Below are 71,623 nucleotides of genomic sequence, written 5' to 3' on the forward strand. Positions count from 1 at the left end.
ACCGGGGCCCTACCTTGATCTTGATGATCCTAGCTCCAGAACTCCGACGTGGTCTTCCTTGCAAGGTTCCCACGTCGGCTAGGGAAGCCCCTAGACAACTAGCACGACCCTCGGCTCTCCGAAAGGTGTTTCTCTATCTTCTCTGCTCCTTGGCGTCATCTCCCGAATGACTTGATGCATGAGCCTCGGGGAGGGGGCTTTAAATTGCCCCAAGAAACCCTAGGTCGAAGGGGAGGCCGAGGCGCCCTGGAAAGGCCCTAGGCCGGCCGGCCTAATGGGCCCAGGCCGGCCGGCTTGGCCCATTCTTTCGCCGCCTCGCGTTCTCCTTTCTCCCCAAGTCTTCTGGAGTCTTCTGGTTTATCCCTTTCACGATTGCACCCCGTTGGACGTCGTTATCTTCGAGATATCTTTGTGGGAAAGGATAGGATGGAGAATCCTTCCTTAAATCTCTATTTGCTTTGCTTAGCCCCGAAGTATCTTGATCTCATCTTGTGGGCTTTGTCCTTTGGGCTTCATTGGAGGGTGGATGTGCATGAACGGGCTTCTAATCATCTTGGCCTTTGGTCCTTTGTTTGGGCTTTGGCCATCGTCTTTCTTCGTGTTACCGCGTGATCATGGGCCTCATCATTTCATGCTCCAAAATTGGCCAAAAACCTGCAAAAATGAAGTACCTCAAAAATATATGTGCAAATGTGAAAACGACCAATAATTGGGCCGAGGTTAGGATGGTTAGTGATTTTCATATTAAATTCATGCCATTATCAAAGTTAAACAGGGGATAAAATGGATACTTAAGGAGCGCCAACATTCACCGTCAGGTGCAGTGATGAAAGCTCGAGAACTTGGACAATCCTTCATGACATGTCCCATTCTCTTGAAGCGGTGGCACACTATGTTTATAGATCTACTCGAAGAACCCTTTTCAATTGTAGCATGCTTCTTGTGTTGTTGGGCCTGCACAGTAGACACATTGCTTACCTCAGAAGAGGGCATAGGAGATGGTGATGTTGCTGGTAGCTTAGCAATAGGTGCCTTGGGCTTCTCAACGTCGAAACGCTACTGAAACGATCTCCCAGTGTTGGACCTGAAAGAAAGTTGGTCTTGGCGGCGTCCCTGTACTTCCCGTTCTGCCTTAAGACCAAGATGATACAATTGAAAAAATGAGTCCATTCTTTGTAATGGAGAATGTTCTGTATATCACGGTTTAAACCACCAAAGTATCTAGCACTAGTTTCATCATCATCCTCATGAATACCACAACGTGCTAGACCAATAAGCAATTGCTGATAATATTCCTCTACTCCTTTATCACCTTGTTTTAAATTTTGCAATTTTAAATGTAAATCATGTTGATAATAAGGAGGAACAAAACGAGACTTCATGCATTCTTTTAAAACAGGCCAAGTTTGAGGCACAGCAACAGCATTACCAGCATTGCAAAGATCATTCCACCAAAACAGAACAAAGCTAGTAAATTCACTAGTAGCAAGTCTAACTCTATACTCAGCATGAACCAAATGAGAATTAAACTTTTGTTCAACAGCAAGTTCCCAGTCTAAATAAGCCTCAGGATCAATAGTACTAGCAAACGGAATCATGATAAATTTAGCTTTAGCAAAAGGATCATTGTTACCACGATTATGATTACCTCCCATACCTTGACGATTGCGCCGAAGACAATACGCATCACGATCATCATCATCATCATCAAGGACGGCATCCTCATCTTCGTCCTCATCACCATCATGAGGGTGGCGTCGGTGCCATTGTGGAAGAGGTCGTTGTTCAACATGCTCAATCCGGGTGACCAGTCCATTGATAGTGCGCATCAGTTCATTAAACTTCCCATTGATGTAGGTGCGCGGGTCATCAACAAGTTTCTTAAGCTCATCTTTGGAGACACATTCATTGAAGTCTGAAGGGGACTCCCCTCCTTTCCCTGACACTGTCATGGTTAGAAGACAGCAAAAGACAACACCAAGGTATTGTCCCTATCGACTAATGACTACTGGGTGGTGGTGAAAGTGGAGTGCAAAATCTCAAGCAGCTTACCACCGTCTTGCAAGTGTTCTTACCAAAGCCAAATATTATGGTACAATCTATTGTCGAGCTAGGTGTAATAGTTGCAAGATGAAGCTGTACTGACTGAAGTATATGTGGAGCTTTGGGACAGGCATAATATGTAGCAAGGAGTAGCAAATAACGAATGCAGAGTAGCAAAGTTCAATAAGTATCCAAAGTACAAGTCACAATTGCTGACTAAGATGTGTCCTAGGCATAGCACAATAAGTTCGAACAAAGGATGGTGGATAAAACTCAAAGAACAGGCAGAACAGCACTCTATGCACTTGTTTTTAATCTTTTTTGCCAAAAACCCTCCAGGACTAGTAGGAATCAAGATTTCTTATTTTTCCAACTATTTTTTTAATATTTTTCTCTGTACAGATGTAATACAAGCTCCAACCACAAAAAATTACACCTTAAACAGAGGTGGGATGTGGTCCACAACAACTTCGGACCTCAAAACTCCCTCTTTCTGATTTGTTTTTAAAATTCTAAGATCGGCTCCAAATGGCGAGGCAATTTTATCGTATGTGTAGAATTTCGTATTCTTTTTGTTGTAAAAAATTGAGCCAAAACGGATCACCGAGTTATGGTTTTGAGAGGGTACAACTTGGCAGATAGAACGGTGGTAGCTAGGGCAAAGCTTCCCTTAACCCCGGCACAGAACACGGCTGAGCAAAGCTTCTCAGCTAGGCCAAAGTATCCCTGGTGGATGCGGCAATAGGATATGTGAGATGAAACAATGGGGGATGTGATGCAAGGCGAAATCACAAGGCGGCTTGCAACCTATCTAGGGCCAGCGCAGCAGGAAGTCACACAAGGTGGCTGGCAAGGGCAGGTCGAGTAATGGGGTGGATCGAATTGTTGTTTGGGTAATGGTGGAGTGGGATAGCGGCGGAAACAAACACACGGCAATGGGCGGTTGAACTACGACGATGAACACACTAAACCAGCAACAAGACTCGACCACGGACACAAACTCAACAAAGCGAATCTGAAACAAAAATTTCTAAGGCCAACAGGTTCTAGGACAGCGGAATTTTTTGTAGGTTTTTTTTGGACTATAGGTGATGAACAAGAATGAATCTAAGGGGAAAACAAAGGGTAATACCTCACGGGAAACCTGAAATCTGATACCAATTGATGAGGACTAGGCCCGATCTTCCGAGAGGTAAAGGTACGTTCGATTGGTGGAGAACTCGACGTTGATGACCTGGCTTCAAATCAGCACTATTCGAACCCTGCAACAGCTACACAACTGCTCTGTTGGTTATCAACCAAGAACAACTTGATTGACCTCGCCAAGAAGGCTTTTCCTGCAAGCGAATCGAAGAACACAAGCAAGAAAGGGTTAACACGAAATCTGAAATTGCAGATGTGTATGAAGCAAAAATCAAAATGGGGTAAGCTCTGATCAAAAAAGGACTAATCGCCATAGTGGTGTAGAACAAGAACGAGGGCCCTGGATCACTGTAAAAGGACTTGTCGCCATAGTTACAATGAATCAATCTCAGTTTCACGAGGAAAAATAGAACTAACAAAACCCTTGTCTAAGCGGCAGTGGCTACTGAGTTTATGAGAGGACCAGGGACGTCCAAGAGTTGGGGGTAACTAGGAGGGGTGCCCACAACATGGGCTTAAGGTCCGATACGATACAAAGCCTGAAAAGGCACAAAATAGGTGACGCAGAACCTTTATGTGGTCACACAGAATGATCCATGAGGTTTCTGGAGGTAGGACCAGAACCAAAACAAGCATCTCGTCATCATGATTCCAATGCATCCAAGATCACCTCATTTGGACGCCATATGAGGGAGATATCACCGAAACCGTGCATGGGTGTCGGCTGAATCCGAGACAAACGCGATGACCGAGTTGGTGACGACTTGTAACTTGGGGAATACCATGGCATGAGCGTGTCCAGCATGGCGATGTCCTCATCAATATGGAGGTCACTATGGTGTGTTTCGCACTCAAGGGAAAATTTAGCAAAGCGGATTCTATTGGCCATCCATGTATGAAGATACCAAAGACTTCATCCGGAGGTGCCCAAATTGCCAGAAGCATGGAGGAATCATGGCTTGCAATACAATGCCCCTAACCTACAACCTCTAAGTCGAATTATTCGATGTATGGGGCATCGATTATATGTGACCCTTGGCAAATTCCCATAATTGCGAGTATATCTTGGTCGTCGTGGATTACGTCTCCAAATGGGTCGAAACCATACCATGCAGGGCCGCAGATGCAAAGCACGTCCGTAAGATGTTTCATAAGATTATCTTCCCAAGGTTTGGCACGCCAAGAATGTTAATTAGTGACGGAGGGTCACACTTCAATGACTCGTCCTTCCGCAACTTTCTCAAGGAACTAGGGACCAGACACAACATCGCTACCGCATATCACCCCCAGGCCAGCGGTCAGGCAGAAACATCCAACAAATAAATCAAAAATATTCTGCAGAAGACCGTGAATGAAATGTGGAGATCATGGAAGTTGAAGCTACCAGATGCTCTATGGGCATACCGCACAGCATACAAGACACCCATTGGCAAGTCACCCTACGAGATCGTCTACGGGAAAACTTGTCATCTACCCGTGGAACTGGAACACAGAGTGCATTGGGGTATCCGAAGATGGAACATGGATTTAAAACAAGCCGGAGAGCACCGAAAGCACCAGATCTCGGAACTAGAGGAATGGAGGGACAAGGATTATCACAGTGCCTCAATCTACAAGGAGAGAACCAAGAGATGGCATGATAAGCGGTTGAAACCTAAGGTCTTCAACCCAGGAGACAAGGTGCTGCTGTTCATCTCTAGAGTCAAATTGTTTGGTCACGGGAAGTTACGCAGCAAGTGGCTGGGACCATATCGCGTCATCGACACATCACCTCATGGAGCTATCACGATACAACATGACGATGGGAACGCCTTTAAGGTAAATGGTCAACGCCTCAAGCTTTTCTTAGACCATAACAAAGCTCTTGATGAAGAAATAGACGTGATTGACTTAGTCGATCATGATCATATATCTAATTAAGAGCCATATAGGCCAAAAGGGAAGTTGGGCCCACAAGAAATACAATATACTTAGCCCAACCTGTCGACCAGAGGAAGCTGGGGCCCAATGGGGCCCATCTTTGGTCCTCGGACTCCACGACCCATGTTGAGCCCAAATTGATTGGGCACGGCAGTCCTCGCGAGGAGAAAAGGAGGGTTCTCGTGCCTCTTTCCCAGAAAACCTAGAACTCCTCCTTCTCCACCTTGTTTCTGTCTACTACATTACCTCCACCCAACTCCAGTAGCATCCCACCACCCACCAGCCATGGCCAGTGAGGGAACCACGAAATCCTCTGCCAGGACACCGACTGCTGCCCATTCCACAGTTCCACCATCATCCAACACACTAATCCCAGTCGCTGACGCAATGTTAGAGGACCAGGCGATCTTTATGCGACCTCTAGCCATGGTCCCCTCCTCTGGGAACAATGGAGGGCCGGTGGGCGCCGCCCAAAGGCCGGCCGACCACCCTGGTCGGCCGACCAGGGGGCGTGACACCCACCGCCCCCGTTCCGCAGCACGGTCGCCATCCCCTCTCAAGATGGGCAAAATGAGGACACACGCTCAGAGCCCTTATAGAAGACCGTTCACGGAGGCTTCGTCTCCATGGAAGCTGATCGCCAAGTAACTCTTCAAGGAGGGCACGACAACGGGATCTTCTGTGCTGCCTCAAGATGCACCCACTAGCACTATGCCACAGATGAGCACCCCGGTGTCTGTGCAGGGGGTAACCCGAACTCAAACCACGGACGTAAAAGGAAAGAGTGTAGCAACCAGTCCGTCTTCAAGGAAGGTGAGGTCCCAGTCGTCACCGGCAAAGCCAAGGAGCAACACGACCACTGACGGGCCGACCATCACCGATCTCACCGTGATGGTTCAGCAGTTGCACATGGAGAATAGGTGCCTTGAGGACCAGCTTGCAGAGAGGAAGATAGAGGTCGAAGAGCTTCGGGAGAACCTCCATTTTCTCCGCCGTGGTTTGAGCGCTAAGATGAAGTGCTCGTATGAGGTCACCGGCATGCGGACCTTTATTAGGAATCGCCTCCTAAAAAAGGTCGTTATCATTAGTGTAGTTTGGGCACCAGTTTATGTTAATTCATTTAGGTTTAGTTTTGGTTTATTATGCGCCCCATGATTAGTTTGGTTTGAATAAGAATGTTGGCTCCCCGGTGTTAATGCTATTAGAGCCCCTTTATGTTTTATGTTTTGTTTTGTCTATGATTGATGAGCAGGTCGGAAACAAGTGGGGGGATCCCATGACGTTGCGCATACACGCTACTATCTTCCTCCTACGTCACGCGCACTTCTCGCTCCGACTCCTGAGTTTTCACTATCTCACTTGTTTTCTCCCTATAGCATTTCTTAACATGAGCATGATTTCCTAAATTCGTAAAAAAACTATTTAAAATTTGCTAAAAGGAGTTCTCGCTAACTTGATGAACACCTGCATAAATGTTGTTTCTTCTGCGCTTGATTTTGTGCACCATATCTTTTAGGAAACCCATGATGCTTAGTTGTTGACTAACGTGATATGTTTTGTCTCTGAGACACCTATCCTTACATGTCTATGAGTTTGGGCAATTTATTTCTAAAATGAGAAAATTAAGTTCATGGTCTTTACCTCCATGTATCCCTTCCTACTAGAGCCATATGATTTACTTCCTTTGCAAACATCCTTTGCATGTCTCTTGACTTCATTTTGAGCTCGATCAAATTTTGTGACCAATCATGGTTATACTGTGTTTACATTCATGATTAAGCTTTATGTGCACAGTTAAAAATAAATTCTCCATCAATTGCTGACTGACAATCGCATTCAAAAAAAAGAGAGAAAGAAAAGGCAGCATGCCAAAGAAGCATGACCCGAGAGAGAGAGAGAGAGAGAGAGAGAGAGAGAGAGAGAGAGAGAGAGAGAGAGGATGGCATGCCAAAGAAGCATGACCCAATAAATAAAAAGAGAGTCAGTCAAGAAAGGAGTACGTAATCATCTGTGCACTAACGTGATCAGATCATAAATATAAGTATTATACCTATGGATCCAATCTTTGATCTTGCAACAGATATGAGTCAAGGTAATGCCTTCTTACTGCCTGCTTAGCTCCACATAAGCCATTTACATTAGTAGGACTGAGTAAAGGCAAGCCCAGGTGAGAATATACACATGGGCGACAATGAAAGACCCAAGAGGAGAGTAAGACCATGAACAATTTATTTATACAAATTCTTTCAAAAAACCCAAAGCTTGCAGCATGGTAAGGATGGCACTTGAGTCAAATTCATTCCATTCTTCAACAACTACAAACATCATGGTAGACACATTCAAGTTCACAAATAATGAAGGCAAGGTATGAAATAACTTTTGTGCAGGATGTTTTATCAAGGAGATGCCAAGCACCTTAGTCCTAACCTTTACTCGGAACAAGCAAAGGGCTAAGTGTGGGGGATCTTGTTGACGGTAGATATTGACTCATTTTGACCGTCAACTCCTGCACAAAAATCAATCATAATGTGGGATAAATGCTAGAATAGATTTATTTATTAACATATTTTACATATGTTGGTTTGTGAATGTATGCAGGTGATTTCGAGCAAAAAAATGCAGCAAAGTGGTAAAGCAAGATCAAGGACACAAATGTTTCGACAAATCAGAGTGTGACACGTGTCATCACATGGATTAGAGGGCCCACTAGAGCATGGAACTGGCATAATAGAAGTCATTCCTTGTGCCATTGACAAGTGAGCCCAAGACACAGCCCATCAGGACAAGACTGAGTTCGGTTGGCCTCATTGGGAGGCCGGCCGACCACCCCAATGGGCCCCACCGCCTCAAACCTGCCACGTGGAGACACATCGTTGGATGCTTACATCAGTTTCGAGAGGATTACCTACAGATGGACGCCAGAACCCTCGTGGCTCCCCCTTATATATATGAGAGGGGGTGCAAATGGAGACGCACACCACACCTCACCTCAATTCTCGTCTTCTTCATTTGGAGCTTGGGAGCTCATCCGAGGTGCTCTAGGCGTCCTAGGAGTGTCGGAAAATAGGGAGAGAGTGAGGAGGAGTCGGGGGAAGTGCTGGGATTGTCGGCACTCTTCTCCGCTTGTACCTCGATGGATGCTTATTCGGCGGTAATTGTTTGAGACTTCCTTATTTATAATTAGAGTTTAATTGCAAGTAATTTCTTCTGCCTTTCACTGGATTGAGTGTTTGCTTAGAGTAGCAATTGATCCTAGCTTAAGGCTCCTAATAGAGACGGATAATCTTGGCTAGGGTTAGGATTAGTACGGAATAGCATAGATGTGATGTCTAGGCTAGACTTTTCCACTCAGTTGTTTTGTATGCCCACGGTTCGTGAGGTAGCTGGCAGGTGGCGGCACTCTTGTCCGTTGCCCTAGCAATCACCCACGTTCGGTTACATAACAAAGCGTAGTTACCGAAGCGTCTGGCCTATTTAAGCCAAGGGAACCTAGTAGCCTGAAGTTTAAGGTGAAGTGATCTCTTTCTTTAAGCATAGATTCTAGATCTTAGAAAATCCTCTCTATCCTATTTCTCTCACACAAGTGTGTATCCTTGAATGAGCCTGAACCTGTAGATAGTGTACTCACGTTCCTCAGTGGATATGATACCCTGGAATACTCCTAGGTGAAAGCTACAGCGGTATCTGTGCGCTTGCGGATTCTATTCGTGATGTTACAAAATATCAACAGTAACGTACCATTTTTTGCAGGGCCAGGTCATAATGTAACCAGCCCTACAAATGGAACGAGTCTACTGTAGTAGTTGATCTTCTTCTGAAAATAAGTTTCTAGCGGCGGGTGATGGCATCACCCGTACCTGAAAATGACCACCATTTTTAGGGGCGGGTGACGCCCTCACCCCCAAATAGTGGTCATTTCTGGGGGACGGTGATGCTATGACCCGCTCCTACAAATGTTCTCACACAAAAAAAAATTATAACTTTCTCAAATGATCTTGTATAAAGACAATCTTTATACCAAAATTGTAGAGCTTGACGAGATCTAACATTTTCTAGTTGACAACTTTTTCATTTAAAGTCATTTAGTAGTGTTAGACAATGACGGCAAATAAACAACGCAAAACAGTAGATCAATCACAGAGAAAAGGATGATTTAACATGGAAAACCCTCCCAAGGTGGAAGGGAAAAACCACGGGCGCCAGCTAGCAAATCTTCCCTATATCGAGTACGGTTACAGAATGCTGAACGGTGGCTTGCAAGAAGTATATATGGAGTAACCCGTACCGCTTCGCTCCGGCCCAAGCCTCCGGCAACGGCCTCCGCTACGCTACATCCGAAGTCGGCCTTTATACGTGTATGACTGAATTTGGATCACAACTCAATAAGTGGTCCATAAAATTATTACAAGTTCTCTAGTTTTAAAATCTACAAGTTTTGATTTGTTTTCAAACAATCATGGATGTAGAATGTAGAGCAGTTTCATATGAAAGTTTTAATGGTAAGATTTAAAATTTTATAGTTTATACATTATTCATTTAAGAACGCTTAGTGTCACAAGATCATTTATTAGTTGTGCCCTACGTATGGCTATCAGTATATATTATCTCACAACTCAAGTTATATTTTCAATTTTCTACAATCTTAACATTTACAAATACTATAATATATTTCATATATTTTTCTGTACATATAGTTCACAATAACCACTACAAGAAATCATTTAATCTATGACGAAACAAATTCATCACAGATTGCTGAATAAACGTCATAAAACATCATCTATGACGATTTCGTGACGATTTCGGATAACGTCATGGATTGAGCGTCACAGATTAAATCAAGCGACGTTTTTTCCATAATCGTCACAGATTGACATGATCTATGACGTTTTTAAACTGTCAGAAAATGGCCCGAAGTCCACTTAGCCCAACCCAAGCCCAATATCTATGACGAAAATAAATGTCACAGATGTTGTCACAGATAATGCCACATGTTCAACCATCAATGACATGGACATTGACATGGCATCCTACGTGGCAGCTGACATGACATCCGATGTGGCATCCGACATGGCAGCTGATGTGGCATCCTACGTGGCCGATAACGTGGCATTTTTAGAAAAACCTAGCCCACTTGTTATTGGGTTCTTTTTGAAACTGGGCCACTAAGATGGGCCATTTTTTCAGCCCATTACAATTCCACTCAGATTGATAGCCATTCATAAAGCCCATGAAAAATTTCACTTTTCTTATTTGTTCTACTACACTTAGAGATTTAAATGAATTTTTGAATAAAATGGAAAAATACTTTTAGAGGCAGGCGTCACCCGCCCCTGTAAATGGATTTGTAAGGGCAAGTCGTGGCCACACCCACCCGACAAATCGATTTCTGAGTTAATATAAAAGAATAGCATACACTACCAGAAAACAGCTTACTCCTGACGGCCAAAAACCGTCAAGAAAGGCCTAAATACTGTCAGGAGTATAATTCCCGACATCTCACCGTCAGGAATTTGCCGACAGGACCACGATGTCAGGATAGATGGACTTTTCCTGTCGGTTGGCCGACAGGAATCCTTTCCTGTCGGTAGCTCCTGTCGGTTGATCTAAGGATGGCGTGAAGATCCATTCCTGATGGTTTTATGATCTAATTCTGACGGCAAACCGTTAGGAGACCAAGTAAAAGAGGTAAAAAATAATAATATATTCACACGGAGACAGATCTGCATCCATGATTACAATTTTTTAAACCAGCTAAAAGACATAAGAAAATAATACACACACGCGCAGGTCCGCATCCATGATTACAACAAATCTAATTTGTAGAATAGTTTCAAATACATGTCATTTACAATTTGTACATACAGACCACATAGTCATCCATCAAGTTATTAGCATAAAATTCTATATAACTCATTGTATACAAGACTCCCAACTAGTTTTTTGAACTTGTAGACAACTCAATATGACTCTAAGTGAAAAAAAATGTAACTGAAGATCACCTTGAGGTTGAACTGTAGTAATATAAAGGATGGCGATCTGTGTTGCTGTATTTTTGTACCTAACCAAGAACCAAATTAACTCAATCAGATAGCAGCCATGTTGAAGTTGTCAAAACCTGAAAAGAACTAGTAATGATAGAACCAGCAATTCATCCCGCTGCCTATATCTAGTTCTGAACCAAAAGACCTTTCAACTTAGGACAGAGAATGCATATTACAAACTGAAATTCAGTAAACCACCATTTTCTTGTCCCAAGAGTTCCACACACTCATGATCCACTATTAATTTTTGTACCCAAGTCTAGAAAGAATTACATTGAAGTCTTGCATATAATTTTTTTACGAGTAGCTATGGGTCAGCGCTAAATTTCTGATATTACATTCCAAGTGTGTCGTCTGCTAATAGCAATGCAACCACACTATTTCAGATTCAGCAACCCATTTCATACCTCTGGAAATCTATCAAGCCCCAATACTGGTATGGTCTTTTCAGAATCCTCTGATATATCACCTTGTTGGCAAAGTTGGACCCTTAGCTCTAGCTAATGAAACCTGCAATCCATGTCGTTCACTCGTTCTGCAATATAATGATATGGCATAAGTGAACCCAAGACAATTTTAGGTAAACACACAAGCAGCATAGGAACTAGGATATAACAGAGGCACTCAACTTCCAAATTCCAGCAAAGTACAACAGTGATGCTTCATATATAGATGACTAACAAATAAATTTGATTCTGCCAACATGCAAGTACACTTGAGCTGGTTGCCTCCAAATGTCTGGTACTTCAAATTCATTAAAACAAAAATCATCATGGCACCTATAGGTTGAAGCTATATTATTCTCCTGCAAGCTTGTGTACAGATTTATAATGAAACGATTTTGGAACTAATAATCAAAACTCATCCTAGTTGAAAGCATCTTGGCAAGGGAAAACAAATTGGTAACTCTTGTGAAAAGAATGATTCCAATCGCAGTGGTAGGTAGTCCCATACATCTCTAGCAAGTTTACAACATATATTTGTAGAAACTTATCTAGATTCCGAGAACCTAAAAATAAAAGGTCAGATAATTAAAATCTACATGATACTAAGGCATTGCTGATCAACTTGAACAGCAGAGAAATGTAATGAACATACCCATAGTAAACTCGAATTTTAATCTTGTGACCTAACATGTCCAGATATGAAAGAAACAACCAAAAAGTCAAAATGAACATCTAAATAAACATGAAGCATGATGATTGAGACCCTATAGCCTGAATAAGGTTTCATGAGTTAAAAAGATGTGCTAGAACAATAGTCAAAGGAAGCAGTTGATGGATCTAACACATAGAGTAGGAAGAACCGTGCATTATTAGTGTAGTACAAGAGGCAATAGTTGCATCAAGAATTGAGACCGATTTACATCTGGGAATGATCCCTGTGATAGTCTATCAAGTGTAAAGTATAGAATCTGAGATATAGTTAGTGAGATTATCTGAAAAATCACATATGAAATTAAAATTCCAACTAATGATGCAAAGAAGAAAGTGCACGGGGTGGAGAAGCATACATATCTGAGCGCCAGCCTGAGCTCAGGGAGGAATGCGCCGGCCCAAGGTCAGGGATGAGCATCGCCAGTGCCGAGGTCGGGGAGGAGCAGCACCGGCCCGAGGTTAGGGAGGAGGATGTGGCGGCGGCGGCGGCTGGGCAGATCCACCTAGTACCGAGGTCGGAGAAGGAGGCTCCGGCGCGGATCCGACTGGCAAGCATGGCGCCGGTGAGGTTGTGCCTAGGGTTAGGGTTGTGAGGAACTGGAGGGAGGCGGAGGCAGAGGAGCTCGAGCGAGGCGGCGTGAGCCTGGAGGCAGGCGGCGGCACGAAGGGAACCCCGTGGGCATGGGGAGGCGGAGACAGATTGGTAGGCGGAGGCGGAGGCGGAGGAGCGTGAGCGGCGGCGGCGGCGGCCTAGGTTTCTAAGGAGCCGGGGGTGGAGCGGAGAGGATAAGATTTGAGAAGCAGGTTCCTTCGTGGCGATTTGGTGCGGGATGTGCACATTGGGCTCCTAACGGTCGGCCTATACCATCAAGACCCTTCGCGTTTCTGTTAGTGATATCACATGGAGTCACAAGTGACTGTGTGGTGTAGTGGAGATGAGGGTACATGCGAAACTTGAGGTAAACAGTTGGAACTCCGATTTATGCAAGTGTGCATATTTCATTAAAAAAATATACCTCAATAGTACAGTGGCCTGGGTTGGTGGCCGGTTAGCTGCGATATTTTTCTACTATTTTTTAGTTTCTTCTCTATTTTTTTAATTTTTTAGATAATGATTTGTAGGGGCATGTTACCCGCCCTTAGAAATTGAATTTTAGCTACAAGATCTAGTGACTAGTACCGCATCTGCCTCAAAAGTAAATTTTTACCCGTTTCTAAAAATCATATTTTAGTAGTGACACTTTCCAAAATTATACTTAATGTAAATTATAATAGCATATTCAAACAATACCTACAAAATCAATTTTTATGTGCAAAATGGTATGTAGCCTAGTGGTTACAAGAGCATTGGTAGCAACTCATGTCTTGGGTTCGACTCCCAGTGGGAGTGAATTTTACGAGATTTAATGCGTTTGTGCTTTTAGTGGTATGCGACGTTCCCGTCAATAGCGTGGCACCTGTGATGATTTTATCAATTTCGAGAATTTGCTAGCTCGGTCTCTGAAGATGCTCATAGGAATAGGATTTGTCTGCGTTCATTCATACGAGTGATTGTGCATGCGTTATGAGTGTTTGAGTTGTACTGAGTAATAAAAAAATAATCAATTTTTATCTATAGAAACATATTTGCAAATACGAACACTGAACCAAACCATGTCGTATAATATGGCTTGGAGTACCGTTTATTTAAACGAGAGAAGATGGTAGCTGGATGGTGGAAGACGAATTGGATTTCTCGAACTAGGGAATCCGGCGGAAACTGTGGCGCTCGTGTCTTGTTCTCCTGTTTTTCCATTTTATTTTCTTCTTTTTTGGCTTGCATTGCTATTCCAAGCGTTACCTGTTTCATTTTCTACCGTATCCTTTTTAGCTCTTTTCTTCCCTCGTTGCTTGCTTCTTTTTCTTCCATTATTTTATTTTGCTAATTTTATATTATTTTATTTCCGATTTATTTCCTTATTTATTTTTTCTTCTAAATCATGTAGATGTTGTTTATTTTCATTTTATAATCTGTGATTAAAGTGTTACCAAAATCTTTGAGTCCCGATTGTATATGAGATTGTCCCTATAATAAAATTTTATTATTTCATAGTATATTTATAATTGTGCAAATAATAAAAGTATATTGAATTTATCCAAAGTACAATGATATATTTGATTGTTTCATTTGTGCAAATAATATATTGCTAGCATAGTGATCATGAGTTGCCACGGGTTTTATAAATTTTACCTAGACTTATATGAGACCACCAATTTTGTCTTTTTACTCAATGTACAAGCCGTGTCATGATCACCCGAGGTATTGATTGTACAGATTCTGATTGAAGGACCAAGGGATCATTGCTTAATTTAGAAATAGTATATAGATTCTATAATATCATAATATTATGAACCATCCATTATATGAAACAATTGTTATATTGTATACTAACTTGTTTAGCGTGTGTGTGCGCGCGTGCTTATAGTAATATTTTTCTAATATAGATGCATTTGTTCTTTATGTCTGCATGTAACGTATTTGTTTGCAACACTAAATTATTTATTCGCTTTGTAGGCTAAATTGTTTCATAATGTTGACTCATTTGTTCGTGATATTTATTTTTTATTATCTATCATATAAATCAAATGTTCGCAATGTGTAATATTTTATTTATTTTACATTATTATATGTTCATTGTATTTATTTTTTGTAAAAATAATTATTTGTCCCAAGGATTCCAAATTAATTTTTTAGTTTTGAAGATCTTGTTATAGAAAAATAATGGTGCAATTCAAATTTATGATAAGAAATATAATGGTGCAATCCAAATTAATTTGAACGCATAGTTTAGCAGTTATAACTCTTTTTTAGTTTTGAATTTGCATGCATATAGATGATGTCATCTTCGTTGTCTTCTTTTATATGCATGCGCATAACCTCTCTCCTATTTAGTTGACAACATTCATGCATCGAATTTTTGTTCTTGATCTTCAGCAGTATACCATTATTTTCGTCACATATAATATTTTTTTCATAAAGATAAATGTATTTGTTCGCAGTAATCCATACGTTCGAGCTTTATCAAAAAATATTTGAAAAATAAAATTCTCCTAATATAGTCAAGTTTGGTTTTGTTAAAATAACTGGAACAAAAATTGCATGGCCTAAAAAAAGGAACATAAAAATTTTCAAACAAATTAACTTTGTTGTGGTGGAAAAATCAAAAAACAGCTTGGAACATAATAAAAATAAGTTTATTCCAAACAAATCAAATTTGTTGTAGTGGAAAAAATTATTAACTAAGAAGGAGTTGTTTCCCGTAATGAGAACTATTGTATAGTTGTATGATATTTGATCAAAAAAATTAAAAAATTGAAAAACAAATTTTGCATGAGTTTATTTTAAACAAAATCCACTTTGCTGCCATGAAAAAAAATTGCTAGGACCAAATCAACTGGGTGTATGGTACAAATATATAAAATTTGTTTGCTACCGAAAAATATAGTTTGTAGTCTATGAAAATATTTTGAAGACTACAGGAACAAAAACAAATTGTTTAATACATAAATCACCTTTGTTGTCGTGTGACAAAAACTTTGTTTACTTGGAACAACATGAGTTTGTTGTGGTGGAACATAATAAAAATAAGTTTATTCTAAACAAACCAAATATGTTGTGGTGGAACAAAAAATTGTTAACTGGGAACAAAAGTAGTTGTTTTCTCGAATCAAGCCTTGTATATATTTAATTAGAATAAAAATTGGCAACACGAGTGACATAAAAATGTGGTCGAACTAAAATGATAAAGAAGAACAAACAGTAACATGAAGAGAAAAATATTCAATTAGAATAGTAAAAAATGTTTTAGATGAAATTTAAACTGTTAGAGATTGAAAGAGTTTAGATGAACTCTAACATGAATATCTAGAATATATTCACTCATTAATGGAATCTAATTTAACAATAAGATTTTCAAACGACGAGAAGACAAGTGAATCTTCAAGCGATCTGGAGGCAACATGGCGCAACTAAGTGTATGGAATAATAGAATAAGCTAATCATGCCAATCAATTGCATTTGCACGTTGGCATTTTCAAATCAAATTACACAACCAGAAAGATAAATAGATTGGGAAAATGAACTGAAACCAAACAAGAAACGGATGAAAAATAGATAGGGAAATGAATCACGCCTATCAATCTAATCAACAAAAAACCCATCTGAGAATTCGCCGAATCACCCCAAATTGGCCTAGCGTGGAATTGTAACCAAAATTCAAGCAAATTAGAGTTACGAAGAAAAAACTATTTAATAAGGGAGAGGGAGCAAAAATTGAAGAGCGATCGAGCATCCTAACCAAAATTCAAGCAAATTAGAGCTACGAAGCAAATCTATTTAATAAGGGAGAGGGAGCAAAAATTGAAGAGCGGCCGGGCAACTTAGCATTTAACATGAGTTGTGGGAGGAGAGCAGATACACCATGCAGGTCGATGGAACGAAGCAGTGCTGGAATGTGGTGCCCGGCAACAGCTTGCTGAGAAAGAAAGAATGAAAAAAGCAGAGTTGGGCTGTAAACTAATAATGCACAATGAAAAAAGAAAGGAGGTGAGTAGACTGCACCCTTCTGCGAGACCATAGATTGCACTCGCACCAACAACTGTGAACATTAGCGGGAACGAGGACCATGTAGGAGTCGAACGGTAGCGAGAGAGGGAGGAGGTGCGGAGGCATTTGGGTCCACAAGTCGGAGCATGGTAAAGGTTGGTAAATAACTAGAAATTTAGGGTTAAATAGTATGATGGAATACGAAATCTATCTTGTATATACTATATAAAGATAAAAACAATTGAAAACATTCCTCACCTATATCGGGTTCACTTACCCCTTATGTTGGACCCACGTGTCGTGGTCGAGGGATGGGACAAACGGTAAACTCATAGAAATCATATGTTCAAGAATTTTTCTGTCAAAAAGATATTTCTTTACTCAACGTACCTCCCTCTATCTACCTATGGTATCCGGCACCCGCATCGTCAACAAACATACGAATTAGAAACCTATACATGCGCTCGTAACCACCTCAAGTGCTAACATGTCATTATAAAAAAAGATAGTGCTCAAGTGAAGAACCAGGTGTCCAAGATGAGCTACCCAAACTAAATATCTTGTCATCCCCCATAAAACTATATTGTCATTGATCGCTCAGGAACAATCCTGCACAGAGAAAAAGAAGCTAGCAACGCCACTTACGGATGCCATCGAGCTTCGCCTTTTCAGCTAACCGGACATCCGACAGTTGAATACTGACAACCACACAAGCCGAATGACATCCTCCTTGTCAGCTTCCCTGATGGTACGTCTACTCAATTAAATCAAGTCGAGGGTTATCAGTAAACTAAATTGTATTACCTATATTTCCTAAAATTATAGATGGTTTATTCTGAATATCATGATGCACGAACAATATGGATTCTTTGGAACATATTATAGAATCATGGTCTATCAGAACTATAGCTAAAGTGGGGGGTTAGTAGGGAAAACCCAAACCAGATTTGTTCGAGTGAGAATTGCTTGCCGAGACATTTATGAAGTCCCTGATTCAGCTGAAGGGAATCTCGGCCTCAACATCTTTGACTTCTTTTATGAGCTGGAGGAACCTGAGCATGTGAAGAGAGATGCTCAGAAAAGTGTTGTTGGGGTGCCTGGAAATGAGAATCAACCAAGTGCTAAGAAGTTGAAAACAGACGGTGGATGTCTAACCTCTGGCACCTCCAACAAGATGGAAACCCATTTACTAATACTCAGGGAGAAGATAGTAAAGGGGTGTACTCTACTAGCCTACCATTCCAATCTCCTTCAAAGATTTCTATCTCAGCCACAGGAAAAATTAATTTTTCCAAAGAAACTGGCGCCAAAAATCTGGTTTATACCTCTGAACAACTCCATGAAAGTCAGGAAGACCACGAAGCCATCCCTGCTGCAACCTATCAACCTCAGCCGCTGCGGCCTGCACACGCGCTCCAGCGAGAGGAGCTTCTGCCACTACTTGTGCACGCCATCTGCTTCTGCGGAGCTTGAGCGAGAGAGAAACAGAGACAGAGAGGAGAGAAGCTGCCGACAGAGAAAGGTGAGAGGGTTGGGGTCAGAGAGAGGAAATAAAAACAAATCATCTTGTCAGGGGTGGGGGCGGGGGCGTCAGGTCCACGTGGCTGCTAGGATGGCTGAAAACTACGGTGGACTGGGCATGGGGGTGGCGTACCTGGTTTTCAGAGTTGGGGGGGGGGGGGGGGGGGGGGGGGGGGGGGTTGTGGTTTAGACGGTTTTGTAGATTAGGGTTGTATTTTAGACGGGTTTTTTTTTAGAGGAGGGGGTAATCTGGATTTCTTCCAATAAAATAAGACAAAGGTTAGAGTTTCTTGGCCCATCAAAATTTTTTTTTGCGAGATTCTTGGCCCATCAAATTTCAGATATGCATCACAGTCACGCGTCTTTTTTATTTTTATATTTTTCAAAAACATTTTTTATAGAAATATATTTTTAATTTCACAATTTATAGTTTTATATCCCTGCCGCCCGGAGGGCGGCAGGCTCCCGCCAAAAGCCTCCGCGTAAATAAAAATTATTTTTATTTATATATAAGTCCCTGCCGGGGGGCGGGGGGCCTGCCGTCCAGCAGGGGGGCGGCAGGCTCCCCCGCACTGCATAAAAGGCTTCTCTCCCCCTCCTCCCTCATTTGCTTCCCACGACATCCAGAGAGCGGGAGGGAGAGAGGAGGGGTGAGGGAGGGAGTTATAACGGCGAAGCCCTGCCGGATTTTGGATCCCAACCGCATGTAATAAATATTTCTCAACTTTCTCAATCTAAATTTTTTGTTAGTTTGGTGAGTTTGATAATGGGACATTAGATTTGGTTTTAGATATTTTGGATACAAATAAAAACCATTAGTAAAGTACATGAATATAAAAAATATAAGTTAGCAATTCATACACATACGCAAATGAGAACGAAATAGGTGATGCATGAGAACGAAATAAGTATAACATAACGACATGTCCATAACAAAAATACAGAAACAGATAGAAGCACCTCCTAACCACCCCGGCCACCCCGCCCATGTCGACCTCTGTTACACTGAGCGTGGACGTGGTCTGTAGAGTAGGTGTGTCGCTCTGGAGGCCCTATGTCTCTACCTGGACGTCCGGTGGCCACAGGTGTCTGGAAGGTAGGATCGGCCTGCTGGTTAGGTGTAGAAAATAACCGACTCCAATCTTCGAAGTTTGCCTCAAAGGTATCCTGTGTGGGCTCTATACAGTAGCAATTAAGATATCTTAATCATCGTCTTATAAGTCATATATTTGGGTACATATTCATCATGCGTACCTGTTTGTGGTGGATACGAAGAAGGACCCATATCAGGAAGCTGGTGGTGCGATCCTGTAAACCGTTCAAATTATTTAAAATATTCATAGAAATAAGAAGAACATGGTAAATTCGGGCTACGGATTAGGTATTTACCTTGCGTTATTTCTGCTGTCGCCGTAGGGTAATACGAAGAAGGTCCCGCATCATATAACTGTTGTGATCCTATATGTAAATACAAAAGGAATTAGACTTCATAACACAATTAATTGAAATTAAGATATGAACTATATGTTTACCGAAAGGTCGTGGTGGTGCCTGTGTTGGTTGAAATGACATCCCTACAGCTGGTGCCATGGTACTAAACTGAGTCCCTCCGTGAGGTTGATAAGGTGGGTGTGCATCACCTGTATGGACTGAGAATTAATTGTTGGCTTCAAAATAGGAAGTCAGTAAGTATCCTCACGTACCTGGATAATGCTACTGAGACCAATAAGGTGCTTGGGAAGGCTGCTGCTGTGTGGGACCACAAGGAAACGAGGTCGAGGCTTGAGACGAACCGTACGAGTCATCGTACGATGTCCGGCTACCAAAGGCTTCAAGCATGTAATGGGCTCTTTGTGAAACTCGGGTCCAGGCCGACTCTTGCTCATTCCTATCCATCATAGATCCCGCTCGAATCCTCATCAAATTCGCCCTGGCATCTACGTCCATCAACCTGCACATTTCAAACTGCAAACAAGAAAAAGAAAGACATTAACACTGTAATCCAAAGTATTTGAAAAGCGATGATAACTTTGACTCACCGCCCCAGCTAATGCCTCATCCATATGTCGTGCGTAGCCATCCTATGCTGTCGCAACATGCGGTTGTGGTTGCATGTCAGCATATATCAAGCGGCAACGAGTCTGAGGCTGGTACCAGCTCAGGTACGCCCTGTACGAAGCCTCCGTGTGTGCAGGGGTCGCAAGCGCCACGTTCTCCTCTGCCTGGTCCCAGCCATCGACCCAAGGCTACACCCTTGTCACCCACATGTTGGAGAAGGGTTAACCAGTCCTCGACAAACTAAATATTGAAAACAATTTAGTCAAATATGATTAGTTAACTATACAATGCATAGTCAGTGAAATGACATATGAATTGTTACATGTGGTCATGGCGTTCGACCCGATCCAATGCTGACGGCACAGGATACAACTGCCTTTGACCGAACTGTCTCCTGACTCTGTCCGGGCAGTGAGCCTCAATGTAAACATCGTACACCAACGCTGTAGTTGTCATCCAAAAGGCCTGGTCCTGAAAGCAAACCGAAGATATCCTGATCGGTGCACGAGTGTTTATAGCCAACTTGGAGTAGAGCTCCCACATGACATCTTCAGGTGTCAACCGATCAAACTCAGCCACAAATTCATGATAGGCCCGACGAGACTGTACGTGGGCCCAACTCTTCTGCACAAAATTAATAATAATATGTACCAATAAGAAATACAAAGAGGGTCAAACAAAACAACAGAATTGCCAACAGAATAGTACGAGTAGCAGTCATTTTCGTACCTGACGAGCGTACCAGAGAGTCCCCATGGTAGGCCTATCATCCTCGGTGTCACCGTACATATCCAGCTCATACGGTGAGTGGTCGACAATCGGGCGACCAATTGCTATCCTCTCGTACGACCAAAGCTGTAGCAGAATCGGACATCCTGTAAGAATTGCATTGTGCTTATTTTGCACCGATGCCTTGCAGAGGCCACGGTACGTGGCTGCAAGTACCGCTGAATCCCAACTATATTGAGGCATTTCCTCCACAGCTGCCTCTGCGATCTCCTATGCGTAAGGCACAAGCACCCTATCCACATAGGCCCCGTGTGAGCTGTTGAACATTATGTATCCAAACAACCACAACAGGTATGCCTCAAGGGATCGAGTGACGCTATCCTCATAGGAATCATGTGCCAAATTGTCGGGCTGCATAGAAAAGATGAACATTTATGAGTACGAGATCAATTATAAAATAAAACCATAACTGCACTAGTCAAAAGCATAACTCTAACATTAATCGTAACAAAACAAGGTATGTACCTGGAACTGCAGGATCCATGACTTGGCAGGCCCTGTTGCTTTTGGGTGCTCTTCTACATCAATCGCGATGTCAATATTTGCAAAACGCTCTTCTAGATCGTCCAACCACGTAGGCGGGACGACGCGAGGCCCTACGACATCCCCACTGATAGGAAGACCCAGCAGCATCGCAACGTTCTGTAGGGTCAGTGTCATCTCCCCACAAGGGAGGTGGAAGGTGTTTGTCTCAGGCCTCCATCTATCAACTAGAGCCGTCAGTAGGGACCTGTCCAGCTTTACTGAACCACTCTCATCAAGACGACCTATAGTAAGAAGACCAGCCTTACTCAACCTGAAAAATAGAATGATCAAAGGTAAGTACATTATGTACGAAACGTATACGAAACAAACGTATTCTTAGAAACATAATCCGACGACATATCACCTGGGCACCCATCGTGGGTCAACAGGAATAAACTCCGCTGGTGGACGTGGACGCAGCACGTTAAGTTTCACGTGCTGAACCACTGCAAGGAAGGACCGGTGCGACGAGTCTATGACTCCGTCAAGTAGAGCTGGCGTATCTTCGGCCATACCTAACACAAAAAATATAAGTTTTCTGCATTTTCTACAATTTATCTGAAATTTTCATTTAATTTTTCTAGCATTTTCATGCATTTCCTACAATTTTTGTATAATTAATTTCTATAACATTTTCTACAATTTTTCTGCATTTTCTACAATTTATCTTAAATTTTCATAAACTTTTCTAATATTTTCTAGCATTTCCTACAATTTTTGTACAATATATTTTTATAAATATATTTTTCTAATATTTTCTAAATTTTTCTGCATTTTCTACAATTTATCTGAATGTTTCATATACTTTTCTAGCATTTTCTACAATTTCTGACTATTTTTCGAAAATTTTCTCGTATTAAACAACTACTCAATACCACAAAATTGGTTGGTAAACCTAATTGGTTTTTCTAAAAACTAATCTTAATTCTACCTAAATTATATTAAAAACATTACCTAAATCGCTAAAATATCATTACTGCTGCATACACTAATTATAGAATTAAACATACAAAAAATTTAGATTAAGAAAGTTGAGAAATATTTATTACCTACGGTTCGGATCCAAAATCCGGCAGGACTTCGCCATTATAACTCCCTCCCTCACCCCTCCTCTCTCCCTCCCGCTCTCTGGATATCGTGGGAAGCAAATGAGGGGGGAGCGGGGGAGAGAAGACTTTTATACAATGCGGGGAGCCTGCCACCCCCTGCCGGGCGGCAGGCCCCCTGCCGCCCAGTGGAGTGGCGGCAGGGGCCTGCCGCCTCCCGCCAAAGGCCTCCCCGCAAATAAAAATTATTTTTATTTACATATAAGTCACTGCCGCCCCGGCGGCAGGCCCCCTGCCGCCCCCCGGGCGGTAGGGGCATAAAACTGTAAATTGTGAAATTGAAAATATATTTCTATAAAAAATGTTTTTGAAAAATATAAAAATAAAAAAGACGCTCACAGTCACGAGCTCCCTCAAAAAAAAATCAGTCACCAGCGAGAGGTAGTCGCCTCCGGTCCCATGCGAGCCTCGCCGTTGCTTCTGCTGCTTCGCGTGGCTGAACCTGGCGTCCATGGAGTTCTCTAACGAGCAGTCAGAGATGGTGCGCAAGGAAGACAGGTTCTACCCTGTCACATTGCCGTGGCGTCCTCCTTTCTTCCTCCCCCAGGTGACGAGGAAGCGGATCATTAAAGTTAATGCTAATGGCATGGCTCTATGGTAACGATGGCATGTGCTGAAAGCCTGAACTTGAAAAACTATGGATGGGTCTTCTTAAAAAAAAACTATGGATGAGTTTTAAATTTATGAGCTACCCCCGTGCTGGACTAGCTTACCTACGTAAGCCTTGCATTGTTTTGTTTTGCTTTTCTCTTTTTTAAAACCATGGGTCCATAAAAGAAAAGGGTAAACAATCAGGTTTTAGATTTTTCTTGGTGGACTCAAATGGGATGTGTGGGCCAAATGATTTGGGTGGTCTAAAAGATTCCTCAATTCAAAGGCGATGAATAATTTAGCTGTCTTTTGTTCTTTCGTCCCTCAAAAAACAAAAAAAAAGCTGTCTTTTGTTCTTTCTCTCAAGAAACAAGAAAAAAGCGGTCTTTTGTTCTGTTTCTAATGGATTTGGATACTGCGTTAGAGTAAATTTGATCAATGGGCTCAAATTTTGTATATTGATTGCTCTTCTTCCAATTTTATATCTGTTATGAATAAGGGGTTGCGCGAAGCGACTGCCCCTTGCGGCTCTGTCATCTCTTCCCTTTACAAATTTATAGAACTTATCTCACTGACATTCGTGTTGCTAAACTTTGAAAATGAAGTTATATTCCAGTAAACAGGTGATTCACCTGATGTCCAAAAGGCCGGTGACGTCCAAAAGTTTTCCAGATAATTTTTTCATCATTATTTTTCGTATAATTTTAAACTCCAATGATTAATTTCTTATTAAATATTTTAATCCATCAAAATAATGATAAAAATTATGATATATTTATTATTTCTCTAACATGTGTTATGACTTGTACTATCATTTTAGAAATTTTTAATTTAAAATGCTTTCTATGCATAAAAAATAAAAAGACAAATTGTATTAGGGAATAAATTGAACCAAAAGATATATTTCGGAAGATAAAATAAACCGAATAATAATTTAGAGAGTTATCCGAATTTTGGCTATAGTTGAAGGTGGTAATTTAATATTTTCCAAAATTCAATGCTAGCAGCGTCTCCGGACGTGCTCCCAGCCCAGCCCATACACGTATGCGCTTTGCTAATATAATGGTTTTTGGTTAAGTGTGTATAGCTAAGTTATACACACGACGACTATAAGCTACCGTATTAATGTTAAGTTTATTTTACGGAATTTGTTGCGGAAAAAAACAAAAACCACATGCATCATGGGCCCTGTACGGGCGTGCGCACCTCGAAGGCGAGCGAGCTTCTCATCCTCGAAGCCGCAAGGATGAAGTGAAATGAGAGTGAAGTGAGAGGCTCGCTCATCCCCTCCCTTGTCGCGTCCTCCGCACCCCTCGCGTCCGCTCGGACCTCCGCCCGGAGCAGCTTCCCCGCGCGTGCCGCCTATGCTGCTGCGGCGTGGTGCCCCGCCCTGCGCTCCGCGGGCGATGTCCGGTGGGCTCTGCGGGGGTGGGGGCTCCCCGCCGGCGCGGTGCTGCGTCCCCTTCCGCCAAGCAGCATGCTTCCTGCGGCCGACCAAGGAGAATAGCGGAAGAGATCTAAGGTGACTTCATGCTCCAACCATTACCTGGAAAACTCGAAAGTAAAATGGCTGCAAGAACAAAGTGCTATTTCTGGCTCCTAGGCAGTCTTGCACTTCCAACTGTTTGTTACAAAATTACACTTAGGCCTCGTTTGGATTGTAATCCTCGGAGTCTTGCGATGGTGGCGCCGCTCCCGATTAGTCCGCGATGAGATGACAGCAGCCGTGGCGCTAGCAGCGAGCGCGACGGGGCCGACGACCACGACGGAGACGCCTCCCTTCCTCCGCTACTGGCGGCGGAGGCGCGGAGCGCGAGGATGAGGACAAGAGGAGAGTCGAAGCAGGACGGAGCAAAATAACGACGGTGGAATCTCTTTCCGTATTTACGCAGCGAATTTAACGCAGGCCTTTGTTCGAGCTGTTGGAAAGTGCTGGAATGTCATATTCCAATTCCATACTGGCTGCTGGAGCCAAACAGCCCGTCCAAAGATTTAGATTATAATTCAGCACAAATCGGGGATCCAAACACGCCGTTAATTTTTTCTTTAGATAAGGGGAAAAACACGCCGTTAAAATAATAGTTCAAATACCTTGCTCTGTGTTCCATTGGAGGATCAGAGTTGTGATCTTCAGTGGGAGTGGGCATCTTGAATTAATAGTAACATCTTTTGTCAAAAGATCGATTTGTCATTAATTTGGCCCTTTACTTCATACCTAAGTTTATATTATGAACTCAGTTAACAAAATACAGAAACCTTCATAAGAAATTTCTTTTAGACCTACCACATTTAACAAAACACACGAATTTGACGGCATTCATAAACCTGCATTAACAAAATGTACAGTTCAACAAGCTAAGGATTACAAATATAGATTGGAGTGATAAATAAGCAATCTTGCTTTCATGTAGAGACTTCTCTTCATGGTTAAAACTCTTTAAAACAACAGTAAAGCCTTTTGGTCACAATAAAGTTGGGGTAGGCTTTGACATGCTTAAAAAGTTAGGCAAATGAAATGAAAACAATACAATCAATCTATTTCTGCACAAAAAGATAGATCATTTTTTACTGTAAGAGTTAAAAGCCACTGATGCCTTGGTTATCCAATTTCTAGCAAGCTAGATGTTCAACCATAACTCATCAAAATCTTGGCTACTAGTTTGAGGGATAGCCAAACCATGGAAGCACTATCCAAGATTAGCAGTATCATTTTCACATGGTCAATTGAAACATCTATATGTATTAGGGGTCAAAGTCATCAAAGCATGCTCTTTTTGTGAAGTGCAATACATCTTTGAACAGAGTATAATTTCAGTTACAACTTACAAGGCAGATGAAAAAATAGCCAGATACCGGATTAATTGTGGTCTTATTTAATATCGGCTAGTTAGCTTTAGCACCAATGCTTTGTAAAGCTTGATTGAAAAAAAAAGAATATGGTTCTATTTTCATGTTGTTGTGGAGAATTCTTTTCTCTGCCCCTCAGAAACTTTGGTAGCATGGTCTGATATCTGTACTTTGTTCTAGTTACCAGAGGAAAAACTGCAGATGGAGGCCAGCCTTTGCTTTGGAAACTGGTGAGCCATCAAACACTGATGGCCAAGACTTTGATGAGGACAGTAGTAGTGGCTTCCTTGGTAGGACGAGGCTGGGCAGACTCATCCAAGCTGCAGGAAGGGAGCTGCTTGAAAAACTAAACTCTGGCAGAACCAACTCCCCCACAAAAACTTTCCTTCTCCTTCTTGGCTTCTACACAGCAAATGCCTTGGCAACAATACTAGGGCAGACTGGAGACTGGGATGTTCTTGTTGCTGGTGTTGTAGTGGCCGCCATTGAGGGAATTGGCATGCTCATGTACAGAAAGCCAATCGCCAGGCCTCCAGGCAGGCTCCAATCATTGATTTCAATGTTGAACTACTGGAAAGCTGGTGTATGTCTAGGCCTTTTCGTGGATGCCTTCAAGGTGGGTAGCTGAGTATATGTGATCATCTTCTGTTTATGTGCCTACAAGTAGAGTTGTTAGTATACTGGGATGATGATAACACCAGGATATTGGTTCCGTGATAGCCATTGCTCATTGCTCAAAATTTTAATGTCAATATATTGTGCTCAAATTCTGGAAGATACGGCTGCTGGTGAAGCAGAAGCTATTTGATTTCTTCAAAGTTGATAGAGACGTTTGTAGCAGATGTTGTTTTATATAAATGTTGCAAGCGGCTAAGCATTATTTGGCCTGTAAAGCGTAGATATGATGTACTTGTTCTTAACTTCCATGTCATTATTTAACCCTAATCTAATATGCATTTGTTGTAAAAATAAAAAGTAATGCTTATGTATCCCTTTTCACGGAGAGTCGGAGAGTATTTTCACTTTGTTAGTTTTTAGCTACAAGTATTTTCTGTTTCCACTCCTTTTAGATAATGAGAAGAGTACCCGATCTTGACCTCAAAAGAGGCTACAGCCGCATGTAATGTACCCTGTTTGTACAGTTCAAATGACTTGGGTATGATCAAATGGGATCGCCCTTCTCATTATTAACTTTGGAAATTTCCGTGTGACGAATGAGTCGTCTATGAAGCATTTTCCTAGTCATTATTAGTATTTATAGATTTCATTTCATGGTCACTTGGTTATACGATTAAACAGGGAATGTGTATTTCTACTACCTCCTCCTGAATGAATTAGCAGAGCTCACAACCCTTGATATCGATCTTTTTTCAACAGGTTATATATGGCATCTACAAATTCATCAGAAAAAAAGTAGTAAAAAAGAGAAGAAGATAGACAAAATTGGCTTAATCTATAGAGTGCACGAGCGGTTTGTAGAAAAAAGGAGAGCAACAACCCCTCAGTACCTGACCTGACCTGACCTATCCTTTCTCCCTCCCCTAGCAATCCCATGTCAGCAGCCAAATCAATCCAACCTATAGCCACCGGAAGATGAGAGCTCCAGCTCCTCCTCTTCCCGCGCTGCTCTCCCGCTCCTGCTCCTCGGCCCCGCGCCTCCTCCTCTCCTCTTCCTCCCGCGCGCCGGCCGCCTCTCGCCCGCCTCGGGCCGTCGCCCGCTCCGTCTCGGTCTCCGTCGAGGCGCCGGCGGCCGCAGCGGAGCCGGCGGTCGCGGGCGGGCCGTCCGCGACGCCGCGCCGCCGCCTCATCCTCCTCCGCCACGGGGAGAGCGCCGCCGGGGGCCGCTCCACCAGAGGTACGTCTGGCGCAGCAGCGCCAGATTGGCTGTGCGCTGGAGGGTTCCAAGAGTTTGTGTGCCAATTTATATGAGTGAAATCATATAGCTCCTTGACTCATGATGAAATGCTGTCTTCTTTCAGAAAGAGGATTTTTCATGTAGTCTAATTATAGAGCTGTTCGGATACGTTTGCCATTTAAGCGAGATGCACTATTGTAGATATTAGTTTGAATTGGTAATTCTGTGAACAAGGGAATCCATTGCTAGAAACCGATATGTGTTTCCCTTTGTTGTTTGCTGGCCTCTTGCATTTCTTTCTGAAGAACAGTGTTTGATATGTGTCCTAATGTCAGATCATGACAGACCTCTAAGCAAGGCTGGGAGAGCTGACGCAATCAGCGTTTCTAATAAACTCCAACAGATGGGGTGGATACCCGAGCTTATCCTGTGCAGGTGTGTTACTATTTGTGTAAGAGAGTATGCATGGATTATCTAGGCTTTACAATACGAATATGGTGCCCATAAATTATCTAACTGAATGGGTTTTGCACCTCTTTCTTCTTTTTCATTATATTTTTGCAAGCAGGTTTCGATTTTCTATTTTTCCTTCCTTAATATGCAATTTTGGTGTAGTGTGTCTTACTTGGATCACGATTGTTATAATGTAGCTTTTACTTTAGTGGTTTCATTAGCCTCTCTCCTTTCTTCCCCAAGGGATGGGGTAGGTCTTGCATTTTCTTACATATAATTTGTGTTCATATGTTTGAATATGTAATGCGTCATCAAATGGATTGTTGCACCAGTTTCCTTTTGGCACCAACATGTTTAAGCAGAATGAACCTGCAAGACTATTCTATTATTCATATCATCTTGTTTTTCCACTATGTGTCATTTCTTTCATGGAGCCGGGCTCATATACTGTTGCTCATAAAATTTCTAGTACACTATTTCCTTTTTGTGTTAATCTGTTTTAACAGAATGAATATGTAGAGACTTTTCAATTCCTCCATTACACTATCATCTTGTTTTTTTCAATGAATTATTTCTCAGAGTTGAACATTATTTGCACATTCTATCCTGTTTGTTTAGTGTCTTTGGAAAATAAAGATGATAAAAAATAGTCACATAATTGGATTAACTAATGTGCATAGTAATAAAATATGCCATTCATGTTATTGTTGATAAATCTCTTTCTATGCAGTGATGCAATGCGCACAAAGGAAACTCTTAAGATCCTGCAAGAACATGTTCAGGGATTGTCACAAGCAGTGGTACACTTCATCCCAAGTTTCTACTCAATTGCAGCTATGGATGGCCAAACTGCAGAGCATTTACAAAAGGCAATCTGTGAATATTCGAGCGACGAGATCTTAACTGTCATGTGAGTCGCCTGCAAGTTTTTGTTCATTATCATTTGTTCTTGATGTATGCTTCAAGTTTCTATCACATTCACTTTAAGGCCTGTGCTTGATACCTCGTTGCTAGACATATCATGACACTTCTTTAGGATGATTACTCAGGTGCATGGGTCATAATAAAGGATGGGAGGAAGCAGCCTCTATGTTTTCTGGTGATTCAGTTGTTCTTGAGACATGTAACGCGGCGCTGCTAGAAGCTGCAGGGAAATCATGGGTTGAGGTTAGTTTAGATTTGTTGCAAAGTATTCTTCTTTTCGTCATTTTCCTACATAGTTTTTGTTTAATTCAACTGATTTGCTAAATTTCTACACGACATGGTATGCAGGCTTTTTCTCTGGCTGGTCTTGGGGGATGGAAGCTTCATGGAATTGTAAAGCCATGAATTGTTGTAACTAAAAGCTAGATGTAATTTTTGTAGCTTAATTCTCAGTTTGCACGGTGGCTTGTATGTAGCTCTTTTCTTCCATGTCCGTGAAGGTATTAGCGTGGATAGGTAGATGAGATTAATGCATTTCCACGGTCCATGGGCTCTGTCAGTGTCACTTCTTCAAAAGATGCTCAAGAAAACATAATTAGAAACTAAATAACTGACCATGTATACGAATGAAATAAAACAGCACAAAGTTCCATTTAGCAAGGCATACCACTCCACTACTGGAAAACGGGCCTTCAGCACCGGTTGAAGAAGCCTCTAGGTACCGGTTTTCCAACCGGCACCCACAAACCGAGACCCTTGGCTCGGGTTTACAAGCCGGTGCCTTTGGCACCCATAGGTACTGGTTGGAAAAACCAACCGGTGCCTTTGAGGTTGCCACGCTGACGCAAACGTGCAGCCTTTTTGGTACTGGTTGGTAGTTAAGTTAGCTAGCTATTACAATATAACAACAACAACATAGTTTTTTTTCCCAAGCAAGTTGTGGTAGGCTAGAGATGAAACTCGAAAGAAATAAGTTCAAGGTTCAGGCACATTGATAGCTAGTCTTCAAGCGCTCCTATCCAAAGCTATCTCTTTAGAGATATTCCAATCCTTAATGTCTCTCTTAACCGACTCATCCCACGTCAGTTTAGGTCTATCTCTACCCCTCTTTACATTATCGACCCGCTCAAGAACCCCATTACGCACCGGCGCCTCAGGAGGCCTTCGTTGGACATGTCCAAACCATCTCAGCCGATGCTGGGTAAGTTTCTCCTCAATTGGTGCCACCCCGACTCTATCCCGAATAACTTCGTTCCGGACTCTATCCCTCCTTGTGTGCCCGCAAAACCACCGCAACATCCGCATCTCTGCTACACTCAGTTGCTGGACATGTCGCCTTTTTGTAGGCCAACATTCAGCACCGTATAACATCGTCGGACAAATTGATGTCCTATAGAATTTGCCTTTTAGCTTTTGTGGCACCCTCTTGTCACAAAGGATGCCAGAAGCTTACCGCCATTTCAACCAGCCAACCAGCTGAAATTCTATGCCTAACATCTTCATCAATGTCGCCATCCTTTTGTAGCACCGATCCTAAATACCGAAAAGTATCCTTCTGCACCACCACTTGCCCATCTAGACTAACGTCTCCCCCCTCATGCCTAGTCGCGCTGAAATCGCACATCATGTACTCGGTCTTGGTCCTACTAAGTCTGAACCCTTTCGACTCTAACGTGCGTCTCCACAGCTCTAACTTCCTATTAACCCCTGCCCTACTCTCGTCAACTAGCACCACATCATCAGCAAAGAGCATACACTAAGGGATCTCACCTTGTATATCCCTTGTGACCTCATCCATCACTAAAGCAAATAAATAAGGGCTCAATGCTGACCCCTGGTGTATGCCTATGTTAATAGGAAAGTCAGTGGTGTTGCCATCACATATCCGGACAAACATCGTCGCATCCTTGTACATATCCTTAATGAGGGTAATGTACTTAGTTGGGACTTTGTGCTTCTCCAAGGCCCACCACATGACATTTCTCGGTACTTTGTCATATGCCTTCTCAAGGTCAATGAAGACCATGTGCAAGTCCTTCTTCTGCTCCCTATATCTATCCATCAATTGTCGTATTAAGAAAATCGCCTCCATGGTTGACCTTCCAGGTATGAACCCAAATTGGTTTTGGGTCACACTTGTCACTCTTCTTAGGCGATGCTCGATAACCCTCTCCCAAAGCTTCATCGTATGGCTCATCAGCTTAATCCCACGGTAGTTAGTACAACTTTGAACATCGCCCTTGTTTTTGAAAATAGGTACTAATATACTTCTCCTCCATTCTTCCGGCATCTTGTTTGACCGAAAAATGAGATTAAAAAGCTTAGTTAACCATACTATTGCTCTATCTCCTAGGCATCTCCACACCTCAATGGGGATACCATCAGGGCCCATCGCTTTACCTCCCTTCATCCTCTTCAAAGCCTCCCCGATCTCTACCTCCTGAATTCTCCTCACAAAACGTCTGTTGGTATCGTCAAAAGAGTCATCTAACTCAAGGGTAGGGCCCTCACTCTCCCCATTAAACAACTTGTCAAAGTACTCTCTCCATCTATCCATGATCTCCTCATCCTTCACTAGCAGTCGATCTGTCCCATCCTTAATGCATTTGATTTGGTTGATGTCCCTTGTCTTCCGCTCGCGGATCCTAGCCATCCTATAAATGTCCTTCTCCCCTTCTTTCGTGCCTAGCCGCTGATACAGGTCATCATATGCCTTACCCTTTGCTACACTCACAGCTCGCTTTGCAACCCTCTTCGCTAATTTATAGCCCTCAATGTTGGCTGCACTCTTGTCAAGGTGGAGGCGCTTGAAACACTCCTCCTTCTTCTTAATAGCCCTTTGCACCTCGTCATTCCACCACCAGGTGTCTTTCCCCTCCTGTTTGCCTCCCCTACTCACGCCAAACACCTCTGAGGCCACCTTCCGAACACATGTTGCCATCTTTAGCCACATGTCATCTGCGTCTTCTCCTTTTTCCCAAGGCCCCTCACCTAGCATCCTTTCCTTAAACGCTTGTGCTGCTTCCCCTCTAAACTTCCACCACTTTGTTCTCGCAATCTTGGCACGTTTGTCCCGGTGGACACGTACCCGAAGACGAAAGTCCACCACCACAAGCTTGTGTTGAGGGACAACACACTCCCCAGGTATCACCTTACAATCTAAGCAATCACGTCTATCCTTCCTCCTAGCAAGGATAAAGTCGATCTGGCTCGAGTGTTGTCCACTACGAAACGTCACAAGATGGGATTCCCTCTTCTTAAACATGGTATTCGCTATCAACAAGTCATAGGCTAACGCGAAGTTCAACACATCCTCCCCCTCTTGACTCCTGCTAACATACCCAAAACCCCCGTGCACTCGCTCGAACCCTACATTAGTCACACCCACATGGTCGTTGAGATCTCCTCCTATGAAGAGTTTCTCGCTGGTAGGCACGGTACTAACCATGCTATCTAGATCTTCCCAGAACTGCATCTTGGTGCTCTCACTAAGGCCTACCTGAGGGGCATAGGCACTGATCACATTCAAAACTGAATCTCCAACTACCAACCGGATTAGGATAATCCGGTCGCCTTGCCTTCTAACCTCTACGACTCCCTCCTTAAGGCTCCTATCAATCAAGATGCCTACACCATTCCTACCCAGAGTTGTTCCTGTGTACCAAAGCTTGAAGCCAGTATCCTCAGCCTCCTTCGCCTTCTGGCCCTTCCATTTAGTCTCCTGAACGCATAGAATATTTACATGCCTCCTAATTGCTGCATCAACTAGCTCTCGCAACTTACCCGTTAGGGACCCTACGTTCCAGCTACCTATACGAATCCTAGTTGGTTCGGCTAGCTTCCTTACCCTTCGCACCCGTCGAGAGAAGTGCGAAGACCCTTGCTCATTTTTCACTACACCCGGGCGTAGATGTAGCGCGCCATTCAGGTGATGACCTGACCCTTGCTCACTTATCATCGTACCCAAGTCACGATACGACGCGCCCTTGGGGGGATGGAGACCCGGCCCTTGCCCATTTATCACCACACCCGGGTTCCGATGTAGCGCGTCGCTAAGAGGGTTACGCCCCAACGAGTTTCTTGTGGGTTTCAAATCCGTTAGAGTGGCTATTTTTTATGCTGGTTTGCCAAAACCTAACGCAACCCTCCTCCTTTACCCGGGCTTGGGACCGGCTATGCTGAGACGACTCAGGAGAGAGAGAGAGAGTCGTCCAGTCAGCATAGGCGGAGTTTAGCTAGCTATTACAATATATATACAAATATACAAACAACACGACATCACGTTTAAAAATATTTACAAATATACAAGTCATGTTTCAAGAGGACCCTCTGTTGATATGTCCGTCATGGTAGAACTCGCCTCTAGGATCTAGGATCTCCTTCACAATGAATCCTGTGAGCTGCTCGCACATGGCGTTAATCCGATCAACAAGCAAATATTCCATATAGATTTGCGACATCTATAATTTTTTAAAAGATGGATATATATTAATTCACCATGTTAGTATAATTAATTGAATGGAGTTGAGAACGGTATTGTCGGTACCCTGTAATAGGGGTACCCACTTCTACTGCAGCAAGGCAAGGCTCGCGTAGTCATCCGTAACTACGCGGTAAAGGGCGGAGCAGCCGGGCCCCATGGGTCAGGCCCTTACCTCATCGGGCCAACGGCCCCGGACCCGCTCCCCGCTCAGGGACGGGTCCGGAGACGCCACGTATCCCAGAGGAGGGGAAGCTCCGAGCCGATAGTCGAGGCCTCCCGTGTCCATCCAGGCCTCCCACGCTCGTAGAACCAACATACCGCCGGGGGGGGGTCCGGAGCCGCCACGCGTCCCGCAGGCGCGGGTGCGGGCACGAGTCTTCCACTGAAAGACTCGCCCACCCACCGCATTCAATGCGGGTGATTGAGGCGTGCTCTGCTGCCGCGGCACGCGGGGCAGACTTTGTCAGCCCTCACTGTAGACCGCGTATTACCGAGGTACACAGTGAGGCCGCCTGCGCCGCACCCGCGCAGAGCCCGTCTGCCGCATTAATTGGATACGATAGAACGATGCTTTTCCATCATGCCGCCTGCGCCGCAAGCTACACGGTCTGTTCAGCTACGTGGCAGGCGAGGCCGCAAGCTACGCCAAGCGCCGTTTCGACAAGACAACACCTGGACATGATGAACGGGGGATTCTAGGAGCAGGCAAGGAAATCCAGGAGTGAGATCTCCTCCGCCTGCAAAGCCATAATGTATGGACAATACGTTATCTTGTACTACATTGTTGGGCCCATCTATCGGGGACCCAACGGCCATGTACGCGCCTCCCTTGAGATATAAAAGGGAGACGCTCGCTGTACAGGGCAGACTCACTAGAACACACACTGGACTCAGCACCAAGCTCTCGCAGACTCTCTCGAGGCAAGGCAATACAACACACAGTGGATGTAGGGTATTACGCTCCGGCGGCTCGAACCACTCTAAACCTGCTGTGTTTATCGTGTTCTTGAGCGAGATCGAACTAATCCTAGCTAACCCCCGACTACTCACCCTCTGGGCTTAGGCGGGTGCGTTCCGCCACCCAGCTGTGGTTTGCCACACTACGACATTTGGCGTGCCAGGTAGGGGGCCTAGCTGGTTGCAGTTCATCTCTTGCTCGTATCCATGGTTCGAGTGGATGACGTGGAGATGACAGAAGGTGTGGCGTCCTCCACGCCACACGCCTCTCGCGTTCCTGCTTCAGGGGCAACCGTGCTCGTGGAGCAGCCACCGTTGGCGGAAGCGCGCGCTGCTCGCCGGCAAGAGTCAGGGCGCCCGTCAAGGGCCCCCTCACAAGCTGCGAGCGGTGGAGCGCTGGCGGCGGCTAGGGAGTTGCTTCGCAACCCTCCGGCTACTGCAGCCTCGCCAGACGCCCTGAGGGAGTGGCGGGACGATGTTGACCGTCTCCTCCATCTGGCTCAGGCCTCCCCCAGTTCTGCAAGGACTGGGCAACGACCTCCGCCTGGCAATACGGTGGTACCCTATCACCGGCGTCAGGGCGGTGCGTCGGCATCCGTGCGCTCCCCTACAGTGAGGGGTGCACGAACAGAAGACCTGCGGGCGGAGCTCAACCGTAGGTGCGCGGGTGAGGACGCCCGCATCTCCGTGGAGAGGGCGCGAGAGCGCCGTCTCAACATTGAGGGCCGCAACCTCAATGCTGATTTGGATGTGGCAGCACCCAAGCCTCCGGTGAACGCCCGGATACAGGCGGGCACCCCGGTGGCGGGGGTGGGGTGCGCTGGCATATCACCTCCGCGCGGTGGCATGGCCGTCCAAGTTCCGCCCGCACCTGCCGGAGAAGTACGACGGTAGCACTAACCCGTCGGAATTCCTGCAGGTGTACGTTACCGCCATGACAGCAGCTGGTGGTAACAAAGCCGTCATGGCGAGCTACTTTCATGTAGCCTTGACCGGGCCAGCCCGGACTTGGCTCATGAACCTCACTCCTGGGACGATTCAGTCCTGGGAAGAGCTCTGTGCGAGGTTCACTGCGAACTTCGCCAGTGCATACCAACAGCATGGTGTGGAGGCTCACCTCCACGCCGTGAGGCAGAAACCCGGGGAGACGCTCCGGGCATTCATCTCGCCTGCGCCGCACCCGCGCAGAGCCCGTCTGCCGCATTAATTGGATACGACGGAACGGAGCTTCTCCATCATGCCGCCTACGCCGCAAGCTACACGGTCCGTTCAGCTACGTGGCAGGCGACGCCGCAAGCTACGCCAGGCGCCGTTTCGACAAGACAACGCCGGGACATGATGAACGGGGGATTCCAGGAGCAGGCAAGGAAATCCAGGAGTGAGATCTCCTCCGCCTGCAAAGCCATAATGTATGGACAGTACGTTATCTTGTACTACATTGTTGGGCCCACCTGTCGGGGAACCAACGGCCATGTACGCGCCTCCCTTGATATATACAAGGGAGGCGCTTGCTGTACAGGGCAGACTCACTAGAGCACACACAGACGCACGCTGGACTCAGCACCAAGCTCTCGCAGACTCTCTCGAGGCAAGGCAATACAACACACAGTGGATGTAGGGTATTACGCTCCGGCGGCACGAACCACTCTAAACATGCTGTGTTCATCGTGTTCTTGAGCGAGATCAAACTAATCCTAGCTAACCCCCGAGTACTCACCCTCTGGGCTTAGGCAGGTACGTTCTGCCACCCGGCTGTGGTTTGCCACACCACGACAGGTATGGACATACTCTGGCATCCTCCGAAGTTTCTTTCCCGCATTCTACTAGACCATGTATGTAGTCGCATACATAGTACCCCCACCAATCAGTTCCTTGTTGTTGTCTCACACACTGTAAAAGAAATAAATCAGTTATTCTATATTTGTGTACGCCTATGCAGAACAATTGATATTACTTAGAGAATTGGGCGCGACCCAACATACCTAAAAATCCATTCTAACATCCAATTGCGTCTTCCCTCCACCGGCTCCTTTATTCTTCTTTACAAATTGTTTCCACACCCTGTGCAGGAAATTTACTTGGATGTTAAATAATTGATGTAAAATAAGGCAAAGGGGCGAGAAACTCAAGGCCACTCTTCCTCCGGGCTTTCTTTCCGCACTATTATGGACGCTTATTTGGATGTCTATGTGACCCATAGAATGTAGGTCATATAATACATACATACATAATTGTATGTATAACTATAACTATAAGAAAAAAGGACTTTTGTGTTAATTGAGGAATATGTCTATTTTTTGTGTGTCTAGGACCAGTAATTATTGAAATTGACTGGGCTTGAAATTGCTTCTCATTCTCATAGTTACGAAATGGTAAGAAAGATAAAATACCATTTCCAAGGGATACCTGTTGAAAACAGTTTCAACAAATCCGTCCAAAACTTTTTAAGAATAATTAAAAAAGTTTTGGACTCGAAAGTTTTTCCAAAAGAAAAAGATGCCTGTTAAAAGTGAAAAGGATTCGATATGTGCACATTGTACTTACCTGTTCGATGGGTCTAAGAAGTGTTGGATTGCAGACTGTAGGCACCTCATGGAGTCGAACACTATAAGATTGCTGCTCTCCAAGCAAATTATGAGCAAAACCCAATGATAACTACTGATATACACACAAACATATTAGACTTAGCATTTATTTAGGAATATAAAAGAGGTTTTACTCAACCAAGACTTACCCATAGTTGTAGGGTATCATTATATAAGATTTGTAATGTTGGCGCATCAGGACATGGAACATGTTTTGACATGTCTCCTTGTAGTTGTCGTTAAGAGTTTTCTAGTTGATTATCAATGGCATCTTGAAGCCCACCTGATGATACCATCCTTCTTTCCGGCATCTTTGAAGCTCCATACTGAATGATAAAATACAAATTATGAAGTGCACAGAGTTATTTACGTTGATGACAATCTAAATTTTTTTGATACTTACATAACCCAAATGGTGATGATAGAGACGTCTAGGGCGTGTCGATGATATATGGCATGTAGATCTTTGAAGTAGACCCAGAAGTCGTCCTCCCCACGATAGAAATCATTGTCGCGATACTTAACTCCAAACATATCCATTCCTTCGTTGGACATGCGCATGTACCATCTGTATAAATTGAACATCTGTGTGCCTAGTTTGATCTTGTCCTCCTCAGTGACAAGAGGTTTTCCAAGTTTTAATGGAATGGCAACAACTTCAGCAATTGGGATATCTGCCTCCCCCATTGCCTGATCAAGCGTGAATCCAGTTTCGCGAAGAAATTCCGCCTCTTGTTCATTTGGTTGCTTCCCCACCAGGAGGGGCTCCAGTTGCTTCTGTACTGAGCCTAGCTGAGGAACAATCTTTCCATATTTCTTATTTCTTCTCTGCTGCTATGCCTTTATCAGCGTGCGATCAAAGTTCGAGGGTAGTTGTTTCGGTCCTGGTGGGTTGTTCAAGCATGAGTAGCCTCTTGGGTCAGCTCATAAGCTAATTTCTTCTTAGGGCCTATCTTCTTTTCAACCGTTTTCTGCTTCTTGTTTGTGGGTCCAGGTAGTGGGAGGGATGCTGTCTTTTTCTTTCCTTTTCCTTCCGGTGGCGGAGGAGTTGGAGTACTACCAGCCCTCTGCTCAGGTGAGGGAGTTGGATTGTGATCAACATTACCATAGTCGAGCGGAGATGGTGCTGAGGGAGGCGGATCCACGGGAGCCTTGTTGTTCGCAGTCAGTTTGATGTCGGCCTTGCGCCATAGAACAATCCCATGTAGTGCGTCTACCAACGTCTTCCTCCATCACTTCCAACAAAATCGAGCTCGAGATTCTCATTAATGTGGGTCGGTTCAACTATCTGCTTGACTGTGATGGAGGCGTAGCCAGGGGGTATCGGCATTCCATGAATTGTACTAGCAGGATTCACGGGTAGGGCAGACCCATGTGCTACCTGAATAGATATGTTCTTTACTCGCACATGGAGCTCGCATGTTGTTGGGATGGTGATATCATCGACTGGGTACCTCTGCTGCTCTGGTGGTGGTGCCTCAGCTTGTACATTGGGCGCCGTTGTGGATGCACAACTGCTGCGTCGCTAGTCGGCTGGGCTTATCACAACATCCTGCGCCTGTGGGGCACCGATGATCCTTTGGCTTAGAGCATGCTGCACTACCTCATTGACCCTTGCGTCCATCTGAGATTCCAGTGACGCAACTTTTTTATTCATCTCTTCTTGTATAGCACAGATTTTCTCGTCATGTTCAGCCTTGCTCCTTCGATGAGTCTTATATGAGCTATCTCCGGCCCAAGCAACTTTCCATGGGACCACGCCGATACCGCGGGCTCGTCCAGGGTGTTCAGGATTCTTTAACGCCCTGGTCAGCTCATCGTTCTCCTTTTGAGGGTGGAATGTTCCTTGTTTTGCCTCATCTATTGCTGTGACCAGATCGCGGGCCACTTCTTCCATATTCCCAGGGACGACCAAAGTTCCATCTGTTGGGTTGAGTGACACACCGTTAGCAAATAACCACCACTTCAATCTATCCGGCCATTCCCAAGTCGCCGGACGGATGCCTTTATCCATAAGGTCTTGCTCCGTCTTCTGCCATTTCTTTACTGCCTTCTTGTACCCACCTGCCCCAAGGTGGTGGCTGTACTTTTTGTTTCCCGTATTTCTTTTGGCCTGTTTAGATTTTTCTTGTGCTTCCTCAGATAGCTTGTACTGTTTGAAGTCCTCCCAGTAAGATTTAACTTGAGGAAAATCGTTCCAGTTCGGTCCCTTATCCTTCTTGATGTAATTGGAGAACAACTTTTTCTTGAATGTTGCAAATGCAAGGGCCATCTTCTTCATGGCACACTGCTTCACAAGTTCTTCATTGACTCCTTCTGGAAATGTGAACATATCCTTCAGTTCTGTCCACAGCATTTCCTTCTGGTGTGGAGGCACAACGTGTTGTTGTTCTTCTGGATTACTCGATTTCTAGAGTCTTGTGGTGATCGGAATTCTCGTCCGAACAACAACCCCACATTGTGCGACAAACTTGGTGCTAGCAGCCTCTGGAGCACATGGACAGCCCTCTGCATCCACTTCTGTGATGACCTATCTTCCCTCAAGTTTTTTGGTCGGACGGCGTCTCCCTTTCGACTTCGATTCAGAGCACGACTAAATGTAACAAAAGATATATTAATAAATGCCATGATACTGGAACGTAAAGAGCACGACTTCGACGCATAATTAAGATACTTACTGGAACGGGCTGCTGAGCGGGCATCGGGGTGAAGTCATCATTCCCATCACTGCCATCTCCGGACATATTCAGGAACGAATCGGCTATGCGGGTCTCTTCGGCACCGAATTGTTCAGCGGCATTGACCCTTGTATCTTCGTTTATGGCATCCATCATGTACTTTGCGGCGGTCTCCTCATCATAGGGATCCATTGTTAACTGAAACCCTAAGTGTCAATTAGTGTTAGTGTTAGTGGTATTGTTAGAGAGAGAGAGAGAGTGTGTGTGTGTGTGTGTGTTAGTAACGCGTTAGGGGGCCGCACTCTAAATTTAAAGCGTCGAGGTGTTAGTGTGTGTGTGTGAGAGAGAGAGTGTGTGAGTGTGTTAGTAACGCATTAGGGGGCCGCGCTCTAAATTTAAAGCGTCGAGGTGTTAGTGTGTGTGTGTGAGAGAGAGTGTGTGTGTGAGTGTGTGTGTAATACGTTAGGGGGCCGCACCCTAAATTTAAAGCGTCGAGGTGTTCGAGCTCGAGAATTAATTTAAATCAATCTAAATTACACATGGCATACATGTAATGAGTTACAGTGGAGCTTGATAAATTGAAGTCTTTGAATACATGTCCATTTACAATAAATTTAAGTCTTTAAATACATGTATATTTACAATAAATTGAAGTCCTTGAATACATGTCCATTTACAATAAATTTAAGTCTTTAAATACATGTATATTTACAATAAATTGAAGTCTTTGAATACATGTACATCTAAATTACACTTGTAAAAAAAAGTAACAAAAAATTGACATTGACATGTACATTATTCGCTGCAAAAATTAAATAATAATTATTTCTTTTTCATTATAATAAATTCTCTACATTCTATCAATCTAAATTCTCTCTATACTAAATTATTCACTACATAATTAAATAGTACAAATAGAAATTACAAACTAGAAAATTACACATTATTCACTACATAATTAAATACTAGAAATAGTAGAAAAACATTAGATATAATAATTAAGAAAAAAAGGAAAAAAGCAAGAGCCGGCGGCGACGGCGCCATTGCTTACGTCGATCGGGGCTGGTTGGCGGCGCTGGTGGAGGGGGGCTGCTCGGCGCGGCACGGTGGAGGAGGCGAGTCGGCGTGCGGCGTGTAAGAGGGGGCCGGCGTTGCGGGGGAGGGGGGCGGCGCGTCGCCCGTCGGTGCTGCAGGTGAAGGGGCCGTGCGCGGCGTCGAGGAGGGCCGGCGACAGCAATCGAGGTTGGCGCGACCACCGGAGACGTCGAGGAGCGCGCGGATAGTGTGTACGTGTCCGGACCGGGTGCGCGGAGGTCGCCGGAGTCGACGTCGACGATGAGGTTGGCGCGGGCTAGGGCGGAGGAGGGGCCCACCAGTGCGGGCGGACAACGCCAGACCGAGCGCAGAGAAGAAGTGGCGGTGGCAGCACGACGATTCGACGGCGCGCGCGCGGAGATGGAGGGGCGGCGGCGGTCGACGACGACGAAGCAGTGGGCGGAGATGAGCAGTGGATTGAATTGGGAGGAAGGAGAAGGCCGCATTTATAGCCCTGTCCAAGGGTACCGGGTTAAAAAACAAACCGGTACCTATGAAGGCCTTAGGTACCGGGTGGATCACCAACCGGTGCCTTAGACGGGGCCTTAGGTACCGGTTGCTCAGGGAGCCGGTACCCTTGGTTAGCCTAGGGTACCGGGTCTCCGCCCACCCGGTGCCTTAGGTCCCCAACGGGTGGGAAATAAAAAGCCCCTTAGGTACCGGGTGGATCCCCACATCCGGTACCTAAGACTTTTTGAAGTTTACTTTTCTGACCTCTTTGACGCACTTTGAACGAAATTCCTAGTATCTCAATGGTAACGCGCGGTAAATTGGGCGCCGCGGCCACGGTTCGACCCCAGTGCGACGCCCGAATTTTTTTTCCCAAATAATATCCTAAGGTACCAGTTCGATTTTCCAACCGGTACCAAATGCTCTCTTTTTTTCTCCTTTCTGGTTCTCTTATAAATATATTAATTGGCTCATAATTCATAATAAATCTGATAAATGCCTAGAAAATCAGTTAATTACCTAATAATTAAAATAATTGTCTAATAAGTCATTTAATTACCTAATAAATTAGTTAATTCAATAATAAATCTGATTAATGCCTAATAAATTTGTTAATTACTCATTAAATCTATTAACTACCAAATAAATCATTTAATTATCTAATAAATCTGATAAATGCCTAGTAAATCATTTAATTGACCAATAATTATATTACTTGTCTAATTAATCATTTAATCGTCTAATAAATTAGTTAATTAAATAATAAATTCGATAAATGCTTAGTAAATCATTTAATTGCCTAATAAATCTGATAATGTTCATGAAAAATATTACAAGAGATAATCATTCAACTAATGGAATATTAACAATGGTTCGCTTTACAATCGTCCCTTCATTGTGATCATGACGTGCGTAGGGAGCCACCTCTTGGGCTAAAAGAATACTTGTGTCAACCTCCACTGCGAACAGAGTCATGTCTTCGACCTTATTGTATTCTTCTTCATCTGTGACATTGTCGACTCCCACAATTTTTCTTTTGCCTGCCAGAACTATGTGGCGCTTTGGCTCATCTCCCGCACCTACAAAACTTGATTTATTTCTAGACTTGTCCTTTTTTGGTTTGCTAGACATGTCCTGCACATAGAAAACTTGGGTGACATCCTTAGCTAGGACGAATGGTTCGTCTCGATAGCCAAGTGCTTTGAGGTCTACTGTTGTCATTCCGTACTCGTCGATATCAACACCATTTCCTGTCAGCTTAACCCATTAGCACCGAAATAAAGGGATCTGCAGTGGCCCATAGTCGAGTTCTCAGATCTCCTCAATGTAACCAAAATATGAGTTTGTTTGGCCACTAGAGTCTGTGGCATCTATACGGACACCACTATTTTGATTGGTGCTCTTGTTATCTTGGGCTCTTGTGTAAAATATGTATCCACTAATTTCATATCCTTGGTACATCAAGATTGAATTTGCCGGACCCCTGGCCAGCCAAGCTAGCTGCTCATGAATTTCATCATTGGCCATGACTTCCTTCTGCAACCAGATGGCGAACGTATCGTTATGATGGTTTGTAATCCATGTCTCAGACTTTGAAGGGTACATGCTTCGGACCATTTGCATGTGCTCCTCCATATACAGAGCCACCAAGGCTGATTGTTGTAGAACTGTGAGATGTGCTTTGCTCAATGTGGCATGATCGGTGGCATTTACTAATTTTCTTCCAAGTGTGCCTTTTCCAATCAGTCGACCCTCATGCCGTGATACTGGAACCCCAATTGGGCAGAGTTCATCCACATAGTCAACACAAAACTCAATGACCTCCTCTGTGACATAACCCTTCGCAATGCTTCCTTCGAGACGAGCCCGATTACGAATTTATTTCTTTAGGACTGCAAAATATCGTTCAAAAGGGAACATATTATGAAGGAAAACAGGATCGAGAATACCAATCTCTTTGACCAGGTGAACTAGAAGATGTGTCATAATATTGAAGAATGATGGAGAAAATATCATCTCAAGACTAACTAAACTTTGGACAACATCCTCTTGTAGCCTGATTAGACTCGATGGATCTATTGCCTTCTGAGAAATTGTGTTGAGAAACGCGCAAAGCTTTATGTTTGTTGCTCGAACATTAGCTGGTAGAATACCTCTTAGTGCAACTAGAATTAATTGTGTCATCAACACGTGACAGTCATGGGACTTTACGTGTGTGAATTTCTTCTCTTTCAGGTTTAGTAGTCTCTTTATGTTCGAAGAGTAGCCTGATAAAACCTTGATACTGTTCAAACAATCGAATATATTTTGCTTCTCTTCCTTGCTAATAGTGTAACACGCAGGACCTAGGTAATGATGTCCTTTATCCCTTTTTTTCTTGGATGTAGGGCGGCCCGTTGTTTCAATCATTGAAGATCTTGCCGCACTTCGAGTGTATCCTTAGGCTTACCGTAGACACCAAGGAAGCCTAAAAGGTTCACACAAAGATTTTTTGTTAGGTGCATCACATCAATTGCGTGGCGGACCTCTAAGACTTCCCAATAAGGTAAATCCCAAAAAATACTCTTCTTTTTTCACATAGGTGCGCGTCTGTCATCACTCTGCACTGATCTGCTGCCAGGTTCTTTTCCGAATACTACTTTTACATCTTTAACCATTTCAAACACCATTTTCCCACAACGGTGCCTAGATTTCGTACGATGATCTGCCTTTCCACCGTAGTGATCATGCCTCCTCCTTAATGGGTGCTTGATCGGAAGAAATCGACGATGACCCATATACACTATCTTCCTACAGTGCTTCAGATATATGCTGTCGGTTTGTTCTAAACAATGGGTGCATGCCCTATAACCCTTATTAGACTGTCCGGACAGGTTGCTTAGTGCGGGCCAATCGTTGGTTGTTACGAAAAGCAATGCATGTAGATCAAAATATTTCTCTGCTTGCGCATCCCACATAGCAACCCCCTCCTCTTTCCACAACAATAGAAGATCATCAACCAGTGGTTTCAAATACACATCAATATCATTACCAGGTTGCTTGGGGCCGGGAATAAGCACCGGCATCATAATGAACTTCCGCTTCATACACAACCAAGGAGGAAGGTTGTATATACAGAGTATCACAGGCCAGGTACTATGGCCACTGCTCTGCTCACCGAAAGGATTCATGCCATCCGTACTTAAGCCAAATCTTATATTCCTCTCATCATTTGCAAATGTTGGAAATATTTTGTCCACCTTTCTCCACTGCGACCCATCAGCGGGGTGTCTCAACATATTGTCTTGCTTACGTTCTTCTTTGTGCCATCGCATCAATTTTACATTCGTTTTGTTCATGAACAAACGTTTCAGATGTGGTATTAGAGGGAAATACCACATCACCTTTGCAGACACCCTCTTCTTGATACGTATCCCGTCAACGTCGCCTGGATCATCTCGAAGGATCTTATACCGACATGCGTTGCATACAGGGCACGAATCCAAATTTTCATATTCACCACGATATAATATGCAGTCATTAGGACAAGCATGTATCTTCTGTGCTTCTAATCCTAAAGGACAAACAACTTTTTTTGCCTCGTATGTTATTTCGGGCAAGGTGTTACCCTCAGGGAGTAAGTTTTTTATAAGTTTCAACAACTCCTCGAATCCCTTGTCAGACAAACCATTTGATGCCTTCCATCGCAACAATTCCAGTGTGGTACCCAACTTTTTGTGGCCTTGTTTGCAATCTGGGTACAACAATGTTCTGTAGTCCTCTAACATACGCTTCAGATCACTCGATTCCTTTTCTGTTTCACAAACTTCCTCAGCTTCACGCAACATCTGACCCAGATCATCTTCTACAACGTGTCCTTCAGTATCTTCTTCAGACTCACCCATTGCAGTGTCATTAAAAAAGGCACCGTAATTGGCTGCAACGTCAGGAATCCTGTCCTCTTCTTCTTCATTATTATCCAGCATAATTCCTCTTTCTCCATGCTTGGTCCAAACATAGTAGTTCGGCATGAAACCACTATTGAACAAGTGACTGTTGATAGTTCTTGATGATGAGTAATCCCTCTCATTCTTACAGAATTTGCATGGGCAACGAACGAAACCGCCATACTTGTATTTCTCAGCCGCTTCTATGAACTCATGCACGCCATCCATGAACTCCTTTGAACGCCGGTCGGCCATGTACATCCATTGCCGACTCATCTGGGTTCACAATTCATTTATATACATCATAGATTGCCATAATAATTCATTCATAATATCAAATTTATTAGTCAATTATTATAAATAGATTTATTGAGCAATTAACAAATTTATTAGGCATTAATCAGATTTATTATTGAATTAACTAATTTATTAGGCAATTAACTGATTTTCTAGACAAATATCAGATTTATTATGCAATTATCAGATTTATTATGAATTATCAGTCAATTAATAGATTTATAAGAGAACAAGAAATATTATTACAACATGTACAACTATAAACTAAATAACTACATCTAAATAGAATAATAAACTAATTGCAAGGATAATTAATATAGCAACTATAAACTAAATAACTACATCTAACAATTAATTTCTAAATCATGGAGGAAAAAATACTAACCTTTCAAAAAAATTGCAAAAATTCCCCTCCCCTCCCCTCTCTTGGCTGCCATGAACAGTGAGTTCACAGCAGCTTGGAGGGGGGAGAGGGGTGGCTATTTATAGGCATGGCTAAAGTCACCGGTTGGTGCTAATGACCCGGTGCCAAATCTAGCGCATGGGCACCGAGTCATATTACCAACCGGTGCCTAAAGAAGGAGCAACTGCCGGCACAGGGTCGTGGCATCACCTGGTGCCTTTACCTGCACCATAGGCACCGGGTGGTGCCAAGAACCGGTGCCTTTGACGCCGTCGTCATTTGGTACCGGTTGGGGGTATCACCCGGTGCCTATCTCTAGTATTGGCACCGGGTCGTGTCATGACCCGGTACCAATATCTCTCCCTTGTGTCTAGTACAGGCCAAAGGTACCAGCTGTTGTTGCAGCCGGTACTGATGCGAGACCTTTGGCCCGTTTTCTAGTAATGTACTGCTATGTCGATGGAGGTTGTTTCTGCTGCTATTGCCGGCGCCAAGTGACGGATGCGACCGTTTGGAACAAGGGATACAATAGAAATACAATACACAAATGTATTTCCTTTGGCTTCAAGTGGATGTTTTATTTTCTCAATTTTTTCTCCCGAACTGGTGGTTCGTATCACGATTCGGCACTGATGTCTAGCCATCAACGCGGGTTTGGACCCGGCGGTGATAGATTCGAAAACTATCACCGCCAAGTCACGATGGGGTGATAGACTTGCCGAGCTTTTGGAATGAATTGTTTTGGAGTAGTGTATCCTTTCTTGTCGAAAGATGAGGATACCCTAATTCACAAAATCACATCACTTCCTTTTAAGATGTTTGATTCCACAACCGCACATTTGGTTGATGGTAATTGGGTTTTTTTTTTGAGAGAGAGGGGTTGATGGTAATTGGTGAGAGGGGCACTTTCAGTGCTGGTGAGTTGCGCTGGGCTAATTGGGCCGTCGACTTTAGACCCAGCCACTGACCCAAACCATCTTCCTCCAGCTGTTAGACACCACTAGAAGTTGTTCGAGCTACAGTTGAAGCTCTGACCAAGCTCTGACCACCTAGAACACCATGGTGAGGTGGTTGTGCTCCAACGGCAGCTGTCCTCCCGTGCTGTATGGGGGCAGCTACGCCTCTGTCTAGAAATCTCTTATTTGTTTAATGGGATGAGAGTTTAAAGGATCCATCATTCTCTTTCAAAGATGGACACGTCCCTCCCGATTTAATGATTTATATAGTACAATTTTCACTTCTAAACCCACACGAATCCAAAGATAGGAGTTCATTCTAAAACTTTGTTGAATTCTCTTCAAAACCCAAACAAGAAAACGGGACTGATAATCAAACTCCCAAGTAAATTTCTTCAACCGACTCCCACAACTGATTCCGATAACCCTTATCATGTGTTGCCAACGGCAACAACATTTGAAAGCACATGCACACTGCCAACACATGATTAGTGTTGCTGCTTAACGTCACCGAAAAGCATGTACGGGCTCCAGCTAAACCAATCTGACCCTACAGAACTATATATTATCCTCCAACCGCCACGACCAAAGAAGTTCTCCGGCCCATTCTCTCGTGCACATAAAGAATGCAGTCCTCATCAGAGTTCCCAAGACATTTTTAAGACTTCGTTCTCACTCTCCCGTGTCTAAAAAAAAAATCAAACACCAAAGCTGACCAATTTTTCTCCGTACAAGCACGCTAAGGTGCAAAATTCGTCGAGTTTCCAACCCATTCCACCGGGACCGAGGACTTTTCATTTTATTTTTTAGTAGTCTTCCTGTTCCAAAAAGAATGCAACTCTCGCTTCTTGAGAAGTCAAATAATTTTAGATTTAATCAAATTCATACAACATAGTATTATTAATATTACAAAATAAGTATCATTAGATTAAATATATAGTATTAAATATATCTGAAGAAATAATATTAGTAATATTTAGATATTTAGTAAAAATTTAGTTATACTTGAAATTATTTGACTATGAAGAAACGATCCTGAAGAAAAGATAGTTCATTTTTTTAAAACGGACCTACTCCAGAGCAACCAGCCAGCCACCAAACAGCAGCATCGATCGAGCAGCAGCGGCGGCAACAACGACAGCACGAGGCAGCAAGCGTCGCAAGCCCAGGAATCCCGGGCCCACCGCGCACCCCGTCGCCCCCCGCTTCCCCGCGCCACCCCCGATTCTTCTCCCCCAGCCCTTGACCAGACCGCGCCCGCCGCCCGGCGTTGAGGACGGCGATGGAGCTGGGCCCGAGCCTCGCCTCGGCCTCGCCGCCGGCGGGCGGGCTGGCGCCGCCGCCGCCCCTAGCGCCGCCGGGGAAGGAGCAGCAGGTGGCCGGCGTGGGGATCCTGCTGCAGATCTCCATGCTCGTGCTCTCCTTCGTGCTCGGCCACGTCCTGCGCCGCCACCGCTTCTACTACCTACCCGAGGCCAGCGCCTCGCTCCTCATCGGTATGTACGCGAACCCCCTTCCGCTGTCCTCTGGCACGGAACCCTAGCTCCCTGGCCGGACTGCTACACGGGCGTGAACTGGCAAAGTGATGGGTCCTAACGGATCAGCACGGGGAATGGTCGAATGGACCATTACCGGTGCGATCACTTTTAAGCACGGGTAGGACTCTCGGGGCATTCGAGGCTGAAATGTTAGGAGTAAAGTGTACCAGCAGTCTAGTGGTCTTAGCTCCGAAGTTCATTAAGGATGCTTCATTTAATTTTCGGCAGAATAGGACGGTCTCCAGGTAAAATTGATCGTTAACGTGATGATCAGTTCATCAGCATTTTCGTCCCCTCACATGCTGATCAGTTCATCAGTACTTGTCTGAGGAGATTATAAGCCAGTCTCATATGCCCCTCAGGCAATGGCTAAAATTCAGTGCAACATCTCAAGTCTCCTTTACACTCTTAAGTAAAAGTAGCTGCTTAATGTTAAGTCCAGATGCCATCATTTTATGTCAATATTTATTTTGTAACTTCTCTGTGTTGCCAATTACGTAGGCACCAAACGTCACAGAAGATGACTTAAAAGTACTTTCTTGGTATTTGTTATGAACTGACAAAGTCCAGCACTCAGATTCATTATCAAATTTATGGATGGTAGTAGTATGCAAATTAAAAAAGAAACTTTGATCACCAGTAAAATTATTCAATTGCACAACTTCATGTGGTTATTTTGCAATAGCTTCTGTTCGATCAATGATAACCACTGGAAAGTGGTCCTATATAGAAAATGTGCTCATGTGAAGCCAACTACTCAGGTTAGCCAACCAGTAAAAAAATATTTAGGGACAAATAAAATGGGCTCTTCATTATTTTCGTTCTTATTATGCCTTCTTAAATTGGTGGTTCCCTTTGGATTTGTTGCATTGGTTTTTCTTCCTTCATGCATAGCACAGGCATTCTAATATGCAACTGTCATGTCTGTATTACAGGTCTAGTTGTTGGTGGCCTTGCTAACGTTTCAAATACAGAGACCAACACTAGGTTTGTATTTTTTTTTTGCAATTTTGTGTACTATATACATCTTCAATAACTGTAAGATGTTCATGAGTAATTTAGATTTGCACACGATTTGAGCATTATCCATTGATTGTCTTGTTCACTTCAATTTGCAGGACGTGGTTCAACTTCCATGAAGAATTCTTCTTCTTGTTCTTATTACCCCCGATAATATTATATCCTTTTTGCAATTCTTTTCTCTTTGCACCGTTGATTTTCTTTATGAAAGAAAGGTCCACCACCTCTTCTAATTCTTATTCATAAATCATAAGCATCCATACTTGAGTATTACCTTTGAATATTAAATTTGTATTCCTTGACTTCAATATACTCAATCAGGATTCAGCTTATCTCCGGTAAGTACTTCACAACGGCTAAATTTTTCTTTATCTAAGCTAGTTTTTAAAATCTCTTCACTGGTTTACAGAAACCATTCTTTGCAAACTTTGGGGCTATTGTAACTTTCGCCATTCTTGGGACGTTCATTGCTTCAGTTGTAACAGGGGTTCTTGTGTAAGCAATTAACAAACTCTGTTTGCTAGATTTGCTGAAATCTTATGTTTCCTGAGTCTATTCTTTATTATACTGCAGCTATCTTGGCGGACTGACATTTCTAATGTATAAACTTCCACTTGTTGAGTGCCTTATGTTTGGTGCCCTTATATCTGCAACTGATCCTGTCACAGTGCTATCGATATTCCAGGTACCTTGTTTTGTGTTCTTTTATCATTCTTGAACTTGTACTTTGCTATCATCATGAAATCCATTTTATTGAAAGCGTTTTGGCCTTCTTTTGATTTTTTATGGGATGAATGTAAATTTCGGTGAGGAGCTAACCAGTCAATAACTTAAGTTGATCTGTCCCTTGAAGAACTTCCAATTTTTGCACTCCTCTCTGAAACATTACATGTTATTGTTTATTGCTACCTGTTAGCAATTTTTAAAATACGCCCTTCAGTCTAGCTATCATTAAACATTATGTTGGGGTTATAAAGAGCTATGCGGTATTTAATTTGATCATCTTGACCTTGTAGCTATTACGAACCGTAATTGGCCCAATTATGCAGCCGATTATTTATGCTGATATATGAGTCATTTTACTAGATCTTTTTTCCTTTAAGTCTAGAACATTGCACCATGAAATTTGTAGGAGGTCTCGCTAACTGCTAAATTAAAATATTAGTTTATGCAATTGCAGTTGAATCTTAGATAGCAACCTAAGCTGAAGTGTAAAATGACCAAGAGATGACTTGGACTCTGCATATCCTACCTGGGTGGTTAAGGTTCACCTGGAAAGGAAAATGCTCATATTTCCACTATTTGATAAGAAGTGCATCAAAATCTTAGTGACACTATTTTTTCTCACAGTTCTGAGCATTTTTGGTAGTTGTAAGTCTCAAATTGAAAATCCATGATAATCAGTATATGCTGTTTCATCAGAACAGAGATCTTCTTTAGCTGGACAGTTATTGTAGATTTCATTTAGTATAGTGAAGTTGTGCTAAGCAGCCATTGTTACATGCTCCACTAGAAATGTCTTACCATCTTTCATTAACCAGATTCTGTTGTTCCACTGGTACCCATGACACAAATTTAATGGAATATTTCTTGAAGATGGAAAATGTCTGATGCTGAAGATTTTGTCCATAACTGACAATACAAAACTCTTGAATTTGACAATTTGTTTCTGTGCAGGAACTGGGCTCTGATGTTAACTTGTATGCTTTGGTGTTTGGAGAATCAGTTTTGAATGATGCGGTCTGTTTTTTGCTTCTTTCCAATGCATGCAAGAATAGTCAGTACTTGTACTTGTGACTAACCTACCTGTCTCCCTGTTTGGAAAGGACAGATGGCAATTTCTCTTTACAGGTTTGCTTCTGGCTATGATCTGATTCGTATTTTTTTAAGCCATGTGTTTCTTGCTTATATATGTGCTTCTCTTCAGGACAATGTCATCTGTTAGAAGTCATGCAGCAGCAGGCGAGAACTTTTTTATGATGATTCTCCAGTTCCTTGAGACCTTTGTTGGTTCAATGTCATCAGGTTGCACTTCTGCTCCAAATTCGGTTGCCACATGGCTCTAAAGTTTATGAAATTCTGTCGTCAACAATTGTGTGTACTATGGATTTTGGCACTTCACAGCTGCAAGATTTAGTACTGGGAAAGTTCTGTTTTGACCATTTTTTTTACAATTTACGGTTTGATATCATGCTGAAACAAAAATAAGCAATTCACGGGACACGGAGTCTAGGTGCAAATTTCATTTCAACTGAATGTGCTGCAGCATTTGTCTGTTCGGTTATTTGGTTCTTTCTGATTTAGTCCCCCCCCCCCCCATTATTACTCATTCATCAGCTTATATAAGCATTCCATTTCTTGATTTTCAGGTGTGGGAGTTGGATTTATCTCTGCTCTTATATCCTTTTTCCTTTATCTTAAATGCAAAACATTTCTACATATGACTGCAATAGCTATATACACATTTTACAATTTCTGTTGGTCCAGTGTAATGTGCTTTTTGCTTTTGCATCAGATGCATTGTGGAGCACATTTTGATATATCTCAACATCTTTTGTCTTCAGGCAACTTAGACAACAATTTGTTCATCACATTATATTCTTAGACAGCGATATTTGTTCATCACATACTTTCTATTTTTTTTTAAGTAGGATGCCTTATTTTTCTTGTCGCCTTATACATTTGAGTAGTTAGTGAGTCAGCAGTGTTGGGTTCTAGTAAGGCTGATGCAAAATTGCAGCATTTAGGCAATAACTGCTTGCTCTACTGCGCATTGAGTTAATATATGATCTTGTAAGCCCTTGACCACTTATTACCTGTTCAAATATGCTGGATTGGATGTTGACAAGTAAGTCACATTATACTCCATATTTTCATGTTCCAGTTTTTTAAAAATTATTGATACATGCTACTAATGCTTAATTTGCTTATTTGTTTACTGTATCAGTCTGCAAAACTTGGAGTGCTGCCTTTTTGTTCTCTTTCCATATTTCTCGTAAGAAAACTTCTAAACTTCAATACATTTCTTTCCTTCTGGAGATTTGTTTCAATGAAACTTTGTTGATTATTTGTAGGTATATGTTAGCCGAAGGACTTGGATTGTCAGGGATTGTTTCTATATTATTCACGGGAATGGTAAGCACTATGTAATACCATTGATGTTTATCTTATGGCTATGTCTGACATATATTTCCTATTTATCCTCAGGTTATGAAGCATTACACATACTCCAATCTTTCAGACAATTCACAGCGCTTTGTTTCTGCCTTTTTCCACTTACTATCATCTTTGGCTGAAACATTTGTGTAAGCATCAGGAGAACTTGTAGTTGAGTAATTTCCTAATTGGAAAATATAACCAATTAACCATACATTGTACCATATTGGCTGCTCCTGATTTTCTTTTAGGTTCATTTATATGGGCTTCGATATTGCCATGGAAGAGCATAGCTGGTCACATGTTGGCTTCATTTTCTTCTCAATTGTATCCTCAAAAGTCCTTTGCTTTTTAACAAAAGAATAATACCAGTTCTGACCCTTCAATTATTTAGTTTAACTTTGCTTCCTTGACTTACTCAAAAATAGATATTCATAGTTGTTGCAAGGTACTGCTATGATCTCTCTTTACAACTCTTGCTAGATTGCATAGCCACATGTCTGTATTTATTTCTCCCTAGTTTGTAGCGATGCTCATATTGAGACTCATATGATGCTTTTATTATTGTGCAATACCCATACTGATATTTAGATGAGAGGCTCATGCTTTATTGTTGTGCATCTATGGCACTACTCTAGAAAATTGATATATTCCAAGTATTTAATCCATTCTGTACATGTTAAGCCTCCTGGGTTGTATAGCTGCTGCAGTCTTACTACTTGCATTTGTCGAGGAATTTGTATCCAATATGTGGAGTTATTTTTTTATTTGTTTTTTCTCGAGATAAACTAATGCATCTTTTTAATGTATAGGGCTGTAAATGTCTTTTCTTGTGCATACTTGGTTAACATGTCTAGGCCAGAACATCGCCGAATACCTCTAAAGCATCAGAAAGCACTTTGGTTTAGCGGTTAGTGCCCTTACAGTTATATGATTTTGTACCGTACTCCCTCCGTTCGAAAGTATTAGTCGCTTCGGCTATTCTAGATACATCGATTTTGGTATGCACCTAGACATGATACATGTTTAGGTGCATAGCAAAATCGATGTATCTAGAAAAGCCAAAACGACTAATAATTTGGGATGAGGGAGTATGTGACTGACACTTTTACAAAGCTCACTGTTACTTTTGGAAAAACAGGGCTTAGAGGGGCCATGGCTTTTGCACTTGCTCTCCAATCTGTGCATGAACTTCCTGAAGGACATGGGAAAACGATATTCACCACCACTACAGCCATTGTTGTGTTGACGGTACTTGCTTATTTCTGGCACTTGTTAGTTTTAACCAAAGCACACTTAAGACAAATATATGGCACTTAACAGTGTTCCTTAAGATAATGCCCTAGGCTAGTAGTTCCATTACGACTCACGACTGTGCATTTGACCCGTAGCATTTACTGGTGCCTATTGCAAAGTTAAAATATACATTTTGCAAATTCATTTATTAAATATCAGTAGCAACTAATCAAACTGCCATGTGCATTCCGTCAAACAAACATATTTTCTTTGTAAAAGGTTGCAGTCATGGGCTTCCTGTAACATAAGTACCACAATTTCATTGACTGATTACGCCTAATCATGCAGGTACTTCTTATTGGAGGGTCGACGGGAACTATGCTTGAAGCTTTGGATGTCGTTGGAGATGAAAACCCATCATTAGAGATAAGGCTTGCTTGAACTTTTTTTTTCTCTGAGAAAAATGCTGACTTTTTGTAGCTTAGCTTATTTGTATGAGTCGTATGACTATGACCAGTATATACTATATACTAATATAGTAGTGGGAGTTTGTAATGAATTCATATTTCGGTATGGGTGCATAAACATTCAGTTTGACTCTAAAGTAGTTATTGTATTGTACTTCAAAATTTTAAATGGAAGAATCTTCTTGATACAAAATTGAGTGTATGACACTCAACTTGGGTGGATCCGGTGAACTTGTGTGCAGTTTTGCTTGACCACACTCTGACTATTGTATTTTTGATTTAGGAGACGGATAAAGAGATGGGTTTGTAGATATGATTAGTGAAAGTCTGATTGTTTATCCGTGCTTTGTGAAAGTCTGTTTGTTTTTATGTGATTTCATGCATTTGTGTGCATTTTTGGTTATTTTGCTCTATTATTGTCATGCTATTTCCTTGCTTTTCATATATCTGAAGTTATTTCATTTCTATATTCCACCATTCTCAGAATTATGAGGACAACAACGGTTACATGCCTCCAACTTATGAAGAAGGTACATCATCTGGGGGAGGATTAAGAATGAAACTTAAACAGTTTCACAAAAGGTATTTGTTTTGTGTCTCCATTTGCTTGCAAGTCCTCATACAAACAAGCTTAGCCTTTTCTTTTTCTTTTGATTGTGCAGCACAACGTCATTCACTGCCCTTGACAAAAACTACCTGACTCCATTTTTCACCAGCCAGACTGACGACGACGACGACGAAGACTTCAGTGAGTGACTTATTTTGTTTAACAAATGTGAAGTAAACTAGAGCTAACCCAGGCTATAGAAATCAATAATTTGTGTGCAACTTGTTACTTGTATGGCATTATTATCTTCGGTATCTAGTCTCTTCTATATCTTCTCAGTTTAGTTATCAGTTCATGATGTGCAATTAATTCTATCTATAAACACAGATTCACCCACCTATTTGGCTATTTCTGATATTGTTTGTTCGACTCTGATTTCGTTTCAGGTGGGCAACCCCAAAACCGAAGAGTAAGATTCTATGATCAATAGCAGTATTTGGGGTTCCACTTATCAAGCTAAATACACGGAGCAGAACTGAAAGCATGATTGTGTGTACGATTGGATTGAACCTAGTATAGGGCATACTTAGTTGAGTAGCATATGGCAGGCAGAGGATATCTGCTGTATACCGTAGGACAGAAATCATAAGGCTCAAATCAACTCTTATGGGGATGAGGATAGCCGGGCTGCATGTATATGTGTTTGTAGGCCTCCTTGAGAACTTGGTGGAGCTCCAGATGAAAAGCAGGTTATTGCTGAAATTGTCTGGTTGTTAGCCTTTACCGTTATGCTAATTTTAATACCCCAGACATTATGATTGTTTACTATGCTCGTTGGGAAGCGTTTGTTGTAAAGTGGCAGATTGCAGCAGCAGTTTCACTGAGTGAAATAACAGTATCATTCATTCAACTGGACCATGTGCGAATAATAAAAGATCTATTAAAAAAATAACAAGGTGGTTCGTGTAATGCAATGGATGGTTTAGAATTGAGCTTCTAGTCTACTAAAGGCAGTTCAGGGAAGTTTTGCTCTACTTTGCAGGAGCACATCCTAACTCATCACTTTCGAATGAGAATAGGGAACACAAACTTATATAAAACGGGGCTAGCCCCTTTATCTTAAACAGGATATAAAATGGAAATGCCTAATGTATACATGGACATGCACTGAAGTCTCAAGACGGAGATACCATGTTTTCTGCTATGAGCTCTAATAGTTTACTTTGGAGTCATCATTCCTAAAGAGAAGTGACAGTTTTGGAGTCATCATTCCTAAAGAGAAGTGACAGTCTATACCTCGTTGTCTAGGGCATGTCGCTTAGCATCTATCGAAAAGGGAACAAAAAAACCCTCTTCGACTGCTGAAAAAAGAAGATAGCAACAAAACCATATGTAATTGATGGCATTCATTTGCTCGTTCACGTACATCGATGGAAATGGAGGAACATTATACTATCCATCTGCCTTGTTAGTTTAGATAGCAGTTGCTCAAATAAAAGGGGTGTACGAGGATTGAAAACCTCCATTTTCAGATGCTCTCAATCTCCTAAAACCCTACTCTCTCCGTCCCAAAAAAAAAAACAAGTCGCTCTAGGATTCAAAATTTGTCCCAAAAAAATCATTCTACCCTATTTAGAAAGTTCATACGCATGCAAAAATCAATTAGTGCCAAATATGGTTAATAAATAGGGGCAAATATGGTCATTTTACCTTGTTAATTTGTCTTAGAATTTCTAGGATGACTTGTTTTCGGGACGGAGGGAGTATTTGAGGAACTACTCTCAACTTCCCCTGTACGGGATTATCCATCTGTCTTGTTAGTTTAGACCCAGGGTCTCCCTTCATTTCAGAATTCAGATGCTCTCCATCTCCTCCAGAATGGATATCAGCCAGAGCAGAGGCTTTGCTTGTCGAGTTGCTAGCCTCTCCAGCTCCTCCAAGCAGACATTGGCCATGTTTTGTTTCAGCTTCTCGCCGATTTTGAAGGCTCAATTTTGGGAAATCCAAAAAATCAGATTACTCCCATAATTGAGAATCGAGAATCCAAATTTGTAAGCTGCTAGATGTCTCACCGCGCACAGTGCCCACCATATTTGAATCGGCTGCAACATGGGCCACCAGATTTGCCACAAACACTTATTATCAAAAAAAAAAATGCGACAAACACTTGCTTCCATGTTCATGTTCCCCACATGGCAGCTCCATCGAACATGTTAGCCACACCATTTCTTTTCTCATATAACCAAGGTTTGGTCACTGCCTCAAAAAGGTTTCTACATCAGATGTGTTCAGCTTCAACACCTCAGCTACCCTCCAAGATCTACCTGGCAACAGTACAATAAAAATAAACAGATGGTGAATGCTTTCTTGTTCACCATAGAAAAGAAAGAAACAACTACAAGTCCCGTCTTCATGGACTCCAGGTGGGATGTGAACTTCCAAACTGCTCAGGGCCGGCTCATGGTTTTCAAGGGCCTCGGGGCGAGCCAAACACTATGGGCCCTTTAGGCCATCTACACTGTTACAGTGATGCTTAAAAAAAAAAGAGTCTCGAAGTGAATGAATACGCATCGACCTTACAGGGCTGCAGTGTACAGATGAATAAGCATCGAATCTATCAAATATGCTTGGATCCCACGTCAAATAAAATAGCATTGCTTTTAGTTCCTCTCTTCCTAGATTCGAGACAAGCTGTGAGAAGCAGCTGGCGAGGAGAACTGATAAGGACAAAGAAACAATTTTTAATGGAATTGGCACTGGCACAAGTTCTTGCTCCGCTTCACAGTTTTTTGGAATCACTTGAAATAAGCATCGGCTTCCATAATGTGTAGAGTAATGGCCCCAATACACTTTCTTATTTTTTTTAGAATCACTCAAGCCTCACATTGTGGAGGTTCTTAGCCAACTTTTTTTTATTTAAGACTGAAATTAAAAGGAAGATAGAAATTATAATAATATATTGTAATTCATGCGGAAGTCCGGAAGACCTACGTGACCAGTTGCGTGTCTAGTTGCCTGCTCGTATACTTTGAGTTGGGCCAAATATTACTACCTACTGCATACTAGGGCCGTGTTTGGTTGGAGTCATGAAAAAATTTTCATGAAAAGTTTTGTATGCATTTGGGAAAAAAATTTCAGCCACAGTCAAAAAAATAGTACACGCACACATCATTGTGTACCCAAAGTATTGAAATTGCTAAGTGCACACCAGTTACACACATGAATTTGCCACACATCATACAAACCTAATTGAGTTCAAACAACAAAAATTGTCCTCAAACAAAAATTGTCCTCATACAAATATTCCATCGTAGAGCACACAGTTATTTGCAGTTTATTGCAGTCAAACAGATATATGACCCTTAGATAAATTATTACAACCATATACATGAAATGTCGGCTGAACACAACTCTCACATAGCGTATAACACTACAAGAAATGTGGTGATCTATGACGAAAATTTTATGACATTTTAATGGAGCGTCACAATTGCACACAATCTATGACGAATTTGAAGGTATGGACCCTAGGCCCAAAACTTTATGACGTTTTATTGAATTCGTCATAACTGAGCCCACAAAACATGACGTTTTAACATTAATGTCATAAAAATCGTCATAGCTATTTTAACTATATGTTTTGACATTTTTCATTTTCAATTCAATTTTTTGCTTCTCTTATTTGATGCTTATGTGGCAGCTTAGTCAGCGCACACGAAAAAGAAACTAAAAGCCTTAAACCAAATTTCAACATTCTACTAAGTCCTATTCTGCTCCCTATCCTCCCGTGGTACATGCATATGTGATTGAATAAAAAAAGTGGTTGAAAATTTTTTGAACTATCCCTAACAAACATTTCAAATTTTCATCTATTTTTATGATATGAGCTATAATTGAACAACCATACTTAAAATTTATTTTTAGGAATTTTCTAAATAGTATTTGAAATAGAAGTAGTTCAAATTGTAATTATTTTCTATAAACATGCAGAAAATCATTTTGTTTGCATGGCGTCAACATGGACCCACCTGTCATGTAGGACACAAATGCTTTTAAAAAAAATGAAAGAAAAAAGGGTAAAAAATTAGGCCACCAAGGGCATTCGAACCCTGGGGACAGGGCTGAACTTCGGCCTGCTCTACCACCGCGCCATCACTTTGTTTGCATCAAGTTAAGCATTTTATATTAGATAAAAACTGCCACCACATCTGTACGCGAAATTTGTAACAAAAAAAGAAGTTGCGGGGGGATTCGAACTAAGACCGCAGCGCTGCACGGGAGTCTGCTTTCACCAACATACCATCAGTTGGTTTGTATCAAAGTGTAGCATTTTATTTTAGATAAACCTATTCTCCAGAATGGTTGAATTAGATAAAAAAATGGGGAGCAGAAGGGGCTTCGAAGCAAGGTCGCATCGCTGAACACGAGAATGCTCTACCACCAGACCATTTAACCATTTGCATCAGTTGTTGAATTTTATTTTAGATAAACTTTCTGTCACAAGCTGCTATTGATGGTTGAATTAAATTATATTATGGTTGCAAGTAGAAGTTTAAATTATCTCTAACAAATATTTAAAACTTTCATCCATTTTTGGGATATGAGCTATAATAGAATGGGTACACTTAAAATATATTTTTGAGGATTTTTTTGGTATTATTTGAGATACTTGTAGTTCAAATAGTAATTACTTTCAATAAGCATGCAGATATTCATTTAAATGGTAAAAAAATACTAAATCTGTTCAAAAATTCTTGAAACTTCTGCATGGAAACTTAGATGTTGTCTATTACATGTAAAAATATAATTAGGTGTATATAAATTAATTATTTTACAAGTTACTTCACAAGGGTGTATTAATTAGTTAGTTAAAAAATAGAAAAAACAACTTTTTTTTACAAAAAGTGGCCATATAAATCTACAAATGTTAACAAGAACGTAAAATTAAGGTTGTGTCCAAATTTGAGGTGTATATGAGAAATATATAGTTTAAGTTGAATGAAACTTCAAAGTTTGAGTTGAGTTATAGGAAACTATATGAGAGATATATTAATTTATGAACAATGTATAGTTTCACTTTATTAGAATCATATGAAAGTTTTTTGACAAGCTTATAGGTCTAAAATGTAGTGTCATATTAATTTGTATAATTTTCTGACAGAATTTGGATATTATTATTTTTATTTTCATTAAATTTGTGCATAGAAGCTTGAATTATCCCTAACAAACATTTGAATAATTCATCTATTTTTCAGGATATGGGCTACAATTGTATATGTTTGCTTAATTATATTTTTTAAATTTTTTTAAATATTATTCAAGATACTTGTAGTTCAAATAGTAATTACTTTTAACAAGCATGCATAAATTCATTTAAATGATAGAAAATAACAAATCTGTTCGAAAATTCTTGAAACTCCAGCATGACAACTTAGATGTTGTCTATTATATGTACAAATATATTAGTTCATATTAGATAATTAGTTTTATATGTTACTTCATAATGGGCAATAAAATAAAAAAGAAAATGAGAAATATTAATAAGCAGAAAAGGAATGAAGAAATGTTTGGGCCCAAATGGCCCATTCATCTCCAACCGTCCATTGTTGATCTGATGGTTGTGATCGTGATACCAGGCTATATAATCTGCTGCATCCCCCGTCCAAACCCTAACTCTAGCGCCGGGCGCTCCGCTCTCCCCCTCTCTAGCGCCGTCCACCTCTCTCTCTCGATCTCGATCTCGAAGGCGGCGCTGGTGCTGGCAACATGGGCGCGCGCTCGTGCAAGGTCACAGCGTGGCGCACGCGGGCCTCGCGTGCTGTGCGGCCATGGCCACCGGTGCCTTGGCGTGCGCGCTCGGGTGTGGCGCAGTGAACCCCGTCTCCGGGGACCTCACCAAGCCCGTCGTCACCTCCAACTCGATCTCTTCTCTCGTGTGCCACCGTGCGGATGTATCAGGTGCACCTCCTCCAACTCCCCCAGTTCCTGCTCTGGCTCATCCCCTCCATGTTCCCCTTCCCCTTCTCATCCCCTCGTTCTTGCTAGGGTTCGCGTCAGAGGCGTCGGTAGCTACTCCCATGCCGGTCTCGAGTCAAACAGCGGTGTCTCGCCCAGGTGCATCTCTCCTCCCCCTTTGCCTCTTCCTCCTTCTCTCATTCTGGATCTAGAGAGATTCGTAGTGTTAGGTATGGACTGATTTTGGATTAGAGCTGCTCATTCACATCCGGCCACAAGAGGCAAGCAGCGTTTGCAACCTGACCTTTCTCCCCTTGGACAAGTCTATAATTTCCTTGATTCATTTTTTCAGATCACTGGTACTTCTTTTTAATCAATCTGGTTTGGTTTACATCATCAATTTTGTTCATCTTATGTCTGAGAATGCACCATAGTTTTGTTTTGAACTTTGACATCAGTGTATTAGCACAACCTATCATTATAATCTGAACATTCATATGGCTTGTTTGTGCGAGTAAAATGAAAGATGAGGCAGGTGACACCTTAGCTTCCTGCCTTATTGTGATCTAATTTCTTCTTGTGTGCCTGCCTCTGCAGCTGGTGTTTTGTGCTTTCTATGCTCAGCTTGTCCTTCATTCTTTCTTTGTTCGCTGCCTCAGCTCTGGGTTCTCTGCTGTTTTATTAATTTGTGATTCCGTCGTCGACAATTCAGAGCAGCAGCAGTGCTGCCCTAATGTGATTTCTGACCTGTGAGTGAATAAGTGCCTCTCTTCTTTCAGGTAGCACCAAGCCTGGCTCCCATTGAAGATACAACATTGGTGGCCATTGCAGACCCAGGCTCCAGGAGCAAAGAGTATATTCGTGATGCAAGCAACATGTTCGACCGAATGCTAGAAAGGTATTGCTTCACCCTTGTTTGCTAGACCGCTGATGCCATGTAATGATGCTCTGAAAGTCTTTAATCTGAACTTGTAATGCAATCTCTGAACTCGTAATGCTCTTAGTCCTTGAAAAGCTAAACTTGAAAATTGTTTTGTATAGTGATTTGTTTCCTTGGAATGATGCTCCAAAGTTTGAACTTATAATAATGCTAGTCTGAACCATGACGCTCTAATTAAGAATGACAATTGAAACTTTTATGCATAAGTTTTCTAAACCTGTAACTAAGCAGTTATACGACCTTGATGTAAACTTGAAATCTCATCTGAATATTTGATTACTGTTTGGCTCCTGGTGTCTACTGATGTGTGGCAGGGCCATTGTCTAATCTATCTTCTTCAAATTAATTTTCAGGTGTGGCAGGGGCATTTGGTGGTTTAGACCCATGGTCAGGTCAAGTCCATCTCAATTCTCTTACCTGATTGTTACTGTTTAAGAATGATACTATGTTAATAGAGTGAAATCTTAAATATGCAAGTTGTAGTACTACTGTTCACCTGCTGGCCTATATTGCTATATGCAGAATGAGCTACTAATGTCATATTGATTACATTATGCTATTCTATGATATTTTTATTGTGTTTGATAACAAATAATAGGTCATCCAAGCTCCTGAAGGATTTGCATTGAGAAATTGAAACTGCTATGAGTGATTTTGGTTCTTGTATAATCTTTTTCGTTTAGTGCCTACTTCCTAGTGTTTATGTCAATGTTACCGTAATGCTTTTCTATTAATTAAGATTGGTTCTTGGTTGAGAAAAGTAATGCATCAGTTGCACTCACCATGTGTGCTATATCATGTGCAGGTATGCAATTAAAAGCTGAGAAGGATGCAAAATTTGAGCTCGTGCTTGAAACATGGGTTCGCTTGAAGCTACTTTTTGGCAGTATTGCCAGATTTTGTGCTAGATTAACTAGACTTAAACTTATTTTTTGCTGGATCAAAAAACTTTGATGTTGTATGTATGTGATGAGATGTTGGATCAGAATTTATCTATATATATGAGCTGGTTTATATCATGATTTGTGCTGAAATGATAATTGATTAATTAGAAAAATAGGCTGTATTTTAATGGGCTGGCTATAAGCAAATGGGCCCAATGCAAACTGACCAACTAGCTTGCTGCTATATCATCATTCATGTGGCAGCCATTCCATGTCAGCTGCCATGTCATCGACCACGTAAATTTACACGTCATCGCCATGTCAGCAGCCATGTCATCTTCCATGTCATCATTGTGTGACATGGCAATTGAATCTGTGACGAAAATTATAATGTTCGTGACGTTAATTTTCGTCATAGAAAACGGGCTTGGGTTGGGCTTCGGGGGCCCGGGGACATTCCATGATGGTTTTAAAACGTCATGGATCAAGCAATCTATGATGAAAATTTAAGGAACGTCACGAGGTGTGATCTATAACGCTCAATACATGACATTATTTGAGATCGTCATAGATACTGTTTTATGACGGTTTTTTAGTGATCTGTGACGAAATTTAATCGTCATGGATCAACAGATTTTTTGTAGTGTAAATAGCATCCTTCTCAACGCCTCCTTTGTGCCATATAGTAAGCATGTGCAATTTCATCGCGTACAACATTCATGTTTATATCATCATCAACTTCATCGGCCTCACGTCGCTCCTATGCTTCCTCATCATCTTCGTCGATCATTGCCAAACGTCGGAAAGCCGCTGCGACATTAAAGTCCACATCCTCATCATCATTATCCAAAATAAAATTATGCAGCCCACAACATGCAAGAATTATGACTGCTCTATGACAGATCTAAGAGATGAATGAACTTTGTTAAATACCTCTCTTTCACCAGATGGTGCAGGTCCACGTCGCCACTGTTGTTGATGGTACTTACACCCCTTGTAAGGTGATAGATATCCCGGGCAGTTCGGGTAGCCCGCATCAACCAGATAAAACTTTCCTGCATGCATATTGCACCAATCACATGAACTAGTATACATATTAGTTGCACAAAAGAAAAACTCCAGAAATACCAATATTGTACCTTGGGGTGGATGGGAGAAACTTGGCCTCCTGCAGGACAGTCCAATCATGGGCTGAGCAAGGAACTCCCGCAGCAACAAATGTGAAGCGATGATCAAAGTCGCAGATGGCCAGGACATTCTGAGTTTTTTCATTATTCCCATTGACATATTGCCCGACTTTACTAAAAGGAACCATCACTTTCACTTGTATTCCATCTATTGCCCCTATTGCATTGTTGAAGAAAGGAGCTGACCTATGCTAGGCGACTTTCGGGTGGACAGAACTGAATGTGGGTTCCTTGGGTGCAATTATATCTTTGGCAAGCTTGGTCAGACAAGACAAGACAAGACATGGTTGAATTTGCGGCTAACAGTCTCCATGGACCTCTCAAACCTATTCTCCGCTTGCCTTACTGGTTGTGGAGGGCCCACTATGTACAAGAACAGTCCTAAAGCCTCTCTAGAACACATCTTTGAAGTTGAATGCAACCCATATTTTTCAACCAACTGCTTATGTAACAACTCAAAGACATGAGGTTGCATCCTAAACATGTTGTAGCAAGCTGTTGGATTGCACAGTGTCCTCTCCACCCATTGAATTCCACTCTCGACAGGTATCCTTCTAGGTTGTTTGCACAAGTAAGTGTCATGGTACATACCTAGAAGGATGGCAAATTGTAATAGCAAACAGATACAATAATAAACACTAATACTCATAAAAAGAACGATACAATATCCTCCTAAGCAAAGGGATGAATCAGTACTGAAAATGCCACTCCTATTCTGGTTCTGAAATAATTGATGCTGGCTGTGGTAAAAAAATTACTTGTAGTAATAAGCTGACAGTTAATTACTTGCTTTAATACCATAGAAAACGCAACAGTCAATTACTTGCTTTAATACCATAGAAAAATATGGTTCAGCAATTCGATTGACTATATAGCTGATAGTTGGAGTGCCAGGTTGAACCATCAATCTTACGGTGCATGATAATTTGGCTACGCTACTCAGTTTTGTTGTTGTATTAAGCTGGCTTTGTCAATAATGTTCAGGGCTTAAACTAAACCTGACCCTAATATTGTTGACCACATAACATGTAGCACTTGAAAATAGTGCAATTAGCTTATTAGGATCGACAACACTGCTGCTAGAAAATAGGACAAGTGACAAGTGCAGCTTATCTATTCCAATGTCCACCTACCAGTGGAAGTGACAAGAAGATATTAGGGTCAGGTTTAGTTTAAGCTGCTCATTGATTGAAGTCACCCCAGTTTCTATGAGTTTTACTTGTCTTTGTATGTTGTGGCTCTCGCGGTCGTCATGATGTGCCGACAATAATGCGATTTTCATATCAAAGGATCCGGTTATATATATGTATTTTCTATAGAGAATTATTTATAGTTAGGGAGTTACTTCTCCCATTTTGTCACATATGTATAATAGGAAAATTTATTTACGGTCTGCCGTAATTTGCACCAACGAACCTGATAATAAGATTAGAACTGACAAGTACGAGGATTAAATCTAATTCGTGCTGACAGCAGGGGAAAAGTGTGTGAGCCCAAAAATACAGCTGTTGGATGCGCTGCAGGAAAAATAAGAATATTTGGCCGTATCATCAGCATTCAACAATAATAATGGCTCGATCAAAGCTGACGACTGGAGACTAGTACTGTACCAAATAAATTAAACGAGTTGTTCAGTTCAATCAAACTTCCAAAATCCACCATGCACAAACTGCAACCGATCAATAGTTTTTTAACTGTATTTATTTTAATTATCAGACTTCAAGGACACAATGACAAAATCATAAAACAAGAGTCAATAGTAAATACATGAGTTGTAGCTTGAAACTTGAGCTGAAAAGTAATTTGGAGGTCGAGCATATTAGGTTGTTTCAGCTTGACTCGCTTGGCCCCTCTAACTCAATTAGCTCGTGAGCAGCTCGCGAGCTGGCTCGAGCTAGCTCGTTAATGAAGCGTGCAAAAACAGCTGCTCGGCTCGTTAAAAAAATCCATCAAGCCGAGCTGAGTTGAGCCGAGCAACAATCACGCTGAGCCAGCTCACATGTTTTGAGCTCGTCATCCAGCCCTAGCTGCAGCACACACGAGGCCCTAGGTCCCATCGCGGCACCATAGGTTAGTGACGAACACCACGATAAGGTAAAAATATAGCAACCCAAATAATGTGCATGGCTAGAAAGGAAGAAGGAGAACTAGGTGATACTCGCAAACTTCCTTCCTAGATGCATATGATGTTAATTGTGATTGAGTCCAAGATGCATATGAATTATTAATGGTAATACAACAACCATGCAAGTAATGGTTCTGCATGATATTCTAATATTTTCATGCACCATTTTTAGCTTTCAAAGAGTCCTTGGTGTGCTAACTAGAGAGGCACGTGAGTTGTGAATAGATAAGTCACCTGTATGTTGGTACTTTGTAACGTCACGAATAAAATCCGCAAGCGCACGGATACCGCTGTAGCTTTCACCTAGGGGTATTTCAGGGTATCGTATCCACTGATGAATGTGAGTACACTATCTATAGGTTCTAGCTCATACAAGGACACACACACTTGTGTAGGAGGGATAGAACAGAGAGAACTTCCTAAGATTTAGAATCTACGCTTAGAAGAAGAGATAACTTCGCATTCTACTTCGAGATACTGGTTTTTGCTAGCTTCAACAAGTCAGTTGCTCCGGTAATAAATGATCTATCCTATAACCGAACGTGGAGGGTTACTAGGACTCGAACAGAGTTGTCACCACCTGCCGGCTACTTCTCAATCCGTGGGAATATAGAACAACTAAGTGGTAAAGTCTAGCCTAGACACCACGTCTACGCTATTCTGTACTAATCCTAACCCTAGCCAAGATTATCCTTCTCTATCCGGAGTCTTAAGCTAGGATCAAATGCTAATCTAAACATACACTCAATTCAATAAAAGGCAGAAGAAAGAACTGTCAACTAAACTCTAATTCTAAATAAGAGAGTCTCAAACACTTACAACCGAATCAGCATCCGTCGAGGAACAAGCGCAGGCACTTCCCCCGACTCTTCCTCATGTTGGCGCCTACCAGCGTTACCACCGGGAAACAGCGATGACGCCCGAGACGCCAATTGGGGTGGCAGGTATTTCATGAACCACGAATAAATCCGCAAGCACACGGAATATCGTTGTAGCATTTTACCCGGGAGTATACCGGGGTGTCATTTATATTTCCGCAGGAAAGGCAGTGAATGAAGAGATATAGACTAGGTGATAAACTTTATCTCGATTGGATATTCAAGTGCATAAATAGGGGTAAGATAGATAACATGGTAGGAGGTAGTGTGACACACACACCACACAACTATCCTCAGATAAATAAAAGAAAAGAAGATGCTATAGGCCGGGAGCAAGGCAGAAGTTAGAGCTCGAGTCAACTGTGCTAGGCTAGCTATATCTACGCTATCTTATGGTTAGATCACCAGAGATTAAACCACATAACAGGGAGACAGCAATCAAAGTAACAGGAGAAGCCTGTACAACCCGGCGGCTTTATGCACCTCCTACCCCCCATACCGAACGTGGAGGATTACTAGGGCTCGAACAAGGCTGTCACCACCGGCCGACTACCTCTACAAACCATGGGTATAGTTGACATCCAGCAACACTTAGCTAATCTAGACACCATGTCTACACTAGTAACCGATACTCTAGTATCCCGCGTGGAGCTCCCACCCTTTGGATGGACAGACATCACACTAGAGCCAACATACGAATACTGGAGCAGTTGATAGAGTTCTAAGGCCGATATGTTAACCATCGCAAGCAAAAGACGATCATGCAATGCAAGCATCGAATGATAATGCAACCAGATCAAGAAGCATATATCCGATAACTCAGAATATACTTCGAGTAGATATCGGTAACCATAGTCTAATTCTATTACAAACGACCGAATATTACAAGAGAGAGCTAGAGATGAACCCATACCAGAACTCCCGAGCAACTCCGATGACTCGATGAATACTAAACTTCTCCTAAACTCCACTAAGCCTATAGACTACACAAGATGGACTTGAGAAGAGAGGTGAGTGTGGTGTGTGTGTGTGTGTGTGTGTGTGTGTGTGTGTTCTAATCTCTACCCCCCTTGTATTTATAAGAGGGAGCCATGGCCTCTACCTCCTGGAACCGCCATAAAGAGCCAATGGGACGCCTCCATGTGGCTGGCTGATGGCGGTGGGGCCACTGGGCCGTCGGCCGACTAGGGTGGTCGGCCGGCCACCCAGTGGCACTAACTGCCCCCAACTGCCAGGTTGGGCTGTCCTGGGCCACCTCTTGTCTGAATATTTTGGTAGAGCCTGTCTTGAGTGGCTGTGCTTCTGTTCTTGGGCTACATTTGGTCCGTCTGAGTCTAAATCGGTGCTCTGATAATTTCTGTGATTTTATGTTGGGCCAAAGTGTGCTTGCAACCTGCATATTAGCTCAAAAACACATCTTGCATTTTCTAGAAGGTGAAGTGTGGTTTAGGGACTTATTTAGATAAAGATGCGTGTAAGAAATGCAAACTCTCATAATTTTCTGATCAAGTTGATGCCTGAAAATGGTCGTTAGTGAGCGTCAACAAGATCCCCCAAGCTGTCCTTTGCTCGTCTCGAGCAAAGTAGGACAAATCAGGTTCTTGATTAGAAAATCACTTTAACTCATACCTACCTGTCATGTCATAGTCTGAAGCAGAGATGTTCATCTATAAGTTTAAATGTGTTGGCTCTCTTACCTTTGCACAAGTACCTTACTCCTTCGTGGGGCTTCTTAGCTGTCTCCTCGTCTTGGGCTGTTGAGTGTTAGAATGGTGGACAAACTAATACTTACTTGTTCATAGATCTGCAATCCATCTGGAGATACTTTTTGAAGAATTTTTGAAAATTTGGCAAAGTTCCCAAGATGATTCTCTCGAAGCACTCAACTTTTATTATCCTCACCAGGGCAGTATCTGCCTTTAGTCTTTCCTACTTCTACAAAGCTTTTATGGAGCTCAGGGTAGGATAAGAACAGGGCATACTTGCATTCCATATATTGTAAAGTCAAAGAGACGATTCATGGAGAAACAATTCATGCAATCTCGATCAAAAGGTGCAAGTGTATGATTGGGTGGATGGATGGATGTGGCTTACTCCTTAAGGCATTGGTTCTCTCTCTTGAATCACCCCTTTCTCTCTTTTTTGAGACATGGCTACCCCTCTCTTTCATTCTCTTCTCCTCTTTTTTTTTTGGGATCATGCTTCTTCGGCATGCCATCTTTTCTCTTTTTGGGGCAACCATAATCTAACTTTATTTTATTTCAGGGATGTTCTACGAGAGAGATTACCAAGACATGGAGCTTTTATTGATGGAGAATGGATGGATAGTGGTGCTAATTCCCAGTGTAGGAATGTCGCAAATGGATAGGACGTGTACGTGCTTGTGATCGAGAAAGCATGAAAAGCATCTCACTAGGGTCACACAATTTGACAAAACTCAACAGAACATCAAGCAGCATATGTGTAAGGTTTTTCATGGAAAGGAACATATGGCTCTGGTAGGACTTGCTTATCACTGAGGAACTTGCCTTTTTAGCTTTTCGAAAACAAAAGATTCCAGATTTTAAGCATCACTAGAACAAAATTTGTACAACTTTATTTACCATATCTATACTCACAACAACTTAGACTTGGATCAAGCATATGCAACCCACGGAACTTTCAGGTTCTTTGGCAAAGCGTTTACATAGCCAACAGACTTAAACTTAAGAGAACTTTTGTTGCCAAACTAAACACAACGGATACGGTAGAACAAAGCAAAACTCATCCTTTCAACTTTCATAAGAGGTTAAAACATTCTTACCGCGCATGATAAAGGGAAATAAAGTGGTATATATTTATTTTATTTTGGAAGTCTTTATCAAATTTTATTCAAAAGCAAATAAAGGATACAGTTGACTTAAGGGAGGGAATCTCCCCCAAGCTAGCTCTTAGTTTAGGGTCCGAAAAGCAGGACCTTTCTCCATACCTGATCAGGTTGAGGTCGTTTTGTCCGTACCTGGAGAAGTAGTAGCGGGCGATGACGTCTTCTTCTTCTTGCGCCATGCTTTCTTGGTCTTCTTTGGTGGTGTAGATGGAGCAGGAGTAGGAACCTCAGGTGCAGGATAGACGATTTGTAGATCCTCCCATACTGTGTTGGTGATGAAATAAGGGACCTTCTGATCGTCTTCTACTGGCTCTGTTGGGGGAGTGTGAATCTCCCAATCTTCCCAGGCAGGCTCGGATGGGGAGTGATGAATGTCCCAATTCTCCCAACCGGGTTCTGCCCATAACTCCTATTTCTCGCTATCCTCATGGATCAGGAATAACTCCCTCTTATTTTGAAATTTGAATTTTATAGTTTTTCCCATAATGCGGAGGCTGATCTTTCCTATCCCATCATCTATTCTGGCGTTCGTGTCCCTTAGGAATGGCTGCCCAAGTATGAGTGGAATCCCGATATCTCCTTCCATATCGAGGCCCAGGAAGTCGTGAGTATGAAGGTGTTCTTGACTTTTACCAAGAGATTTTCCATGACTCCTTCGGGATATCTCACGGTAGAGTCCGCCAGCTGTACACACATAGTGGTAGGGGAAAGTGACGGATAGCTTAGTTTCTCGAATGTTACCTTGGGCATAATGTTGACACTGGCGCCAAGGTCACATAGAGAATGATCAAAGTTGCAGTCGAGATTGAGCAACTAATCAATGGGGTTCCAGGATCCTCTCGTATTGTAGCTACTAGTTCGCCCCACACGCTCCTTCTGGGGAGTGTGAGCTTCTCTGCATAGCTGGTGAAGGGTGATTTGCGAGGAGATTTCTCCCACATAGCCTTTACGACGTTGACACTCTCCAGAGTCGATTCGGGTTGCCCCGGAATCTTCCCTAGTTCAGCAGCAGCAGTAGCAGTAGCCAGCTGAGGCAATTGAGTTTCAAGCATCTTGTTGAAACTTAGTTGGTTCTTGATGGCAGTGGAGAATCCATCCATCTTGGCATGGATGGTCTCCACAGATTTGTCTGTAGCGGCCAACTTCTTCTGAAGGGACTCATTGATCTTTGCCTGGCCATAGACAAGATCTCTCAAGGTAGGTTGGTTAGGATTGAAAGAATTTGAATTGACATTACCTCCTTGATAGTATGGGCGTGGTTGATTCCACCCCTGACCTCCTTGTGGACGAAACCCATTGTTGTTACCATTGAGATATAGTGCTTCTTCTTGGGTTTCATTCCAAGGCTTGAATTGTCTGCATTTGAGTCTTATCTTGGGAATAATCCTCGAATTTCTTGAGGAGGAGATCGATCTTCATTGAGAGCATGTCGG

General features: G+C 42.5%; 4 protein-coding genes and 2 long non-coding RNA genes across 11 annotated transcripts; 5 read left to right on the forward strand and 1 right to left on the reverse strand.

Annotated features, from left to right (window-relative positions):
- The first annotated feature begins 4,542 nt into the window (after positions 1-4,542).
- Positions 4,543-5,106, forward strand: LOC120695232. Its single transcript, XM_039978528.1, has one exon. The coding sequence runs from the start codon at positions 4,543-4,545 to the stop codon at positions 5,104-5,106; it is 564 nt and encodes a 187-aa protein (XP_039834462.1).
- Positions 5,107-10,907: 5,801 nt separating this feature from the next.
- Positions 10,908-18,415, reverse strand: LOC120673858. 5 transcript variants are annotated; one of them, XR_005674898.1, is made up of 5 exons: positions 18,218-18,415; positions 18,048-18,141; positions 11,780-17,944; positions 11,558-11,685; positions 10,908-11,167 (listed from the first exon to the last, which is right to left on the reverse strand). It is a non-coding gene; the product is annotated as an uncharacterized LOC120673858 (long non-coding RNA). The 5 variants fall into 5 exon arrangements; XR_005674899.1 differs by having other exon boundaries at positions 11,558-17,944; positions 18,048-18,138; XR_005674896.1 differs by having other exon boundaries at positions 11,558-17,944.
- A 6,276-nt stretch (positions 18,416-24,691) lies between these two features.
- On the forward strand, positions 24,692-27,325 carry LOC120673884 (ycf20-like protein). Its single transcript, XM_039954928.1, has 2 exons — positions 24,692-25,004; positions 26,510-27,325. Exons 1-2 carry the CDS (start codon positions 24,847-24,849, stop codon positions 26,955-26,957), a joined length of 606 nt encoding a protein of 201 aa, XP_039810862.1. The 5' UTR covers positions 24,692-24,846; the 3' UTR covers positions 26,958-27,325.
- A 348-nt stretch (positions 27,326-27,673) lies between these two features.
- Positions 27,674-30,198, forward strand: LOC120673875 (uncharacterized protein At3g52155, chloroplastic-like). The gene is made up of 5 exons (XM_039954920.1): positions 27,674-28,184; positions 28,520-28,619; positions 29,368-29,547; positions 29,687-29,804; positions 29,910-30,198. The coding sequence occupies exons 1-5, from the start codon at positions 27,923-27,925 to the stop codon at positions 29,964-29,966; spliced, it is 717 nt and encodes a 238-aa protein (XP_039810854.1). The 5' UTR covers positions 27,674-27,922; the 3' UTR covers positions 29,967-30,198.
- Positions 30,199-48,494: 18,296 nt separating this feature from the next.
- LOC120673894 (sodium/hydrogen exchanger 6-like) lies at positions 48,495-56,265 on the forward strand. The gene is made up of 22 exons (XM_039954939.1): positions 48,495-48,887; positions 49,865-49,916; positions 50,048-50,107; positions 50,263-50,287; positions 50,359-50,444; positions 50,523-50,634; positions 51,627-51,689; positions 51,781-51,800; positions 51,877-51,974; positions 52,319-52,347; positions 52,766-52,797; positions 52,897-52,944; positions 53,024-53,084; positions 53,157-53,254; positions 53,357-53,432; positions 53,534-53,553; positions 53,918-54,015; positions 54,247-54,356; positions 54,690-54,767; positions 55,284-55,390; positions 55,471-55,556; positions 55,802-56,265. Exons 1-22 carry the CDS (start codon positions 48,674-48,676, stop codon positions 55,843-55,845), a joined length of 1,617 nt encoding a protein of 538 aa, XP_039810873.1. The 5' UTR covers positions 48,495-48,673; the 3' UTR covers positions 55,846-56,265.
- A 4,826-nt stretch (positions 56,266-61,091) lies between these two features.
- On the forward strand, positions 61,092-63,269 carry LOC120673904. 2 transcript variants are annotated; one of them, XR_005674917.1, is made up of 3 exons: positions 61,098-61,469; positions 62,090-62,208; positions 62,604-63,269. It is a non-coding gene; the product is annotated as an uncharacterized LOC120673904 (long non-coding RNA). The 2 variants fall into 2 exon arrangements; XR_005674916.1 differs by having other exon boundaries at positions 61,092-62,208.
- The last annotated feature ends 8,354 nt before the right edge of the window (positions 63,270-71,623 follow it).

Source organism: Panicum virgatum, chromosome 2K (assembly GCF_016808335.1).
Source record: "Panicum virgatum strain AP13 chromosome 2K, P.virgatum_v5, whole genome shotgun sequence".
NCBI lineage: Eukaryota > Viridiplantae > Streptophyta > Magnoliopsida > Poales > Poaceae > Panicum > Panicum virgatum.

Excerpts from the sequence above, each read along its gene's own strand:
- LOC120695232 (XM_039978528.1), top strand. The coding sequence starts at position 4,543 with ATGTGGAGATCATGGAAGTTGAAGCTACCAGATGCTCTATGGGCATAC.
- LOC120673884 (XM_039954928.1), top strand. The coding sequence starts at position 24,847 with ATGCTGCTGCGGCGTGGTGCCCCGCCCTGCGCTCCGCGGGCGATGTCC. Across the intron at positions 25,005-26,509 it reads AATAGCGGAAGAGATCTAAG|TTACCAGAGGAAAAACTGCA; the intron begins GTGACTTCATGC and ends ACTTTGTTCTAG.
- LOC120673875 (XM_039954920.1), top strand. The coding sequence starts at position 27,923 with ATGAGAGCTCCAGCTCCTCCTCTTCCCGCGCTGCTCTCCCGCTCCTGC. Across the intron at positions 28,620-29,367 it reads CCCGAGCTTATCCTGTGCAG|TGATGCAATGCGCACAAAGG; the intron begins GTGTGTTACTAT and ends CTTTCTATGCAG. Across the intron at positions 29,805-29,909 it reads CAGGGAAATCATGGGTTGAG|GCTTTTTCTCTGGCTGGTCT; the intron begins GTTAGTTTAGAT and ends CATGGTATGCAG.
- LOC120673894 (XM_039954939.1), top strand. The coding sequence starts at position 48,674 with ATGGAGCTGGGCCCGAGCCTCGCCTCGGCCTCGCCGCCGGCGGGCGGG. Across the intron at positions 50,108-50,262 it reads TTATTACCCCCGATAATATT|TCAATCAGGATTCAGCTTAT; the intron begins ATATCCTTTTTG and ends ACTTCAATATAC. Across the intron at positions 51,975-52,318 it reads TGTTGGTTCAATGTCATCAG|GTGTGGGAGTTGGATTTATC; the intron begins GTTGCACTTCTG and ends CTTGATTTTCAG.